The 72089-nt window shown below is 38.3% G+C and overlaps 1 pseudogene; it reads right to left on the bottom strand.

Annotated features, from left to right (window-relative positions):
• Positions 1 to 35636: 35636 nt before the first annotated feature.
• On the bottom strand, positions 35637 to 62968 carry LOC101547656 (40S ribosomal protein S23-like; annotated as a pseudogene).
• Between the last annotated feature and the right edge of the window lie 9121 nt (positions 62969 to 72089).

Raw genomic sequence — 72089 nt, 5'->3', positions numbered from 1 at the left:
ATGTGAAAACAGACACAGAGATTTGAATTAGGTGGTGGCAAGGCAATGGACACCGGAACTGACTGGTAGCAACTGATGGAAGCAGGGAGATAAGCATTGAACAGATTCCCCTACAAAGCTCTTGTAAGAACCTACCCTGCTGATCCCTAATGTCATGCTTCAAACCTCCAGAATTTTTAGAGTATAAATCTGTGTTAAGTAACTGATACAACACTTGTTACACAGCCCTGGGAAATTAATGCACCAGGCAATGCACTGAAGAATGTACATTGGAGAATATATATTCTTTTTTTTTTTGCTTTTTGGGTCACACCCAGCAATGCACAGGGGTTACTCCTGGCTCATGCACTCAGGAATCACTCCTGGCGGTGCTCAGGGGACCATATGGGATGCTGGGAATCAAACCCAAGTCGGCTGCGTGCAAGACAAATGCCCTAACCACTGTGCTATCGCTCCGGCCCCAGAGAACAAAGAAATGCACTTCTGTATTGGTCAAACAGACCATAGTACTGAGAAAGTCACTGTGTTACTCTGAGTATCAGTTTATCCCTAAAATTAGAATATTTCTTATACTCTGGAATAAAAAGAATGCCATGTGTTTAATAGAAGACAAATCCATGATTGTTTTCAAGACTTTATTGAGTCAAATACAAGTCTCCAAATATTTGGTTGCTCCCCAAACCTAAAATTAGCTCTTCTGTTTAAATTTAACAAGTTACCATATAATTTAACAAGATTAAAGAATTTATTATTCATTCACTGCTCAGCCACAGTATTAAGTCATAACCCAGACTTCAATACTTGATTTCCAGTGTAGGCTTTTCCACTCTTTTCTGCCCAACCTCATTGAATCTTAAAGTGGCATGGTCTTTTTTTTTTTTTAATTTATTTATTTTTAATTAGAGAATCACCGTGAGGGTACAGTTACAGATTTATACACTTTTGTGCTTATACTTCCCTCATACAAAGTTTGGGAACCCATCCCTTCACCAGTGCCCATTCTCCACCACCCGTAAACCCAGTGTCCCTCCCACCCTCCCCAATCCCATCTCCCCCCCACCCCACCCTGCCACTGTGGCAAGGCATTCCCTTCTGTTTTCTCTCTCTAATTAGCTGTTGTGGTTTGCAATAAAGGTGTTGAGTGGCCGCTGTGCTCAGTCTCTAGCCCTCATTCAGCCCGCAACTCCCTTCCCCCACATGGCCTTCGACTACAATGTAGTTGGTGATCGCTTCTCTGAGTTGACCTTTCCCCGGAACGTGAGGCCAGCCTCGAAGCCATGGAGTCAACCTCCTGGTACTTATTTCTACAGTTCTTGGGTGGTAGTCTCCCACTCTGTTATTCTATATACCATAGATGAGTGCAATCTTTCTATGTCTGTCTCTCTCTTTCTGACTCATTTCACTCAGCATGAAACTTTTCATGCCCATCCACTTAACTACAAAATTCTTGACCTCCTTTTTTCTAACAGCTGCATAGTATTCCATTGTATAGATGTATCAAAGTTTCCTCAACCAGTCATCCGTTCTGGGGCATTCGGGTTTTTTCCAGATTCTGGCTATTGTAAACAGTGCTGCGATGAACATACATGTGCAGATGTTGTTTCGATTGTACTTTTTTGCCTCTCTGGGATATATTCCCAGCAGTGGTATTGCTGGGTCAAATGGGAATTCAATATCTAATTTTTTGAGAGTCGTCCAAATTGTTTTCCAGAAGGGCTGAACCAGTCGGCATTCCCACCAGCAGTGAAGAAGGGTCCCTTTCTCCCCACATCCTCTCCAACAGCGGTTGCTTTTGTTCTTTTGGATGTGTGCTAGTCTCTGTGGTGTGAGGTGGTATCTCATGGTTGTTTTGATCTGCATCTCTCTGATGATTAGTGATGTAGAGCAAAAGTGGCATGGTCTTTTGAGTGATGACGAGCTTTTAAAATCAAATTCCTTTATAATTATACCTGGTGCTATTATTATCAAAAGATTAATATAGCTCAACAGAATATTTTTTAGTTCTCTGGTATGATTTACCATTTGTCTAAACCAATTGCATATTTTCTCCTAAAATTCGTTAATAAATCTCTACAATATAAACATTTAATGAGTATATATTGTGTTCCCAACAGTATACAGTCAATAGATACAGTAATAAACTCTAAGTGACTTTTATTTAAAAATATTATCAATAAGAAAATCACTGTATATAGCATTTATCACATTTTGAAATGATTAAAATAAAAGTGAAAATACCCTAATTACTTTGCTTTCTTTTCAGCTTTTTCTGGGTGAAAATTACATACACTCACTTTCTCAGCTCATCATTTGAAAAAAAAAGAGAGAGAAGTACGTGTTTTTAATGATCTCTTCCCCACTATTTGCATTTCAGCAATGTCATCAGAACTGTTTGATTTTCTCTTGTATGTGAGTTCTAAGAAAGGCAGTGTGGACCCTGTTTATGGCTTGAAATTTACTTTAGTCTTTGTAGAGACTCAAATTACATCTAAAGAGGTGATGCTTGCTGCTCTCTAAAAATCTGTTCTCATTTATTTTTATACATTATTTTAAATTTCCCTTTCTCTTTGCTATTTTCATTTCTTTTAGGACCAAGGACACCCCCACTGGATTAGGCTGCCCATACAGTTTAGGTGCAGTGCTTGTTGGGGCTAACACACCTCATTTGTGGTGGCAGTGCAAATTTGGCAGTGTTCTCCAGGTGGTTTGCAGTTGGTTGTGATGGCCAAATGTCCCAGAAGTCACACACTTCTGATTGCGGTGCTCATGTATACTTGTTTACGGTTTCACAAAGATGGTGTACTTTGTGGTATGAGGAATCCCCAAGAGCAGAACTGCTGAGATTATACTTGAGCATGTGGGGATGCCTAGGATTGAACTCAGGGCACCTCTGGCTTCAGGACTGCAAAGCAGTGCTGTACCATGGAGATGTTTGTGAATTATTTATCCTTATTTGTTTTATTGTGGCCTATGATTATTGAAGTTTCATGCAGGTATTGCTGGCTTGTGAGGATTTCTTCTGCAACATTCCACTGGATTTTGCCCTCCATCACTTGTATCATTTGTATCATTTGTCATCCCGTTATTCATCGATTTGTTTGAGTGGGCGCCAGTAACGTCTCCATTCGTCCCTGTCACATGCTGGTGTAGCCCAATGGCGTCAGCTCGCTCCAGGAACATCAAGAGCCTCAAACTGCTCATTCAGGGTATTGACAAAGAAGTTTGACCATCTTGTAGGTGGGCAGCCACATGGGTTTTTGATGTCCCGTGGAATCCAGTTGGTAACAGCTGTAGTCCAGTGGTCATCTCTAAATCGCATTACATGTCCGGCCCATTTGACTTGCCCTCATAGAGACTATATTTTACTTTCTTCCTATAATTTTGCATTGCTTGTGACCTCCAGTGATTATTTTTCTTCCTTCAATACTCCTATCAGGTTTTAGCTGTACATGTAATTCTATAATCATTTTTTCGCTGCAAGTTAAATGCTATTTTCATGTGAAGTTTCTTGCAGGGCAGTTCCAAATAATTAAGTAAATAGACAGCAAGTATTCCTCGAGGGAGTGAAAATGACCATTAATGATCTAAAAGAGGAAATCAGATATACAGGAACCATGAGAAAAAAGAAAAACATCCTAGTGAGTAACCTTATTAATAAAATTAACTACTTACAAAACAATGCTATTGCAAGTCAGAATGATAGTACAGTGGATAGGGTGCTTGCCTTGCATGTGACCAAATCAGGTTTGATCTGAACACCCCATCCTAAACACTGCTAGGAGTGGTCTTTGAATGAACAACCAGGAGTAAGCCCTGAGCAGTGCTAGGTGTGTGTGGCTCAAATACTACAACCAAACAAGATGCGATTTTTAAAATCTAGTTATAAAAATTGGAGCGATAGCACAATGGGTAGGGCATTTGCCTTGCACGTGGCCGACCTGGGTTCGATTCCTCTGTCCCTCTAGGAGAGCCTGGAAAGCTACTGATGGCGTATTTGATATGCCAAAAAAAGTAACAACAAGCCTCACAATGGAGATGTTACTGGTGCCCGTTGGAGCAAATTGATGAACAACAGGACGACAGTGCTACAGTTATAAAAATAATGCATATGCATCATAGAGTAATATGATAAAGTATTTGCATAAAAAGTAAAACTTTATATCATTAACTGCCCATAAATAACCATTGATAATATTTTAGTAAATACCCTTTAGACTCTATTCTAGTGCACATCACCAAAAACAAACAAAACAAGACAAGACAGAAGTATATGTGTATTGTGTTTTGTAGTTTTCTTTTTCCCCTTACTGCAGTGTGGATATTTTTTTTTATGTCAATAAATAAAAATCTTCATCAGTTTTAGTGGGTATATTTTACAGATGGGTCATTACTCACTAAATTTTTAGACCACTTTATTACTAATGTTAATTAGAAATTTCATATTCTAATGTTTTTATGAAAAATGATTTTGCACTCATATTTAATCTTAAGGATAAATGTTTGGAAATATTAGTAGTGGCTATGTCTGAGAAAACTTTCCTGCTTTCCCCATATCTTTTTCTTGTAAGATTAAGTCTAAATTTCTTAGAATGCATCTAAGATCTTTCAAACCCTAGTTTTAGCCTATTACTCTTCTAGATTTACATCATTACCCCAAATTGCACACTACACTGACTTCTACTTTTTTTCCCAAAAGTCAATGTACTTTCACATCTTTATTCTTATTTCCTGCTGTTCTTTCTATCTGAAATGCTTGCTTCTACAATTTCCTGTTCTATTAAATTTCTAATTATCCTTTACATTCAAATGTTAGTTCTTCTATTTTTTCTAGTTTCTATAAGTGAATCTAATTTTTTACTCATAGTTATTTACGTACGTTTGTGTTTATTCATTTACACTTGTTAAATTGATACATTTTTGGAGATCTTTTACTTTGTCAGTTATTTGATCATCAAATCTTTACTAAGCATCTAAGCATTAGACTTTGTGTTAGATGAGCAAAAGGACCTCATCTAATTTACCTTATGGAATTGTTCTTGTATAGTTTAGTAGTGTTCCCATGAAAGCATTGCTAATAACATTAAAAATAAAAAACAAAACAACAAACGAACAATAGAAAAGTAACTGTGTTTAACAGGTTTGGCCAAATAATGATTTCTTAGGCATGGTGTAATTGCAATCTACACCACCAGGTGGCGTGGACAAAAGGCATAGTAGGTATGACCCTAGTTTGGTAGGTATTAAAATCACAAACGTTTCCATTATATCAGTAAATGATAACAATAAACCATTAGTGCTAGTTGGAGTGTCAGGAAAAATTTTGAAAATAATTTTTCTTACTGTTTAATTGTGGGCCTGGGAGCAATATTAGCCATGTAGGGTTGATCTCTATGCATGTCTGTGGTAATTAGGGGTCGGGAATTGTACCAAAGAGAAGATGGAGAAATAAGTAGGATAGTGGAGATGGACTCTCACCTCTTAAAGCAAATGCCCGGAAGTATTCCATGTTGGGGTAGAAGACAGTTAAATCCTTCTTAAAGATTCTCTTCTCTCAGCTTGTATATCTTTTGCTTCTTAAAAAAGAAAAAAAAGAATTTTCCTCATCACACTCCATTAGACTTAGGGCTTATGAGTTTAGCCTCCTCTGTTGTTAATTTTCTTCTATGATGTTACCTTGTCCTGTCCCACATTCTGTGAAGTTGTCTCCTTCCTGTTCTATATTCTCAACACTGTTGGTGTTTTTATTCTCTCTGCCACATTTCTGTTAGTCTAAATTATGCAGTGGTGTTTGTGATCTTGATGCAGGTTGAGATCCACATAAATTGGCCTTTTTTTGATATTATGAGAAATGTTGTTTAAAAATTACTGAATCTGCAAACTTTTTAGGTTTGTTCCTTTAGACCTAAAAGTATGCCTTAAGGCAGAGGGATTCTTAGTTTAATTTCCGCTGTTTAATGGGGATAATCCTGGATTAAACTATTATTCTTGCATACGAACTACTAGTAGCATTTTTTTTTATCGTGCCACAGAAGTTTCATTTGACCACAATGTACATTTTTGATAGTAAGGATTGAAGAAATTTGTAGATAGGTGGTCTTTTCATATTGACTTGAATAACAAAATAAAACAAAATCTCTCCAAGACAACCCTGGAGTCAAAAGAAAAAGAAAACTAATTGGTATAGCTGGGAATTAGACTTTTATTCCACAGTGAGAAGAGGGAGCTATGAAACAGGAGGGTTATAAAGTATTTTTAATATGGAAATACATCTTATTAAAACAGTATATTTAATCATTTAAATTAAATCATACTGTGCTATAATGGCACAGTAACTACTTTGTTCTTTGGAGAAATACTCAGTATTGATTCAACATTATTAAAATAAGTCTAGGAAGCTCATGAATGCTTTTGACATTCCTTGCCATATATTAGCATAAAACAATAATTACCAAATTATATGATCTTCTCAGGAACAACTCTTAAGAGCCTTGGAATCAAAATAACTCCATCAGTATCAATAGATTCAATGTGTGGCTTAACTTTAATTGCACTTAGGAGAACCTATTTGTTTTTAGCATTTGAAAACAAGTCTAAATTGTGTCCAGTGGGGGCACTTAGAGTAGCAGGCTTTGGCACCTGCCTCAGGTAAGGAAAGTTTTTGTTTATTTCATTAGTGCTTGATGCTTTGACAGACTATGGCTTTCCACTTACTGCAAGAGGAGCTGCCAGCAATCCCTGCTGGGAGAAGCTAGTATGGGACTAGCAATGAACTTTTGAAAGAAGTTATTATGCCTTCTATGGTTGATCTCCCATGCAAATAAAAGAAGCATTTCATACTGTAGCTAAATGGAATTGGTATTTCATCCAATGTAAATCTATGCCAGCATGCTTTCTGGCTTTTATCAAACAGGGCATCCCTCTTCAAAGTAGATCTAAGTTCATCAGCCTGTAGGGCACCTGCAAGGCAGTACTGAAGTGATGCAAATGCGTGGACCTGTCTAGAAATAAAATGGAGTCAGATCACCACTCATGCCTTAATATAGATTCCATGGACCTGACTTCAAAGGTCATGTATCTGATACGATCTTAGACTATGATCTGAAATGGGAACTGTTTCGTTAACAAGTGGTATTATTCTGATTCAGAGAGTCACCAATTAATTACAGGCGACATCTTTCTAGGAGGCAGAGAGATAAGATGCTTGTGTTACACATGGCCAACCTGCGTATGGCACCCCAAACACTGCCAGGATTGACCCTGAGCAAGAAACATCATTCTAGGAACTTGAGGGTACATTAGAGGCACAAGCCTTGCAAGCTGCTGACCATGGTTCAATTCCTGGCATATGGTCCCTATACACCAAGTATAGCCCTGCAGAAGGCTGAGCATATCTAGAGTGGCCTGGAAGTCTCCAGAACTTTAGGGCCTGAGCTTTACTATATCCTTAGGCCTTTGCATCAAACTTCTGCCTTAATTTATTAGGAGAGGCCTCTGAGAACCCTGAGCACTGCGTGGGAGGCCCCTCCTCAAAAAAAAAAAAAAAGAGGGGCTGGAGTGATAGCACAGTGGGTAGGGCATTTGCCTTACACGCAGCCGACCCGGGTTAGATTCCCAGCATCCCATATGGTCCCCTGAGCCAGGGGTAATACCTGAGTTCAGAGCCAGGAGTGGCCCCTGAGCATCGCTGGGTGTGACCAAAAAACTAAAAAAAAGAAACTCTTCTTCTGCTCTTAGCACTGTAGCACTGTCTTCCCATTGTTCATCGATTTGTTCGAGTGGGCACCAGTAACATCTCCATTTTGAGGCTTGTTGTTACTGTTTTTGGCATATTGAATATGCCATGGGTAGCTTGTCAGGCTGTGCCCTGCGGACAGAATACTCTCAGTAGATTGCCAGGCTCTCCTAGAGGGATGGAGGAATCGAACCCAGGTCTGCCGCATGCTATTCAAACACCCTACCTGCTGTGCTATCTCTCCAGTCCTTCTGCTCTTACCCAGTAATAATTCAAGCCTCATAAGAGATGATCAATAGGAGCAGAGGAGGTCTCTGCTTTGAAATGAGATAAGGAATGCAAATATATCCACATTATTTCTAGAGCATATCAAGTGTGCTCTGCATTAGAGCTTTTGCACTTGCTGTCTCCCCTGTGCAAACTATTTCCTTCTATATATCTCTTAGGTCCTCTGCTTTATTTCCTTCAGATTTGCAATGAGGATGTCACTCTCTGAGTGAGGCTTCTTCATCTACATCTAAAATTGCACCTTCAATATTCCTTGTATCCCTACCATCTTGATTTTTTTGTCTGTAGCAACAAAACCAACTGAAATAATTTCAGTTGAATGCAGTAAATTTTTCATTTTTATATGTCATCTGAAATGAACCCAAGAAGGTAGAAATTTTGTCGGTTTATTTACTGATAATAAGTTTAAAAGTAGTGGATACTCAGTTAGATTTATTTATTGAATGGAAAATTTGTAGTATTCGCTGAGCCACTTCATACTTGCCATTCTAATAACTTCATGAATAATCTTTTATTTAACTCATCCCAAGAAGAATTAAAGGTTAAAAACTATGATGCTATTTATGACAGATATAGAAAGGTGAAACATTGCAAGAGTTCTGGGTCAAGGTGGTACACTCTTTATTTATTTATTTTTTAAAATTTTTATTAGTGAGTCACCGCGAAGTACAGTTACAAACTTATGAACTTTCATGTTTGCATTTCATTTACATCCCTCCACCAGTGCCCATTCTCCTCCACCAATGTTCCTAGTATCCCTCCCACCTCCACCACCTCAACCCTCACCACCCCACCCTGCCTTTGTGGCAGGGCATTCCCTTTTGTTTTCTCTCCTGTTGGATGTTGTAGTCTGCAATAGAGGTATTGAGTGGTCATCATGTTTGGTCTATAGTCTACTTTCGGCACGCAGCTTTCAACCCGAGTGGGTCCTCCCAACATTCTTTATTAGGTGTTACCTTCTCTATCTGAGCTGCCTTTTCCCTCAGCATGTGAGGCCAGTTTCTAAGCTGTGGGGCAGATCTTATCTCTACTACACTTGGGTGTTAGTCTCCCATTCTGTTACTATATATTCCACAGATGAGTGCGATCTTTCTATGTCTATCTCTTTCTTTCTGACTCATTTCACTAAACGTGATACTTTCCATATTGATCTACTTATATGCAAAGTTCATGACTTCATCTTTTCTAACAGCTGCATAGTATTCCATTGTGTAGATATACGAAAGTTTCTTTAACCATTCATCTGTTTTTGGGCATTTCATTTTTTTCCAGATTTTGGCTATTGTAAACAGTGCTGCAATGAACATACAAATGCAGATGTCATTTCTACTATACCTTTTTGCCTCTTCAGGATATCTTTCCAGGAGTGGTATTGCTGGGTCAAATGGGATCTCAATTTCTAATTTTTTGAGAATCATCCATATTGTTTTCCAAAAGGGCTGAACCAGTCGGCATTCCCACCAGCAGTGAAGGAGAGTCCCTTTCTTCCCACATCCACGTCAACACCGGTTGCTTTTGTTTTTTGGGATGTGGGCCAGTCTATGTGGTGTGAGATAATATATCATTGTTGTTTTGATCTGCATATCCCTGATGATTAGTGATATAGAACATTTTCTCATGTGCCTCTGAGCCATTCTTGGGAAAAAGAAAATGGAAGGAATCAACCTCCCAAATTCAAACTCTACTACAAAGTGGTAATAATTAAAACAGCATGGTACTGGAACAAAGGCAGAGCCGCAGACCAATGGAACAGGGTTGAAATATTCTGATCCCCCCCATACCACCAAATATATGATCATCTAATCTTTGATAAGGGAGCAAGAAATGTGAAGTGGAGCAAGGAAAGCCTTTTTAACAAATTGTGCTGATGAAACTGGACAGCTATATGCAAAAAAATGGGCTCAGATCTCCATCTATCACCATGTACAAAAGTCAGATCAAAATGTATTAAAGACCTCAAGATCAGACCAGAATCTCTAAGGTACATTGAAGACAAAGTCGGCAAAACCCTCCATGACATTGAAGCCAATGGTATCTTCAAAGATGATATGTCACTGGCCAAGCAAGTGAAAACAGAGACAAATAAATGGGACTATCTTAAACTAAGAAGCTTCTGCACCTTAAAAGAAAGAGTGATCAAAGTACAAAGACAGTCTACAGAATGGGAAAGAATATTCACCCAATACCCATCCGATAAGGGGTTGATATCAAGGATATACAAGGCACTGGTTGAACTCCACAAGAAGAAAACTGCCAACCCGATCAAAAAAAATGGGGTGATGAAATGAATAGAAACTTTCTCAAAGAAAGTGGTCTTGACCCAGAATTTATCTATGATTTCAGATCTCATTCTATTAATATATACTAAATTAGAAAATATCTCTTATGCAATCTTTGTGGAAAGTTCAAAGGTAGAGCACTTATGCATTTTTGTAGCATTTGCAAACAATTAAAACATTAAAGCAATAGTTAATGAAGGAAATATCACAGGATCATCTTTCCTTGCTTTTTGGTCCAGCTTAGTCTAAATAGCAGCTATTTCTAAAGATCCTGAATTTATAGAATAAAGCCAATTTGACATTTGTAGCACAGGTTGAACCAGGCTCTTGATGGGCATAAAGAATGCTGGGCTAAGTCTCCATCATTCCCTTTCAACTAGACTGATCTGCTGATCTGGAAAGATAATTGGATGATCCATTTTTCTGAGGTCATTGGGACAAGGTTGGATCCTTCATGGGATTTACTGGATATAAAACCTAACATAGAAAGAATCGTGTTTAATCAAAAGAATGTTACTTCTTCTTTCGATTCTTGTGAATATTTTAAGTTTGTGTGAGTTCTGATTCATACAAAAGTGATAATCTCAAGGGCCATAGAAAAATAAAATCCTTGTTAGGTTTTTCATGTTGGGAAAAATTTACTGACTGTTGATTGTTCTTTCAAATTTGTCACAAGTGAGCAATACCATACTAACTTACCACACCTAGAAGCTTGCATGTTACAGTCCATATTGTTGATTGATACTTTCTTATGACCCTCAATCCACATTGCTCTGAATCATTAAGGAAGGCATAATTGGTTATTGAATAATGAAATCTATCCTATTTTTCAAATTTATTGCTCTTTTAAAATTTATACGAGAGCTATAGGCTGTTTTGATTATACCTGCATGAAAGCCAGCTGGTCTGATTGACCCACTTTGACTATCTTACAGGAAGTGACGAATATAAGTCTAGAGATTCTAAATGACTAGACTAGAATCTTTTTCATAAACTTCAAACACTAGAAATGTGAATTTTCTAAAATTTCTAGCAACCACTAATGCATACAGAAATAAGTCGATATATGCAGCACTGTTTACAATAGCCAAAATCTGGAAAAAACCCGAGTGCCCTAGAACAGATGACTGGTTGAAGAAACTCTGGTACATCTATACAATGGAATACTATGCAGCTGTTAGAAAGAATGAGGTCATGACGTTTGCATATAAGTGGATCAGCATGGAAAGTATTATGCTAAGGGAATTGAGTCAGAAAGAGAGAGACAGACATAGAAAGATTGCACTCATCTGTGGAATATAGAATAATAGACTATAAGAATAACACCTAAGAATAGTAGAAATAAGTACCAGGAGGCTGTCTCCATGGCTTGGAGGCTGGTCTCTCATTCTTGGCAACTCAGAGAAGGGAACACCAAGTAAAATGTGTTTGGAGGTCATGTGGGGGAAAGATGATGCGGGCCGAATATAGATTAGAGACTGAACACAATGGCCACTCAACACCTTTATTGCAAACCACAACACCTAATCAGAGAGAGAGAGAACAAAAGGGAATACCCTGCCATAGTGGCAGTGTGGGGTGGGGGGAGACGGGACTGGGGAGGGTAGGAGAGATATTGGGTTTACTGGTGGTGGAGAATGGGCACTGGTGAAGGGATGGGTTATCAAACTTTGTAAGGGAGAAATATGAGCACAAAATTGTATAAATCTGTAACTGTAAAAAAATAAATAAAATAAAATCCAAAAAGTAATAAATAAACTGAAAAAAAAGAAATAAGTCGATATAACCTCACCCTCTACTGATCATGTTACATTCATAAAGATAATATTAATAAAAATTTGAATTTCTGTGGGTTATTATCTGGCAGTGGACCAATGGCAGAGCATAAGGCATTTAATGCATAAAGCACCAAAAGGAGGTTCTGAGTCCTGGGAGTTTCTAATTATTGTTCATTACAAAAAGCCACCAAAATCATCTTGAGCCAATTCATGGAGAATTAAGTAGGTTTAGTTTAATAAAGTCTTGAGGTTTCTGAATAAATTATGAATGCATAGTGACTGTTAGAAGGTGGCACTGACATTAGAGAATGGTGGTGGTGGTTGTGTGTGGGGGGCCCTTTCGACTGATCATTCCATTGGAAACTGATTAAAAGTGGATGAAATAAAAGGTTTTTCATGGGTAGATGTGCAACAAGTCATGAGTTGTGGACTTTAATAATATATTTTCTTCACAAGCAATAACCCAGCAATTAGGAGATGCTCATTGAGGTAGAAATAATGGTAACTGCTGTGCAGATTAGGTTTGCTGAAGGGAGCTCTCAGACATACACTAAAACAACACATTCCAGGTTCTTGTTGGTGTGTAATTTCTACTTTATTTACTTATCATCTCAGTTAAAGAGGACTCCTGGCAGTAATGAGGCTACACAGAATAGTTTAAGATGCTACAAATTATATAAAAGATAAATCTAATGATTACCTATTCTAATGACAATGCAACCTTGTCTTTCCTCATGGGGAAATTGTATGGTTGTGAGAAGCTCATAGCCAGAGAGAGTGCCATGGTACAAATGCATTCATTATTTTTCTGTCTGCTTTGCTTCTGCTTGGTTGTTCATGAAAGCTAGGTAATTCATTCAAGCAGGAACCACTTACTGAATGGTTCACAAAGCTTTCAATGGTGCTGCAGTAGTCTGCAAGCAACCTGACAAACACATAAAAATAATATGCTAGAAAACAGGAGAAGTCTTTCAACAAGGGAGAGTGACCTAGACTGGTGTTACCAAAATACGGGGCAAGAAAGTTCAGTGAAAACAGTGTATTGCCATCCTTTTTTCATTTTTTATCATTGCTTTAAAAGTAAACACTCATGAAAGACACAAAATGAAACTTCAGAAAAGGCCACATTTTTGAGAATTTCTATATTCACTAGAAGAGAAAGCTGGAGAAAAAAAAAGACTTCAGCAGAATTTTGGTATCTGTGGTTTGTTTGAGTAATAACTTCAAGTTGGGGAATACACAAAGATAATTTGCTTTCTTTGTTCTTAATTGTATCTTGTTTCAGATCAAACACATTTTTAGAGTCTTCTCCAAGATTTTCCGAACTATATACAATAAAGTTTATGATAGTTATCACCAGCACCACCATTCCTACTGAATGCTTAGAGAGGAGATGCTGACAACAGTCACCTCTAAGGATAAATTAGTGGCTTGAAAGAATCACTGTAGCACTGTCATACCACTGTTCATCGATTTACTGAGTGGGCACCAGTAATGTCTTCATTGTGAGATTTATTGTTAACTGTTTTTGGTATTTCAAATACGCTACTGGTAGCTTGCCAGCATCTACCAAGAGGGCAGGATACTCTCAGTAGCTTGCCGGACTCTCCAAGAGGGATGGAGGAATCGAACCCAGTTGGCCATGTGTAAGGCAAATGCCCTACCTGCTGTGCTATCACTCCAGTCTTTGAAAGAATCATGTACTTCAAAATGTACTTTGCTTTTTTTCCATGAATGGGAGATGTAACTAAACCTCTGATAGAAAACCTCACAAATCTCATGCATTGAAATCCCCCCTTTTCTTTTTCACTGATAACATTTTACTTTTTAATTCTCTGAGCTAAACATTCCCATATGAAATCCTTGCCAAGTGATATTTTTGGATCTACTTCTACCTGTGTTCATTAGTAGTAACACAGTTGACCACTGTTAGACCTAAAAGTTGTTTCTTTCATGGGCATATAGGAAAGAAATGTCTTCTCATCATTCAGTTGTTTCTCAGAGGTGAGCAGGGCACAATCCCTGACTGCCTCACTTCTCTGCACTCCTGCGCCCATGGTTGGGGTTGCTAATTGGCGTGCCACTGATTCTTTGGACATTGGAGCTAGTCTCAGAATCTTTGCCAGCCAGCACTTCAGTAACTTACTAACCATGATCAGAACGGGCACACGATGTGATAATTATTAGCCACCTGCTTGCTCTAAGGCAACTTTATGCCAGAATCAGGCATCAGGGTAATGTGCCCTTAGCTCAGATTCTCTTCTTGGTTTGTTATTTTGTTTGAATTTCTGGCCACTATGAGAGTCCAAGAATAGGAACAGTCTTGGACTGGCAGTGAAAAGGACCCATCTCTGCTCTTCTCTTCAACATGATAAATTCATTGCTCTAAAAGCCTCGAATCGTACTGGCTTGATTACAGTTAAGATTTGTTTCTCAAACAAGTCCCTAGATCAGCACCATATTGCAATGCAGATCTGTTTTATGACACTGTCTTCTAGTGTCTCTGTGCTTTCCTAAAACATTGAAAGCCTCCATTAGATTCTCAGTGTTCAGTTTCAGGGATTGAAAGACAGAACTAGATTACTAAAAAATTTTTAGGCAATGTTGATGAGAGAGTCCAGTCCAATCCTGGAGCGATAGCACAGCAGTAGAGCGTTTGCCTTGCACGCGGCCAACCCAGGTTTGATTCCTCCGCCCCTCTCAGAGAGCCCAGCAAGCTACTAAGAGTATACCTCCCACACAGCAGAGCCTGGAAAGCTACCTGTGGTATATCCGATATGCCAAAAGCAGTAACAAGTCTCACAATGGAGACATTTTGGTGACTACTCGAGCAAATCGATGAACAACGAGACGACAGTGCTACAGTGATGAAAGAGCTCAATACTTTTTGTAAAAGGCCAAATAAAAAATGTTTTAGGCTTCATGGGCCATATATAGTCTGTTTTAACTACTCATCACTGCCATTCTAGGACTAGGATTAAAACAGTTCCTGACAATATATAAATGAATAGATGTGAGTGCTTTCCATTTAAAAAAACTGCTTTATTTACTAAAAAATGGTAGCAGGTTGGGTAAAGCAGCAAAAAAACAAAAATAGAAAGAAAGAAAGAAAGAAAGAAAGAAAGAAAGAAAGAAAGAAAGAAAGAAAGAAAGAAAGAAGAAAGAAAGAAAGAAAGAAAGAAAGCGAGAAAGAAGAAAGAAAGAAAGAAACAAAGAAAGAAAGAGAGAAAGAAGAAAGAAAGAAAGAAACAAAGAAAGAAAGAAAGAAAGAGAGAAAGAAGAAAGAAAGAAAGAAACAAAGAAAGAAAGAAAGAAAGAAAGAAAGCGAGAAAGAAAGAAGAAAGAAAGAAAGAAAGAAAGAAAGAAAGAAAGAAAGAAAGAGAGAAAGAAGAAAGAAAGAAAGAAACAAGAAAGAAAGAAAGAAAGAAAGAAAGAAAGGAAGAAAGAAAGAAAGAGAGAAAGAAGAAAGAAAGAAACAAGAAAGAAAGAAAGAAAGAAAGAAAGAAAGAAAGAAAGAAAGAAAGAAAGAAAGAAAGAAAGAAAGAAAGAAAGAAAGAAAGAGAAAAGAAAAGAAAAGAAAAGAAGAATTGGGGGGCAAGGGCATGGTGGGTTACTCAGCCCACACAGCAGAATCTCTTCTGTAGTAATCTTCTGACTCTGAGACCTTGAGTAAGCAACTTATCCTCTTTGATTTTTTTCCTCATCACTTAAAAGACAGGGTACAGTTCAGCCTTGACTTATTTGTGCTGCTATGAATATCAAATAGGAAGTTGCATTATTAGTACTTTGTAAACTATTAGAAATTCTTTTCAGTGTATAGAAATGCTTATTAAAGATGGCCATGACCATTTGATTTTCAGACTTCATACCCTCCTATATTGCAATAAAACAAGGTTAGAAACTTTTGTTACCACCTTAGAGCATTCTTTTTTTTTTTCTTTTTGGGTCACACCTGGCGATGCACAGGGGTTACTCCTGGCTCTGCACTCAGGAATCACCCCTGGCCATGTTCAGGGGACCATATGGGATGCTGGGATTCGAACCCGGGTCGGCCGCGTGCAAAGCAAACGCCCTACCCGCTGTGCTATCGCTCCAGCCCCCTTAGAGCATTCTTAAATCATCTATGGTTATTAGATAATTCCTAAAACCCCAAATGTGTTTAAATTCTACCAATTCTTGACTTATTCTTTCCACAGAAACTCTAGCTTTGATCTAACATGAAAATTCAGTGTACTTAGAAAAACAAATCAATAATTGACATACCAACAAACTTGAACAAAAACTTTGCTTGGAGATTTGTTACAGATACAATGAAAATTTCTTTGGAAATCATTTCACATAATAGCAGCACAAGTTTAACACTTTATGAACATAGTGTAGTTGCTCAGACTTCCCTGAAAACCACTGACTTAAACAGAAATTTATTCCTCCCAGTTCAGAGTTTAGAAGTATATAATCAAGATGGCTATAGATTTTTTTTTTCTTTCTGAAGGATGCTCTCATTTGTACACAATCATCTTCTTCTAGTATCTTCTCACGGTCTTCCCCCTGTCACTTTCTGTGTTCTAATCTCCTTTTCTGAAAAAGACACCAGCTTTTGATGATTATGGCTCATCTACATTATCTTATTTTACCTTACTTTTTCAAAGGTTCTATCTTCACATAAAATCATACTCTGAGGTACTGGGTATTAGGACTTCAACATATAAAAGTTGAATTAATACAGTTCAGCCCATTACACTGTTTCTGCTTTCACACTAAAGAGATAAGGATGTCTCTTAAGATTCTGAAATGGTTTGCTTTTTTTCTCTTATGGATATAGTTTTCAAATTTCTCTTTTCCCTTTAGCTACTTTCTTTATTGCCTTTTTCTCTTTATGCCCCTTATTATTACTGAAAAATGTAATATCTTAAATCTACATGTCATCCAAAAATGAAGTTTTGAAAAAAAAAGAGAACAGAGAGAAGAACATTTGATTCTTGGTTTCATTTTCACTTTTTTCTATAATTTCTCTGGTTGACTTAGAAGTTGAAGTATATGAGTGAACAGCTTTTAAGAAAAAATTAAAAATATTTGTTAGTAATTGAAGATTAATATATTTATGTCCCTTTATTATAAAGAAGGAGTCATTCTGTATTTATATCTTTCCTGCCTTAACCATTTTATGTCAGAATGAATAAGGATACAATAAGCTATCTAAACACAGCATTACAAGTATTAATTAATGATTGAAAATCACCTTGAAGATGAAAATATATTCTATGAGCAAGATCAAGGCAATGTTACTACTGTCATGTCAGGGAAAAAAACACCCTTATTGCATGCTGGTCTTTACCAACTCTACTTGAAACTTCAATTAGATTGAAGTCGGAAACTTCAGTCAGATTTCACTATTTATAATTCCCACTACCAAAAGGCTATTAATAAAGCCATTTAAAAATCAAGAAAGCACTCTGATAACTTAGAATTATATGTAGTTTAGTAAATTCATTCCCTTACTGTAACTTTTAGAGAAACAGTATTGTGCTATGATTAATACTTGATAATTTCAACTTTTTAAATTTTAAACCTTTTATATTCTCTTCATTTTCCCTTTGCCTTCTTCCTCAGTCAGCTAAAACTTCTTTATTACCAGGCATTATGCTAGGGCCTGGGAATATAACTGTAGGTAAAAAAGCTGCTGTGAAAGAAAGGATAAAATATCTGATAAGGATCTAGCATTCAGAATATATAAGGAACTCTAACAACCCAGCAACAAAAAAGACAAACAGCTAAAGCTAAGGGTATCTTCAAAAATGAAAAACCATTGATCAAGAAATGGGAACAAAGTTAAACAAACGGGACTACATTAAACCGAGAAGCTTCTATACCTCAAAAGAAGTGGTATCCAAGATACAAAGACAGCTGAAGAAATTGGAAAATTACTTACCCAATACCCATTAGGTAAGGGGTTAATATCCAAGATACATTAGGCACTGGTAGAACTATATAAACTATATAATCCAGAGACTGTAAGACCAAGCTCCCGGAAGAGAGCGACACAGTCTCTTTCCCCCTGTGCCTGGCTGTCTTCACCAGGGCCCGTCGGAGGGGATGGGTTGCCTTTCCCTCCCCGCCCCAAGCAGAGCCTTGACAGTTGAAGACCTCGAGAACCCAGCCACAGCCATGCTCAAGGCCACTCTCCACACATTCGGACGAGCCTCATGCATGAAGGGACCATCAGAGGAACCCAGGTGTGCGGGACTATGGGCTGAGATCTCCAAGCCTGCTCAAATTGGGACTGGGCCTTTTCCATCCAGAACCCCCATTTTCCAGTAGCTTGGCAGCCACACCCACAAACTGCCCCCAGCGCTGTGTAATCCCACCAACAGCCAACATCCAGAGACTATAAGACCAAGTTCCCAGAAGCACACGGCTGCTTTGCGGGACATCTAATAGCCTTGTTCTCCCTCTTGGAGAACCTGAGAAGCTACCAAGAATCTATTGCCCGCATGGGAGAGACTTGCAATCTCTCCATGGCATATTCATATCCTAAATACAGTAAAAGATATATACATACCTCTCAGGAGAGCCCGGCAAGCTGCCAAGAGTAACCCGCCTGCACAGCAGAGCCTGGCAAGCTACCCATGGTGTATTTGATATGCCAAAAACAGTAATGATAGGTCTCATTCTCCTGACCCTGAAAGAACCTCCAATCATTGGGTAAGACGAGGTAAGGAGAGGCTGCTAAAATCTCAGGGCTGAGTGTAATACAGACGTGACTGGTGCTTGCTCGAGTAAATCGATGAACAATGGGATGACAGTGATACAGTGATACAGTGGTAGAACTTTACAAGAAAAAAAAAAGCAAACCCCATTGAAAAATGGGGAAAAGAAACAAACAGAAACTTCCTTAATGAAGATATTCAAATGGCTAAAAAGCACATGAAAAAATGCTTTGCATCCCTAATTATCAGGAAGATGCAAATCAAGGCTACAATGAAATATCATTTTCCACATATAAAAGAACTGGCACATATATTAAAGAACAAGAACAACAAGTTCTGGAGCAGATGTGGGGAGAAAGGAGCTCTCATTCATTGTTGGTGGGAATGTCGACTGGTCCAGCCTTTTTGGAAAACAATATGTCATTCCTCAAAATTCTAGAAATTAAGTTCCTATTTGACCTAGCAATAGCATTTCTGGGAATATATCATGGGGGCCCAAAAACACGCTGCAGAAACACCATCTGCACTTCTATGTTCATTGAAGCATTATTCACAATAGCTAGAACCTGGCCAAAACTTGAGTACCCCAGAACAGATGACTAGATAAAGAAGCTATGGTATATCTATATAATGGAATACTATGCAGATGTTAGGAAAAATAAAGTCATAAAATTTGCTTATAAATGGATGAACATGGAGAGTATCATTCTGAGTGAAATGAGTCAGGAGAAGGAGATATAGAATGATTGTACTTATTTGTGAGGTGAAGAGTTTCCATAGGAAAAACAATGGTTTTCCTCCAGGAAAAATAGGAACCAGGAGAACAGGTCAATGGTTGGAAGCATGTCAGAAGTGTGTATTAGGATAGAGAAGGGAACAATATGACAATAATAATTAGAAATTATCACTCTGGACAAGAACTGAGTGTATAAAGTAGGTTAAAGGGATATACATGATAACTCTCTGACCCCAAAGTGGAGAGAGAGAGAGAGAGAGAGAGAGAGAGAGAGAGAGAGAGAGAGAGAGAGAGAGAGAGAGAGAGAGAGAGAGAGAGAAGAAAATTGACTGCCATGGGGCACTCTGTCATAGGGGCAGGAGGGAAACTGGGACATTGGTTGTGAGAAATATACACCAGTGAAGGGATGGAGATTGGAACATTGTGTAACTGAAACCCAGTCATAACCAACCTGTGTGTCTCACTGATTCAATTAAAAAGTTACAAATAAGTTAATGAATTAAATAAATAAAAACTGGTAAAAGACTTAAAAAGATATTTCTCCAAAGAGAAAACTGGCACCAATAAGTATATAAAAAGCTACCTAATACTATTAATCATTAGGGAAATGCAAAGCAAATTTATAACGCTTGTTAGTCATTGAGATTTCTATAAAAATAAAGGAAAATAAGTATTGGTTGGGATGCAGAAGTTTATTTGGGAGGAACTTTAAAATAGTACAATTGTTATGAAAACCAGATTGCTATTTCTCAAACAGTTGTGCACTAAATTACTATATTGCCCAATAATTGTGGTATGTACCATTATGTACATACCAGAAGAATTTAAAATGGGTATTCAAACAAATACCTGCATACAAATACCTGTGTAAAGGTTATTCATAATAGCTAAAAGAAGGAAACAACTCAAATGTCAAAGACTAGCTAAACAAAATGTGGTATGTTCATGGATGGAATAATGTTCACTCAATAAAAATACAGAAATAGTGGAAAAAACTAAAACAAATTTTTTAGTTTTTTTTTCAAAAAAATGAATAAATTTTGGAAACTTTTCACTCAGTTAAAATAAAGAAATAGTGGTAAAAACTGAAACATGAATGAATTTTGAAGGCATTATGCTAAGAAAAAGAAGCTGCAAATAAAGTATTACTTATTGTGCGCTCTTATTTACATGAAGATTTTAGAACAGGTAGAAAAACCTGTTTTTAAGCAGGAAAGAATTAGTTGCTGTCTGGGGGCAGTAGAGCATGAGAAATAAACTGCTTAATGGGAGCAGTAGATAGTAATAAAACTATTCTATTAATAAATATAGAACTGTTGCTACTTAGTCCTGCTATTATCTACATTTATTCTCTGCATCTACACCTCTCGGATTCTTGAAATCTGCCTGATAAAATCAGCATACTATGTATCCTATTCTCCCCAAGGTGATTCATGGCCATGACATTCCTAAACTATGCCAGGGATCATTTTTACCTTAGTTACCTAAGTTCTCAACAGCCTTTGGTACTGATACTTCTCTCCTTTTTAAAGTGTTCTTTCCTCTAGACATTTTCACCATTTTGTTGAGCTTTCTCATCGCTCATTTTATCTTTCTTCTTTAGAATATTTTGCAAATGTCTCTCCTCTCACATCCTTCAATAATGGTCTTCCTCCCTCTGTTAGAGTTCTTAGACGAAGCTTTCTGTGCTCTGGATCTCCCATTTAGTCCTGTACAGTATGGTGTATGCCTTGCATGCAGCCGACCTGGGTTCAATTCCTCCACCCCTCTTGGAGAGCCTGGCAAGTTACTGAGAGTACCTTGCCCGCATGGCAGAACCTGGCAAGCTACCCATGGTGTATTCAATATGCCAAAAACAGTAACAAGTCTCACAATGGAGACTTTACTGGTGCCCGCTCGAGCAAATCGATGAGCAACAGGATGACAGTGACGGTGACAGATTTTATACCTATTTCATAGGTTTTGCACTGCATGATTTGAGTATTTATCCTGAAAGTCACTTGGGAGATGTTACAATAGAGCATGGTAAACCTAGCTTATTTTATTTTTCTCCAGAATTTCATGAGGTAGCTGCTCTTCCTCAGTTGGGTCGCAAAAATATTGGTTGTATTATACAATTATCATTCAACTTCCTGAAATGCTGACTCAGTAAGAAAAACATGTTAATAGCTACTGACCATAGGAAAAGAGATTAATATCCTCTATTTTACACAGACCACAAGATATAGTCTCTGAAGAAGAATGAAAGACATAACTGCCAGCAACAGTAAAATTGTTTATTCTTTCCTCTTTTTCTCTTTCAGTTATCTGTTTTGAGGCTGAGCAGGCATATTGAAATTGTATTACTGAAAAGAAATTGTGATAATATATTAAAAGCAAGTATGATGCAGTTCTAGTTATCTAATTGATTCCTGAACATTTTGTTTTGTGAGATCCAAAAGGCACCTTGAATGTGAAAGCCGTGCTTTGTAGGTTTGAATTTTTGATTGGGGACTACACCAGTTAGTACTCAAGGCTTACTTCTGACTCTGTGCTCAGGGATCACCCCTAGCATTTCTAGCAGTGCCAGGGATTAGAGCAGAGTTGACTGTATGCAGTGCAAGAACCTTAACCTCTATACTATATCTCTGGTCCCAACTTTGCATTTTTACATTTATTTACTGTTGTGAGTCTTTTCTACTTTTCTGTGTATTAGTAAATGACACTACTATTCACCTGCGTAGTCAAGGGGATTCTTGATTTGTCTCATTTAATTTCTTTTATCTTCAAGACAATAATTTATAGCAGTTAATATAAATTACGCCTACTTCCTAAATACCTGTCAATTATATTTCCTATCACAAATAGATTGATATAAAACACTGTCCTTTCTTACCAGGGTCACAGAAAATGTCATTTACTTTTCTCTGCATCTGATATCTCCTCTACTGCCCAATTCATTCCCTATCTTGCAGAGAGTTTCTAAAATTCCGACCTGTCATGTTACCCCTTGGCTTCAGATCTTCGAATCCCTTCCTACTACATTTAGGATAGATATAAACTCAACAAATCTAATCTCCCTAATATGTATTTTTAACCATCTCAACTGTGATTTATTCTACAATATCAAAAAACAAAACAAAAAACAAAAATCCAGTCATGATGTTCCAGCTACTATTTAAAGTGCTATGGACATAGCAGTGAACCTACCTTCTCTCTAAAGACAGAAATCATTGCTCAATTTGACTCATTAATATTAGTTATATTGTAGTTATCTCAAAGCTCTTACCTTTGCTCATGCCTTCAGTCTGCTTAAGTTCCTCCTTCCATCTCACATTCATCTTATCTTTGTCTAATTAATCAATCTTATTAATTATTTTAATCTAACTATAGACATTAAATATTCACAAAATTTGGGACCCTCTGCGCCCTACCTACATAGCTCCGGTGCTCAGCTGAAAGTCTTAAAAGAAAAATGACTGATCTCTTTTGAGTAAGAATAGTTCTTCCAAGAAACTGTCTTTATATTCCAACTGCAACACTTTCTAATTCTCTAACGTATAGGTTTATGCCATCAGATTTTGGACACTAGTTCCACAAGCATATATGCTAATCTTTATCTTTCTCTCTCTCTTTCCCTTTCTCTTCTTTCTCTTTCTCTCTATGTTCTAAATCTTTCCCAGTTGGTACTATTTTTGTAGAACCCTGACTAGAACAAGAAGTCTCCCCCGACTCTTGAACTCTGGGTTGAAGTCCTTTTTACATAGCATGTGGCATCTTGTACAGTTCTTTCTTACGAGTAGTGTGAAAAACAAACAAGTGTCTGTTGGTGTCCTCTACTAAATCTTGAGCATAAGAGCTATTTCTATATTTCTCACCATGACAACAGCTCACTATTATGAATTTTTGGATACATTATATGAGCTTCTCTCTATAAGCAAAGTTTGAAGATGTTTCACTGCATTCATAGGCAATTTTGTGCATGCCATTCTTTAAATATCCAATTTTAATGAGTTATAAACATTTCCCTAAATGGTTTCATTAATGTTTGGATCAGAAGGAATCCAAGAGTTAATGTGGATGTGGCAGCATTGCCCAAGGAAACATACTTTAATCACACTTCCAACCCTTGAATATAGTAATAATTTGAGAACCACTTCTGTCAGAGTATTTCTACATGTATATGTTTTGTGTTCTTTCTATTGTCAAAATTTGTGTAAGATTGATTATAGATCATCCTGAACCTCTTGTGTTCACTATGATTTCTCCTAAGAATCTCCCATTTTCACATTTAGCTTGTAGAATCTCACTGATAAATCACCCATCAGTGTTTCCCACTGATATTGCTTCAAAATAAAATCTGAAGAATGAAAAGTTGTTTTTCATCAATATTAAAAGCATGTAAAACTATATCACCAATATCTTTTTTAAATGGCAGAAGCATGAAAAAGAGAAATATTTTAAAAGATAAGCCAAGTCACTAATTAAGAACATTGTGGTCATTTGTCATTTGTCATCCCGTTGATCTTCGATTTGCTTAAGCGAGCCCCAGTAACGTCTCCATTCTTCCCTGTCGCATGCTAGTGTAGCCCAATGATATCTGCTCACTCCAGAAACAGGAAGAGCCTCAAACCATTCATTCAAGGTTTTGATGAAGAAGTCTGACCATCTCGTAGGTGGGCGGCCACACGGTCTTTTGACATCCCATGGAATCTAGTCGGTAACAGCTCATAGTCCATCAGTCTTCTATAAATCGAATTATGTGTCCGTCCCATCTGATTTTCGATGCCGTGGCAAATGAGACATTGTCCATGATTCTTGATCGTCGTCGAAGGTCGGAACTCAGGATTCCTTCTCTCACTTAAGTGAAATGTGATACTCCAAGCAGATCTCTTTCAATTACTCTTTGGGATACCCGAATAGCATTCTTGTCCTGTTTTTGTAGGGCCCAGGTCTCTGAGGTGTATGTTAGTGCAGGAAGAATGGTGGAGTCAAAAAGATGTGCCCAGAACCAGAGATTCTTCGACCTTGTAACCACATCTTCAATGCTCTTGAAGGTGTTCCATGATGCTCTCTTCCTCCTGCGCAGTTCTGGCGTCAAGTCGTTCCTCATACTGAGTTCTCAACCCAGGTATACATAGCTGCTGCATTTGGAGATGTTCCTTCCATTGAGAACAAATGGAATGTCAGGGACTAGTTCATTTTTCATGAACATTGTCTTGGTGAGATTCAGCTGCAGTCCGACCATTCCACACTCGCAGTCGAAGTCGGCCATCATTTGTACCACTTGGCTAATGTTTGGTGTTATTAGAACGATGTCATCATTGAAGGAGAGGTAGTGTAGTTGCCGGCCATCTATCTTCACTCCCATTCCTTCCCATTCCAGTCATCGCATGACGTTCTCGAGGGTGGCACTGAAGAGTTTTGGTGAAAGAATATCATTCTGCTGAACCCCTCTCTTTACATCAATAATCACCTCCTCGTAGAGTGGTGAGATCCTGGTGGTGAATCCATAATACAGCTCATGGAGGATCTTGATGCACTGAGTTTGAATGCCGTTTGGCTAGAGCTTCGATGACTGCTTCAATCTCAACAGAATCAAAGGCCTTCTTTAAATCAATGAACGTTAGACACAGCGGCATCTTGAACTCTCGAGAAATTTCAATGAGTTTGATCACTGTGTGGATAAGGTCGGTGGTGCTGAATCCTTCTTGGAACCAGGCTTGCTCACATGGTTGTCCTTCATCTAGTGTTCTGCGTATTCTATTCAGGATGACTCAAATGAACAACTTTTAGACAATGGACAAAGGCAGATTGAATGATAGCTGGCATTGTCGTGGTGGATGTATCCCTTCTTATACAACAGAACGGTCCTGCTGGTTTTCCATTGGGATGGAACCTTGCATATGGACAGGTAGCGTGAGAAGAGCCAAGCCAGTGTATTGACAAGTACTGGCAGAAGATTCTTCAGGTATTCGGGTCTGACCTTATCTAGACCAGGTGCTGAACGTGTCTTTACCAATGAAATGGCATGTCATTGTGGTAAAGTTCAGTATATCTTGGCTTAATTTTTAAAAGAACTCTCATTTCAGATTATGACTGTATCAGAACAACCTTTAAGTGAATCAGGAGATTCTCCTATGAAATAATTTCTTACTCCTCTCAGGATAGTACAACAAGCTTTAAAAAAAAAAAAACAACCAGAAGAGGGGCCAGAGCGATAGTACAGTGGGTAGTACTGACCCGGGTTCGATTCCCAGCATCCCATATGGTCTCCCCAAGCACTGCCAGGAGTAATTCCTGAGTGCAAAGCCAGAAGTAACCCCTGTGCATTGCCGGGTATGACCCAAAAATTGAAAAAAAAAAGAAGAAAAAAAAAAGAAAAGGAGATAGACATAGAGAAATCTAACTACCTTTTTATCTTTTTCTCTTTTTTAATCTTTTTTCTTTTTATCTTTTTTATCTTTTTATGAAATTGGTTCTTTATCATATAAATGTTGACTTTCTATTGTTCACTGTTTCAGTTTGTCTGAACCAAGGAAGTGAACTATACAGGGAAGAAACATCAACATTCTTTTAGCTTCTTGCTGACTACAAATGATGGAAAGTAGTTTACAATGGAGAGAAGGCTGCTGGTGTAGCTATGAGTCATTCCTGCCCAGATCTCCTGTGACTCATTTTCCTTCATTAAACTGAGGAGAGTCAATAGCCCTTCAGTTTTCTGAACAGTAGATCTAACTGCACTAATGACTGGCTGTTGAACAAGTTTAGCTATGTTCTAATTTATTTATTAAGCAACAGTAAAACAAGTATAAAATACCCATCAATGGATAATGGGAAGACATTAGGGTTTTTGCTCATGATTCAGACCTAAAGCACAGGGTTGTTGGTTTTTTTTAGATGAAAATGGAAGGCCAGATAAGTCTGTCAGCATAAGAAAAAAATTCTGTTTTTGAGATTTCCTTTCATTTTAAGACATTGTTCTAAATGAGTAGCTATCAGTGAATTCCCATTGTCCTGGGCCTCCTTCCCATAGCAGTGTCCTCGTGATTTTAATTTCAACTCTCTTCTCTTGCTATGGTCTTCCTCTGTGTTCCCCATCCCGTCCTTTGACCCCCTTATTTTTCAGGACTAAATGCCTTGTTTATTGATCTCTATGCCCCTCACCTAGAATTCCATGGCCTTTGCTTGTGGGATAGGAAGTATCTTTGTATAGCAATACCAGAAACTTGAACTCTCTTGTAATTCTATCACCCAAACTAAAATTAAAATATACTAATAAAATATATTAATTAAAAATTACATTTGGGGCCGGAGCGATAGCACAGCGGTTAGGGCGTTTGCCTTGCACGCGGCCGACCCGGGTTCGATCCCCGGCATCCCATATGGTCCCCCAAGCACCGCCAGGAGTAATTCCTGAGTGCAAAGCCAGGAGTAACCCCTGAGCATCGCTGGGTGTGACCCCCCCAAAAAAAAGCAAAAAAAATTACATCTTAGAACTAAAGAGTTTAATATTTGCAATATAGAAGCAAAAATGATTTTATGATAGCCCTTCATAAGAATGGTTTCTCATTCCTAATGACACTTCAAAATGATTTTGGAAAATATATTTTATAGGGCGGAGCGATAGCACAACAAGTAGGGTGTTTGCCTTGCACTCTGCCAACCCAGGTTTGGTTCTTCCATCCCTCTCGGAGAGCTTGGCAAGCTACCAAGAGTATCCTGCCCACGTGGCAGAGCCTGGCAAGCTACCCGTGGCATATTCAATATGCCAAAGACAGTGACAAGTCTCACAATGGAGATGTTACTAGTGCCTACTTGAGCAAATTGATGAACAACAGGACAACAGTGCTACAGTGCTACAGATATGTGGAAATATACACTATAGCTTTATACACTGATTTCTGTAAAGAAGTATATGGAGAGATTTCTTAGCCACTAAAAATCTTTGGTGGCTTTGAAACAAACATCAGCCATATATTTTCATTTTTCCACAGAGAAATCAGAAACCAGTTGAGAGAAATTATCTGATTGTCTTGATCATTAAGTCAAGAGAAAATAATGTTATTTTTGGCTTTTGGGCCACACCCAGCGATACTCAGGGATTACTCCTGGTTCTGCACTCAGGAATGACTCCTGGCTATGCTCAGGGGACCATATGGTATGCTAGGAGTTTAATCTGGGTTAGCTGCATACAAAACAAATGCCCTACATGCTGTACTATCACCCCAATCTCAAGATATTATAATTTCATATTCTGATTCCTACAAATTTTTCATTTAATTGCTATTAATTTATTTACTCATTAAGCAAACTTCAGAATCATTCATGTTTGGGTGTATAAGTAAACATTTCAGAATAAAGTGATTTAATACTACAATGATTTTATTTATTCATAATTTTATGACATACTTAAATGGATGGTTCACCTATTAGGTTCACCAGAAGTCACTCATGCAGTGACTTTTTTTAGGAATTCATTTATATATGTATATATATTTTTTATTTAATCACCATGAGATACAGTTACAAAACTTTCATGTTTGAGTTTCAGTCATACAAGATTGAACACTCATCATTCCATCAGTGCACACTCTCCACCACCAATGTCCCTAGTTTAGCACCACCCCCCGTTTCTAACCCTCCCCCTACCTCTATGGCAGACAAGTTCCCCCATACTCTCTCTCTCCTTTTGGTCATTATGGTTTGCAATATAGATACTGATAGGCTATCATATTTGGTTCCTTATCGACCCGTGTTTGATTCCTCTTCCCCTCTCGGTGAGCCCGGCAAGCTACCGAGAGTATGGAGCCCTCATGGCAGAGCCTGGCAAGCTACCCGTGAGTATTGGATATGCCCAAAACAGTAACAATAAGTCTCTCAATGAGAGACGTTACTGGTGCTCACTCGAACAAATCGATGAGCAATGGGATGACAGTGACAGTGACAGTATCTACTTTCAGCACACATCTCCCATCCCAAATGATTCCTCCAACCATCATTTACTTAGTGATACCTTCTTAATTCTAGCTGCCTTCTCCCCCAGCTCACGAAGTAGGCTTCCAAGTATGGATCAAATCTTCCTGAACTTCGTGTCTACTGTCCTTGGGTGTCAGTTTCATATTATGTTGTTGTATATTACACAAATGAGTGTAAATGAGTCCTTATATGTCTGTCCCTCTCTTTCTGACTCATTTCACTTAGCATGATACTCTCCATGACCATCCACTTACAAGAAAACTTCATAACTTCATCTTTCCTAATAGCTGCATAGTATTCCATTGTGTAGATGTACCAAAATTTCTTTAACCAGTTGTCTGTTCTCGGGAACTAGGGTTGTTTCCAGATTCTGGCTACTGAGAACAGTACTGCGATGAACACACGTGTGCAGAAATCATTTCTACTTTGCTTTTTTGCATCCTCAGAATTTATTCTCAGAAGTGGCATTGTGGGGTCATATGGAAGTTCAATTTCTAGTTTTTGAAGGAATGTCCATATTGTTTTCTAAAAAGACTGGACCAGTCAACATTCCCACCAACAGTGAAAGAAAGTCCCTTTCTCCCCACATCCATGTAAACATTGGTTGCTTTTGTTCTTTTGGATGTGGGCCAGTCTCTGTGGTGTGAAATGATATCTCATTGTTGTTTTGATTTGCATCACCCTGATGATTAGTGATGTAGAACATTTTTTCATGTGCCCTTTTGCCATTTGTATTTAGTTTTTGAGGAAGCTTCTGTTCATTTCTTCTTCCCTTTTTTTGATGGGGTTGGAGGTTTTTTCTTGTATAATTCTACCAGTGTTTTGTATATCCTGGACATTACTCCCTTATCAGATGGGTATTGGGTAAATATTCTTTCTCATTCCATGGACTCTCTTTGTATTTTGATCACTGTTTCTTTTGAGGTTCAAAAGCTTCTTAGCTTAATATAGTCCCACTTGTTTATGTTTGTTTCCACTTGCTTGGTCAGTGGTGTTTCATCCTAAGGATGCTTTTAGCTTCAGTGTCATGGAGGGTTCTGCCTACATTTTCCTCCATGTATGTTGGGTTTTCGAGAACTCCTAGCTGCTTATCCCAGAAGGGAGCATAAAATGAGGTCCCCATAACCATGCCACTGGACCCCACACCAGGAGTACCTCAGAGGGAAGCAGATGAGAGCCCTCCCCACCACAAGGGACCCAGCCCAGGCAGCTGACCTCTACTACCCAACAACCGCCATGCTCCAGGCCACTATTCACATGCTCAGGCAGAGCCTCACACATGAGTGAACATATTCCTGGATCACGTAACCACAGAAAATACACACACACAAATATATATATATATATACATATGTATGTATATATATGTATATGAGAGCCCAGCAAGCTACCAAGAGTATCCTGCCTGCAAAGAAGAGCCTGGCAAGCTCCCCGTGGTGTATTTGATATGCCAAATATAGTAACAATAACAGGTCTAATTCCCTTGAACCTGAAAAGAGCCTCCAATCATTGGGAAAAACGAGTAAGGAGAGGCTGCTAAAATCTGAGGGCTGGGATGAATAGAAACATTACTGGCACCCGCTTAAGTAAATCGATGAACAACGGGATGACAGGGATACAGTGATACCTTATAGATTCGGGTCTGATATTGAGGGTTTTAATCAACTTTGATCTGACTTTTGTGCCTGGCATTATTAGACAGAGGTCAGAGTTCTTTTTTTTTTTTTTTTTTTTTGCTGGTAGCTGTCCCATTTTCCCAGCACAACTTGTTGAAGAGGCTTTCCTTGTTCCACTTTAAATTTCTTGCTCCTTTATCAAAGATTAAGTGATCATATAATTGAGAGTCTGTGGCAGAATATTCAACTCTGTTCCATTGATCTGTGGGTCTGTTTATAGCCCAATACCATGCTGTTTTAATTATTACTAATTTGTAGTACAATTTGAAATTGGGGAAGGTAATGCCCCCCATATTCTTTTCCCCAAGAATTTCTTTAACTATTCATGGGTTTGTTTGTTCCATATGAATTTCAGGAGTGTTTTTTCTATTTCTTTGAAATATGTCATGGGTATCCTGGTAGGGACTGCATTAAATCTGTATAATGCTTTGGGAAGTATTGCCATTTTGATGATGTTAATCCTCCCTATTCATGAGCCAGAGATGTGTCTCCATTTCCTAGTGTCCTCTTTTATTTCTTGAAGTAGTGTTTTGTAATTTTCCTTGCATAGGTCCTTTACCTCTATATTTAAGCTCATACTGAGGTACTTGATTTTTTGAGGTACTATTGTGAACGGGATTTTAAAATTTTTTTGATGTTTAATGTTTTTTAATATCTCTTTCTTCTCTTTCATTATTTGTATATAGGAAAGCCATGGACTCTTGGGTGTTGGTTTTGTAGCCTTCCAATCCAGTGGTGTAATCGGTTAGCGCATGGTACTTATATACCACTTGTTCATGGTGGCTCAATTGGGGCTGGAAATCTACAATACTTTACTTTCAGGTCTAGCAATTGACTTCCATTGTCAAGTGATTGGCGAAAGAAGCTTCATTTGGGATGGGTCATCTTTACTTCATATTGTCTCATATCCTGAAAGAAGCTAACCTAACTTTCTTTACAAGTTGACAACATTATGAGCTCTGGATACCATGATTTGTAAGTGACCTTATGCTATTTGTCAGGACAAATTATATGGTTCAGTTGTTAAACATTTGCTTTGTGAATATCAGACCATAAGTCAGTCCTCCATGACATTCACATATATTGAGCGAGATTCTGGAAGCTCTTGAATTTGGGACCCTAGCACCACAATACTGTGCCATCTCTGCCACATGACCATTGTAATTCACACATGTCAGTTGTAATGTGTGCAAACATTACAACTGACATGTGTGAATCTCAGCATGCGTTGCAACTAAAAATGATGTGCAAGTACTACAGAGAGAAGTGCAGTACCTGGCAAGCATGTGTGAGTGAGAAAGAAAGCATTCACTGGTGACGACTGAATCAAAATGTATGACTCAGTACCATAACTAAGTGAATGTGCTCTACATTGAGTGTGTTTGTAAGCTCCACAACTAATGAGTGATTCCTCTATTTAGCTCTCTGACCAATTATGCAAGCTTTGCTACCAAAGGTATGTCTGCTGGCATTCCAAAACATCAATGAAGGACTGCAAAGGGGTCACTTGAAAAAAGCATTACAAGATGAAACAGTACACCATGGTGGAAATAGCAAAGTACCCTTGCAAAGAGAAGGGTGGAACCTCTATAAGTGGGAGTAATTTATTGTTAGTTTTTGTCACCTACCATAATCATTATATATAGGTCTCGTCCTAAGCAATGAGGGCATAAAACTGATAACATAGTACTCATTTTCATGGGAGAGATCATCAAGGAGACAATAATTACAATGGAAGGTGAAAATGGTTTGCTAGAAGGGTGCACATGGTGTCTGGGGAAAAGCAGGAGTAGAATTAGTATGTAAATCTGTCAAATTACTGTCAGAACTGGTTCTCTGGGCTTGTTTCTTTTTATGGTGCTTATCATCTTATGCAAAGTTCAGGAGTTGTGGGGCCAGAGTGGTACAGTGGTAGAATGCTTGCTTTACACATCCTGACCTGGACTCTATCCCTGACATCACATATCATCTCCCCAAGCCTGGTCAGGAGTGATTGATGAGCAGAGAACCAGGCATAAGCCTTGAACATCTCTAGTTATGGCTCCAAAACAATATTAAACAAACACTGTAGCACTGTCGTCCCTTTGTTCATCAATTTTCTTGAGCGGGCATCAGTAATGTCTCCATTGTGAGATTTGTTTGTGGCATATCGAATACGCCCCGGGTAGCTTGCCAGGTTCTGTTGTATGGGCAGGACACTCTTGGTAGCTTGCCAGGTTCTCTGAGAGGGATGGAGGAATCGAATCCGGGTCCACTGTGTGCAAAGCAAACGCCCTATCTGCAGTGCTATAACTCCAGTCCATTAAACAAACAAAACAAAAATCCAAAAAACAACCCCAAGATTAGGGGTCAAATGTGAAGGCCCTAGAATGATTTGGTTTATTGATTTCTCCATCTACAGCTTAGAGATATAAGAGCAAATTGGTAATAGAATGAGGAGATGTTATGAAATGAAGTTTGTGTTCCTTCCAAAATTCATATGTTGAGACCCTATCCCCCTTTATATGATGGTACGGTAGGAAGAAGGGCCTCTGGAACATAATTAGAATCAGGTGAAGCCAAGAAGATAGGGACCTTGTGATTAGTGTCTTTATCATAGTTAAGATAAAGTTCTTCTCTTTGCTCTCCACCAAGTAACAATACTTCAAGGATCTAGTCTATATCTGGGAAGAGGGCTCTTACCAGACCCTAACTATGCTGGCACCTTAGTCTCAGATTTCCAACCTTTAAAGTCTGAGAAATAAATATGTGCCATTTATAAGCCTCTCATTCCATTGTATCTTGTTAAAATACCCAAACACCAAACAAAATAGAAAGCAAGAAAGAGACCAGTGAAAGTGGGGAAGGATTGATTTTAGATGTTCTTCACCTACTTGCCAATAGGTACAAAGTTAAACATTAAATAGGAAATAATGAAGGTCTCTTCCCCTCTCACTGGACCCCTACCCCACCTCTTGCCAATACTGCTCTCAACTCAAATCTAACTTCTGCTTTCAGACCTTGGAGATTCTATTTAGATATGTATATGTATATTTAGTTAAAATTAAAATGATATATATTTAAAAACAATGTTTTTAGTCCTCAGAATAGTCAATGTACCAGAGGTTGGTACTTAACCTACATACACTCAACTCAACATTAAATAAATAAATAAAAGTCTGAGGTTGGGTAAGACTATTTGATGAGTGGTTTTATCTAGCCAGAAAGCATTACACTGAAGGAGAAGGGAATAAAAAAAGCATGCTAGATAATAAAGCCAGTTAGATTTATTGTATATATGACAGTAGGGAATTCCTTTAATCATATATTCTCAAGTGCCTTTGGGAACTTGGATGATAATAAAGTGTATGCTGAGAGGAATCAGTGACAGTATTCTCCCGAAGGAGGAAAAATAGTACTGGAGCTCATCATTCCAGCATTTTTTGGGGGGTTGGAAGAACAAATCTCCCAGTTGCCTGCAACCTGGGTAAGTGGAATACTGGACTGGAAAAAATGTTACAATCCTTGACAAATTCTTTCCTGGAAAAATAGATTTAGTTCTGGTTTATTTAAGAGTGGGAGGTAGCAGAAAGATCTTAGGAAAGAAAGTTGAATTGAATCTCTCTGTTGAGCACATCATCAGGAACCTCACTTTTACAGTGCTGGGTGACTTTGTGGTTTGTGTCACTAGTCCTAGCTAACGGACACCAGACTCAGGTCAGAGGGAGTTACAGATGGTTGGGCACAAACTATACCACTTAGAGGCCCAGCTGGCTCTGGTAATCAAATTAAATGTCATTGGGCTATCAATCAATGAATGTATGTTTAGCACCTATTATGTGCCTGACATTGTGAGGGTAGATAAGAAATATGAGACTAGTTTCTTCTCTCATTTGAGTGTGTTGTTTATAAGATACAAGTGCATGTGAGGACAGAAAACAAAAACTAATTTCTATTTCCATTTCAGCAAAGTTAAGCACTTGGGGTGATTGATTCACATGTGGGAAATTGATTCAAAGGTGGGGGATTGATTCATGTGTTTATAAAAGTACCTCTTAAAAATCGTTTATACGTTGTATATCAGGAAGTTATAGAAAATCTACTGAAATATGATTGGCTTCTATTGATGAGGCAAAGAAGTAGTGAGATGTGCAACTTGAGCAAAATAAAATTACTGCCATGAAGTTTCAGAGTCTCATTTGTTACCCAGACTTCATTAATAGTAGCCAACAATGATTAGGTAACCTATATTAAGCACTACATAATGTGTACTCTTTTAAGTATTTCACATCCATTATCTAACATGATCCCCTTTACAATCCCCAGAGATAATTGTTGTCACTATTCTCAGGATTTGGGAACAACTATGTCCAAAGCTACATAGCCAGAAAGTACCACAGGATGCCAGACATGAAGCAATCACAAGTTTGGGTGACAATTACATAGGCATTTGGCCTTATACTTGCACTGATCAAGTTTTTCAGTATAGAGGAAGGAAACCAAAGCAGAAAACTCTAGTTAACCAAAGCAGAAAAAGAGAATAGCTAGTATGTCTTCGGAACCAGGTTGAAAAAAAATGCAGGAGTTAAAGGATACTTGTCAGCTTATTCTATAGGAAATGCCACAGAAAGAGTTAATTTTGGGAGGCTACTGGTAAAATTGCTGCCAGTGGTTACTTCTTCCTAGATCTGTAGACAATCTACATATAATCACTGCCATCAGCCCTTCTATCAAGCCTGGATCATATAACAACAAAGGTACTCAAGGAATTACCTGTCATTCTTTAGTCCTAATTCTCACCTCTTTGTTTGGGAACTTTCAAGGAGTGGGGAGATAACACAGCTGGTAGGCTAACACACAGTAGACAAATGTCCACTGCATTTCTTTCCCTTATGTCACTGTGTGCTATCAGTATTAGTCTCTGGTACTAAGACTCCCTACTTTCCCCTAACTGTGGTTTTCTGTCTCAATATCATTTCCTAACATAACTTGTCTCCATGCCCTAACTCCAGGCCTTTGTGTGATTATTCTGCTTCTGCTGTTATTGCAAGAAACTTGTGATAAAAAAATTCTTTCTTCCTGGGAATTATGTGTTTATTCAATCAATCTTTGATGATTAAGTTTTAAGGCTCCTCTGACTTGAAAATTGGAAGGAGAACATTTGAATAATTACTCTTGACTTCAAAAGTTTTAAAACATTTAGCCTATCTAGTTCAGTTGCACAAATAATTAAGAATTGCCTATTAAGTGCCAGAACCTCATTATTAACTGGAAATTTAGGGAGGAATTTAAGGAGTAATAGAACAAATTCTTAATATCAAAGACTTCACAGTTGAGTTACAGGAAAAGAACTAACCATGTGCTTTGTGATATAACTATTTTTAGTATTCTTGTTGTCTTTCTTGTTGATTTCAAGAATAGTACAATAAAGCAAATGTATTCTGGATAAAGGCATGGTCTGGGTATCTCAAAATTTATTACTATTTACCATCATCACCTAAATTTAAGATCTTGACCTGTCCTTCTTGCCTTTGTATAAGGCCAAAAAGAGATACATTGGCTACTTTGACAACCTTAAGAGGGACTCAGGGAATGTCAACAACAGGATGACCTTTGTGACCAAATCCAGCAACTGCGCTTCATTGCTTTCCTCAGTAAAAATTCAGGCAATGATCATTGGGTACAAAGTCCGTGCTTTTATTTATTTATTTATTTATTTGATGTGGTCAATTTCATTGTAGAACTGTCCACCGGGAGAATCCCATGTCCAGAGTTTAGATTCAGCCTTTTGGAACTGTGAGTTACCATGGATGTTCTTGGTAGACATGATGAATTCAGACAGTCTCTCACCCTGATTGTTCCATTCTAGGCCATGTGTCCCAAAGCGAAGTTCTTCGGGCGACCTTCTCAGACCTATCTTGGCATTAAAATCACCAACAATGATCTTGTAGAAGGTGTGGTCTTCTTTAGAGTACTTCTCCAGTTCCATGTAGAACCTCTCAATTTTTTCTTCATCGTAGTTGGAAGTTGGTGCGTAGACGATGAAGATAGAAACTGCAGGCAATGAGCCACATCTATTCAAGTGTAATCATCCAATTCGGGTTTTTAGGCATTCAAATGAATCAATGCTCATGGCCAAGTTCGTGTTGACAGACACCAACGCCACCAATGCCTCTGTTGTCGCATGTTCCGAGGAACAATTCTTCTCCAGTGTTGAAAATGGTGTGATGTGATTGATGTCTTCTCGTTTTGGTCAGACCAGTGATGTCGTACTTGATCTTCTGTGCTTGCACCATCAGGTCCTCGATGAATGCTTCTGATGCCATTGTCCATTGTCCATGCTTTGAAAGTACAGACAATCATTTTAGTCTTTCTTTGTTTTGCCAGTCCAGTTTGTCCTCGAGATTTTTTCAGCCTCTCTTTGCTCATCTTTCTTAACGCTGCCGTATTGGGGGCTCTTTTGGTGACTGGTGAATGAGGCCAATTGTTGTTACTGTTGTTGGCATATCGAATACCAGATGGGTAGCTTGGTAGGCTCTGCCGTATAGGCAAGATACTCTCGGTAGCTTGACAGGCTCTCCGAGAGAGAAGGAGGCTTTTAGGGCAGCCTCCAATCGCCCTTAGAGGTGTTACCATGGTTCACACCAAATTTGAACCCTATCAATTATGGTGTGGGAATAATAGGCTTTAAGTGTTTTATGGTGTGTCGCGTGGCCACAAAGCGGCTACGCAGTCCAGAGAGCAACCTGGAGGGTGGCGGTGGCTGGGTAGTGCATATTGTGGGGGTCGGCCAGTGAAGTATTAATCTTGGGTAGGGTGGGGCATCTGGGTTGGACCCCTCCCTCAGATGCCAGAGATTGGAGGAGGCAGACAGAAGATCTTGTTTCCAGGTCTCGTTGAACCTAGAGCTAAAGTCACAAAATTCTGCTTACCTGGCTTTGCAGGGCTTCACTTGTGTGTGCATGAGGTTCAGCCCAAGTGTCCAGAGAGCAACCTGGAGGGTGAAATGGACCACATCATATTCAATCGAAGGTTTTCCCTGACCAATGTCGCTGTTGTCCCAAAATTCCAAATGGGATCAGACCACTGTCTCCTTTGTGTGAAATTCTACTTCATAGAGCGGGGAGAAAAGTCTGCAAAATTTAAGTTTAAGAAGACAACTCCCAGAATGACCACAAACTGGGAGCTCTTTGGCACTATTAAGCAAGGTGGGAAGATGCCATCCTTGACAACATTGACGAGGAATACGATATACTGGTTCAGCACCTCCATGTCTGTGCAAAGAATGTTGAGAGTGAGAAAGCCACAAACAGACGCCTGGTTTCGATAACTCTCGAGCTCATTCATCAACATGGTTTGGCACGAGCCTCAGGCAACCACAAGCTAATGTCCAAGCTCACAAAGCTGTGCAGAGATGTGATAAAGGAAGACCTCAAAGAGAGAAGAGCAGCAGTGTTGGCCAGTGTAGCAGAAGCCGGGAAAAGTATCCGCAATGCTCGCCTGTCCTTCGCCAACTACAAGACCAAGATGACTGCCCTCCAACGTCCCGATGGATCTATCACATCCTCCAGAAAAGCATGGAGAGGATTATTCATGACTTCTACTCGGATCTCTTTGACAGCCATGTCCACCTGCCCACATACCAAATTCCGCAGGATGGATATGTCATTCCTAACGTTCTCCCTTCTGAAATCCGACACGCCATTTCGCTGGTAAAGACACGAATAGCACCTGGTCCGGACAAGTTCAGACCCAAACTCCTGAAGAATCTGCCATCAGTACTCATCAATACACTGGCCCGACTTTTCACACGCTACCTGTCTGAATACAAGGTTCCGTCCCAGTGGAAAACCAGTAGGACCATTCTGTTGTACAAGAAGGGAAACATTCATGACATAGGCAACTATTGCCCAATCTGCCTGCTGTCTGTCGTCTATAAGTTGTTCACTTGTGTCATCCTGAATAGAATAGGCAGAACACTAGACGAAGGACAACCATGCGAGCAAGCCGAGTTCCGAAGGGGATTCAGCATGATAGACCATATCCACACAGTAACCAAACTCATTGAAGTTTCGCGAGAGTTCAAGATGCTGCTCTGCCTAATGTTCATCAACTTAAAGAAGGCCTTTGATTCTGTTGAGACTGATGTGGTCATCGAAGCCCTAGCCAAACAGGGCATTCAAACTCAGTATATCAAAATCCTCCTCAAGCTGTATTGTAGATTCACCAAAAGGATCTCACCATTCTACAAGGAAGTGATCATTGATGTAAAGAGAGGGGTGTGGCAGGGTGATACCATTTCACCGAAACTCTTCAGTGCCATCCTTGAGAACATCATGCGACAACTGGAATGGGAAGGAATGGGAGTGAAGATATACGGTCGGCAATTATACCACCTCCGCTTCACTGATGACATCGTTCTCATAACACCAAACATTGGCCAAGCGGCACAAATGCTGACCGACTTTGACCACGAGTGTGGAAAGGTAGGATTGCAGCTGAATCTCAACAAGACAATGTTCATGAAAAACGAACTGGTCCCTGAAGCTCCATTTGCTCTCAATGGAACGAGCATCTCCAAATGCAGCAGCAATGTGTACCTGGGTCGAGAAATCAACATGAGGAACGACTTGGTGTCAGAACTGCGCAGTAGGAAGAGAGCAGCGTGGAATGCATTCAGGAGCGTCGAAGAGCTGGTTAAGAGAACGAAGAACCTCCGACTCCGGGCACATCTTTTCGATTCTGCCATTCTTCCTGCACTAACGTATGCCTCAGAGATCTGGGCCCTACGCAAACAGGATGAGAATGCTATCCCAAAGAGGAATTGAAAGAGCTATGCTGGGAATATCATGTCTCACTCAGGTGAAAGAAAGAATCTGGAGTTCTGACCTCTGTCAATGGTCAAGAATCAGGGATGCTGTCTCATTTGTCAAGGCATCAAAAATCAGATGGGCCGGTCATGTAATGCGATTCAGAGACGACCGATGGACTAGAGCTGTTACCGACTGGATTCCACGGGACGTCAGAAGACCTCATGGCCGCCCACCAACTGGATAGTCAGATTTCTTCATCAAATCTCTGGACGAACGATTTGAGGCTCTTCCTGTTCCTGGAGCGAACAGATATCATTGGGCTGCACTAGCTCATGACAGGGACAAATGGAGACATTACTGACACCTGCTTGAGCAAATCGAAGATCAACGGGACTACAAGTGATACAAGTGATTGATTGATTTATTGATTATTTAGCCATTCTTGATCAGTTGATCTCAAACATACTTCCTAATAGCAAGTTTTTTTTTAAAGTTTCAACCCCAACTTTTTCCAGCACAATCACCTTTACATGAGTGTAAAGCAGCCTGGAAGGGGTTGGCTTTCAGGGCTGTTCCCAAATGCATTTTCTTGTACTGCTTGTCATGCCACTTCATATGTCTCCGGTGGCTGCAGAGCTTGCCGGCATATGAAAACCGATGCTTACATATCAGCACAGGCCCCAGTGGAAGAAAGAAACTCAGCAGAAGGATCCATAAGTGACTGTGAACTGTTTTTTGTTTGTTTGTTTGTTTATTGGCTTGGGAAGGAGGGAGTGCATATCCAGTTTATTCCTGGTTCTGCACTCAGGGATCATTCTGGTGGACTCTGGAGACTATAAAAGGTGCCAGGTACTGAACCCAACTTGGCCACAGGCAAGGCAAATGCCCTACCCCTACCCTTGTACTATCTCTCCAAGCTCAGAGGTATACATTTTTAATAATAAGTAGCACATATTTCAGTGTTCTAAATGCTTGTATTAATTAACTGATTTAAATATTGCAACAACCTTTCTAGATATCATCATCATCATCATCATCATGACCATCTTACACAAGAAGCTGAAGAAGCGAGAGAGATTTAAACTGTGTTAAATGGCTGACATAGCTAGTAGGCAATAAAATTGTTTCATATTCCAGTATTCTTCTTCCTATTTGTTGTTATACATTCTACCAAGGGCACCCATCTATTTTCTGCATCACTCTAATAAAAGAAAAGAGAAAACAATTGCTCTGGTTGTTCTTTCTTACACTTTTAGCTTCAGTTTTTGTGTCCAAAGGCATTTATTAACTGGCATGTGTACAATTTAAAAAAATTGCTGCATAATTAAAAAATTTTTAGGTTATTGAGTTGATCTATGCCAAAAGTCCTCAAATATAAATATACCAACCTGCTATACAAGAGCAACTGGCTTCATTCAAACAATTAGGATCTGCATTATGACTCTAGCCATCACATACTATTTAGCACAATACTATGATGGATAGGAAATAGATGCTCAATGAAAGATTTTTGAATCAGTGATTATATATGCAAGGATCTGAAGCCAATAAATGCTCTGAAACTAGGCCTGTCCTCATCTCCATTGGGATTGAAACAGGAGTTGCTATGAAGAAGTGAAAAAAGTAGCTCGAAAGTGATGCTTGGCAGCTGGATGACCCAGCTTCCTATTGGACGTCTTAGTTTGCAAAGTGAAGACCACCCACAAGGGGTCACTGGGCAAATGCCAAAATTCCCAGTGGAATAAAGTGACCTTGGATGAAATTAATCTTATGTAAGCAGGACCACACTCATTAATCATTCACAATAAGCGCTTATTTATGAACTAATTTCAAATAAGCATATTGAATCCATTTTCTCAAGTAAAAATGAAGTTGGTAAATCATAAACAGCTAAATTATAGTCTTGGCACATGCACATTGTTTTGTTTCACATTTAGGATTATTTGCCTCCTAGAGTGACCTAATACAATAGGAACATTTTGCGAAACACCATAGAGAGTGAGTGTTTATAGAGACTTACAACTGATTTACATTTAAGGAGCAGAAAACTAATTGCAGAGAGACTATGCTACTAAAACATTAAACCTAAGGGACAGCTACAAATGAATGCTTGTAAGAATGCTGATAGGACTGCCGGAAACAGACTTTTGAAATTAATTTCCACAACGAGAAATAAGGGTACCCTAAAATGTCCTCAATGAATATGGATCTATTTTAAACAACTTAGGGACAAAGTATCTGTTATATGAAAACATCTTAGTAATATTAGATTAATATCTGGAGTTCTGAATAGTAATAATTATATCTATCTATATTAGTATAAAATGACAGTATTATAAGAATAATAACAGGGAGATAGCTGCTGGTCAGTTCCCATGATAAATTGCCTTGCTACTTTATTCACTTTCATTCTCACTAATTTTTCTCTTTTCTTCACAACCACATAAGCATATGAGAAAATTACTTTCAAAGAAAAGAATTTAAAAAAATTAAAATAAAATATCTAAAAAATACCTTGCAAGCTTCTATCATGAGAATAATGTTAGTACATCTGAAAATCTTTTTGATGCAAAATTCTCTTAGAAATTATATATTGCTTTAATATTTTTATTTTCAAACATTTGATGGCCTTGTTTTGGTAAGTTGTTTCATGCAGCAAAAGCTATTATGAAAAGTAATAAAAGTGATATTTTTAGGCATTGTGAGTGTTATATTAATCATCAACTCCCATGTACTGTACATAATCCTTTAAAATCATTTGCATCCATGTGTGCATGCCCTTGTGTGTATGAACACACATAATGACCTGTTTTCTCTGAATGCTGTTTGTGGATTTGCTGTTTTGTCATGTCTTGACTGAGGTGGTGTCTGTGAAGGTTTAAATAAAATTTATAGCATGCATCATGTATTGTAAGTTTGTCTGTCATATAATAATCAGCATGCAAAAAAAGCCACATATTTGGACTGTATATTTAAACCTTGTAAGTAATCATATACAAAACAATGCAAAAATGTGAACATTGTATGGCAATTAATAACATCTCTGCCAGTGTAAATACGTTTTTTTCCCCATAAATCATTTCCAGCTTGTCAAAATGGATCTGTGCTGGCAAAGAAACAAGGGTAATGTTTCAATTTTCTCCATCTGGCAAGAAATTTTCTGTTAGATTTCCTCCTTTCCTTTTTCAGATACAGAATTTATATGAGCAACTACATATAGTTTGATTAAGAAAGGATGCAGTGAGATAGGATACAGAACAATGCTGAATATTAGGAACTTGACTCTGAATAACTGCTTCAAATTGTACATTCAAGTCACATGTGCATATAACAGAAAATATTTGGTTGTTGAAGCATAAAAATGATTCCCTTTGTAGCAAAACATTGCTCTCATTAAATAAAGCACAAGTTTCTTTTAAAATGTTTTTCTGTTAGGGCTTGAATATATTTTAACTTGTTTGGAGTAATTTCTTCTACTGATTGAGGATGCATTTAAATCTTAAATTTTTTTATCATGTCAATTTAGAACGTTGTAGAAATTCCACTAGCATGTACACATGCACATAAATTTTCAATATGGATCTAAGAATAAATTTACCCTTTCTTGTCTTGATATTTAAAACAAACTGATAAAGAAGGCACATTATGTACACATTGTGCAATAGCAGCAGAGTATTATTCTTCTACAATTCGTTTTGTGTCTGTTTTTGTGCCACACCCAGTAATACTCAGACTTACAGTTATCTCTGCACACAGTGGTCATTACTAGTCTTGCTCAGTAGTTATATAAGCACGAATATTTTTGATACACACAATAAAAGAAACGGGAGTATTACCCACATTATATGCAGTGCTGGGGTTAGATCTGAGTTTAAATGTTTGCAAAACAATTGATGTACCTGCTCTCATCAGGAAGATATGAATCCATTCCCAAGCACCAACATCTACCTATTTCACACTTATTGTGGGTAATACTCCAGTTTCTTTTATTGTGTGTATCAAAAATATTAGCGCTTATATAACATGTTATTCTCTTTAGGTCCTCAGTCATCTATAGCATGAAAGGGAGCAGGATTGACAAAAGTGATGTATATTTTAGTACATGTGCCTCATGGGAAATGTTGCACAACTTTATAGCCATGCTGATAGTTGCCTGTATAACATCTCTTCTCCCATATCTCTGCATCTAGAAGGGGACAGATAATTCAAAAGTACAGGAAAATTGGTGTTCTTATATCAGATTTTGAACTGTTGCAAAGGATTCCTTGAAGATATTAATTTTTTCTTCTAAATTAAAAAGTGATTGTTAATATCTATTAGTTCCATAATTGTATTCTGGCAAGGAAAAAGATGAAAAGAAAGAACTGTGCTGAGTTCTGGTTGGAAAATTCAGAGCAGATAATCAACAATTTGGGGTATGAATCTCAAGATAAACTTGTATAAATGAGTGAACTATGAGCATTTTCCCAGGAGGGTGATCAGCACAGTATCTATGGTCACAGGAGCAAACCAGTGCTTACATTTGTTGTGTATGACTTTTTTAATCATGTAGGTCTTTGAAGAGGTGGCTCCAGTGCATGGATATTAATCACATAGGGCCAGGATGCTTCAGTTGTACCTTACCCTTGTTGAGGATAGTTTTAACTGCACATATGGAACATTATTTGTCTTTCACTCCACTGAGACCCCTAGAATGTCAGGACACAACAGATGATTAAGGGATTGGGAAGCAACCTTCACTCTGAATATCTTTGTCTTAAATTGTCAGCAGATCAGACCTTCAGTGCGATTTGACAGTTTGGTTTTCTTTCACTTAAGTTTTGTGGGCATATGTCAAAAGTTATTTGTACAAAACTTTATCTATGGAAATTGCTAGGAATGAGAGCTTAAGAAATGAAGCATTATCAAAGAAATAACTTATTCTCTCCCTCCCCACTTCCCCACTTACTCTTCTCCCTACCTAAGGGCAGATCTGTTATTCCATCTACAACTCTCATTCTTCTCTTTTATTTGGGATGATTATCCCTCCCCATTGAGAGAAATTATCCACACTCTTTACTGAACTTGTTTCAACATAACTTTCTTTGTTTCCCATGCCATAATCTTGTTATATTCACAGCACTTTATGTGTACCCAAACTTTGCAACAAATGAATTGCTAGAGCTACCTGAAAAAACATTCCTCAGAATCAAGGTACGATTTTCTATTCAGGTCATAATATTAATATATTAAAAATATTACAACAAAAATATTTGAATCTAAAAGTTAATACAATCACAATGAATATGAGCAAATATTGCAATGCTAAAATTTTAACTATGCTATGTTTAAGTGAAATCCCATAATCATCTGAACTGAAGATTTTTCAGTGTGTGGGGCAATGATGGAGCACATTGGGAAATGGGAAGATTGCATCTGAGTCATCTACTCTCCTGTTAGGTATCATTTATCATTTCAGGCTATTACTTGACCAGAAGCAGGGAAGAAGGTGCAGGAAACTTGGTTTGCCTTGGAGGACCTCAAAGTTTTCCCTGTTTCTTCCCTTTCTTGTGGCTGGATTCAGCTCTGTAAAAGATTACATTTTTAAGGGTCAGGTTGCCTCCCTTGTTTTGAAAAGTTGTGACATTCATTTTCCACAGGGCAGTGATTTGGGCCAAATAGGTGCTCATGGTTCCCTCCAGCTCCTAAGTGCTGTTGATTTTTAATCTTCCTTAGTCTGTGCTTGTTATCTTTAAACTGGGAAAACTCATTTCTATTGCTCTGTAAAGTCTTGAGGAAATGCTTCCATATCTATGGTAAACTTTTCTTTACTCCCAGCTACTGAACTGCACTTACAGAAAATAGGTCCCTCATCTGAGAAGAGATGAATCAGTAGCTGATTTTCTTTTAGGTTGAGGTTCAGTGACACTAAGTTGTGTGTGTGGGTCTTCTGGAATTTGTAATTACTTACTTGCATCATTTCCATTTGAAGGGTCCAGAAGTTATCATAAAAGGTCTTATAACTCCAAAGGAATTAAGTTGCATTTTCTTATCAAAACAAAGTAAAACTCAAGTGAAAGATTAAGTTGTAAGCAAGTAGAAAGTTTATTAAAGTTGGGGATCAAATTATCATCTTTTCCAAACTTGGCTCTATTGTTTCATTGGAACAGCCCACCCAAGGAGACTTTATAGAGAATGTGTGTCTGCAGCATATACATATATATAGAGATGTAAAGTTGCCATTTGTGTAGAGCAATAAAAAAGATAGAAACAAGAATGTAATATGTTCTAGTAAGATTTTAGTGGCATTACTCTTTCTTCTTAGGACATAGTTTCTTTTTTTTGCCACTACACTTAATTACAACTTAAAAATGGAAATTTGCTCTTGCACTCACCAAGAGATTGAAATCATTTCTAGAGGAACTGTGAGCTACATAAGTTAACCTAGTTCCACATTCACCAATAGGGGAACTGAGGTCTAAAATGCCTATTTGATTTGCCTGAAGCTCTAGAGTTTGAGACAACAAAAACCAATAAAGTAAAATGATTTCAGACTCATGCTTTGAAGTTGAAGAAATTAAGAAACTTTTTAAGTCTATTTCCTCAATAAGCTGGACAAATAACACTTTCTTACATGATAATTGTGTGTAGAGATAAAAAAATATAACATTTTGAGCTTTTGATCTTTCTATGGTTAAATATAATCAATTTTATATTTATTAAGAGTTTTTAATTTAATGTTATTTCATTTAAACTGTGCTGCCTAATTTACTAGATTTGAATGATCTATTGATAGCATCTTTTCATTCTTAATAGTATTAATTAGAGTAGTAAAAGTAAAAAAAGAATAAAACTTAATTTCCTCTTAGAGTCCTAAGGGATTTGTGTGGGTCAATTTATTAATGAAATGTGAAGAACATTTGGCAAACCCACCAAATGAGACAAAGCATTGTAAAGAGCCTTTAGAAAGAATTGGTATCTAATGTTAATGTCTGTGGAATGGAACTGTCATGGGATAATGGCCTTTTGATGGCACAGAAAATGCCAAGGCAGAGATAAGACATTTATTTTTAAAGCACTAGACAATCACCTTTGGACAGTGTCCTTCTACCAGGTCTTTATTTCTAATAGACCAATAATTGATATGGATGTAATTATTTTTCTTGATGGATATGATATAGTAGGCAATGGCCTTGCTCACTCTGTAAAATCATTGAGTTGCTGCATCTTCAATGGTCACCAGAATGAACCTTTTATCCTATATTCACACCTATCAGACTTCTTAGTCTCTATAATTTTTTTCCTCTGTATATCAAGTGTAGCTATATATATTTTTTTCTCTCAATACCAAGTATAGCTCTCTAGTATATTACTAGAGTGATCACAGACTCAGTGCTTTCTTTTTCCTGAATTGCATTATTTCAGGCAAGCTGAAACCCTGAATCTGTGGTTATCCTGGTGATGTAACCATTAACTCAATAGTTTTTCAGTTCTGTATAAGCAAAAGCCTCTGTACATGCATGTATTGGTATGCATATGATGCAGTAAATGTTTTCAATGTGAGGATCATGTTTGAAATGATTTTTAGTTTTTTAAAAGCCTGAAGTTCAAAAACCCAAACTATGTAAAAGTCTCCAAAAACATTTCTGTTGAAAAATATTTGTTACAGGACAAAAAAATCAATGATATAGTCAGTTTTGTAGAACTCGTGATATTATTGTCCTTATTGTTCAGAGAAAACCCTTATGCATGTGTGCATGTGTGTATGCGCATGTATACACACATACATGCATATGCTCATGAGCACTAACACAAGTGACAGGCAGATGCCCAGCACCTTCACGGGGTAACTGGTGACTGTTACTCTCTAACAGAAGGTAATGAAATGCCAGTAAAATGTCTCTTATTTGTTATTAATCTTGTTTGAAGGAAACATGAGACAATGTAGGTGGTTTGGATCGACGTTTTATTTGCTATGAGTGTAGTAATTTCAGCCACACACTATCTTGAATGTATGCTTAATGGATTTCAGCTTAATGGATATCTTGAGTCAAGTTATGGTCTTGCTACAATAAAGTGTATTCCATAATGCTAGAGGATAATGCAACAAAAAAAGAAAAGGCCTTTGACCTTATTTTGCCTACCCATAAACTCCATCAGAGCTTGAATGGCAAAAGGAAGAGTTCATCTTTTGTCTCTTGTCCTAAACTTCTTCGATACATGTCTTGAATTTTTATTCAAATTACTTTGGGTTTTAATTTATTCAGTCAAATGTCAACCAAGTGTTGTTTATCCTGTGGATTACATTCATGCTCACTGCAGAATTCTCTAACATTTGATTTCTAATTATTTTCTTGTTTATCCATGTGGTAGGATGTTTTGAATATTACCTTCTGACCACTGACCAGTTGGAATTATAATTTTCTCTTTTTTTCTAAGCATCTGGTAGTAAAATTTGGCAGGCCTATAGCCTTTGCAAATCTGACAACTGCATTGCCAGCACTTTTATTCAGTATAGCACCTTCTTCTTTATATATTGTACTTAAATAATCCAATGCATCATGACTATTAGAATCCAATACTGTTTTCAATGTATAATTTCAATCTACCTGAAGTTCCTGAACACAGACTGGATCTTGAAGTACAGCTCCTAGAATTACAAAGTAAAAGAAAAGCAAAATTGACTCAAGAAGTGGTAAAGCTTGTTTTATAAAACAGATCAATCTTGAGTTCCTGCCTGCTCTCTTCCACCATCTTGCATTCTATTTTTAAACCTGCTTCCTTTTACCTTCCTCTTCCTCCCTCCAAAGATATAAGAGGAACTCATCTTTGAACAAGACAAATACCTCTGCCTTGAACAGCTAAAGTCCTATGGGAAGGGAAGCAGATGGAAAGGCAAAAAATAAATGATAGACATAATAAGAAGAAAGTCTGTAGCATGTCAAAAGGTTATAGGCACAGAGTAAAAAATAATACTTATGAGTAAGGTGATTTAGTTGTACACTGTTAGGTAGAGAATCGGCAAGATTCAGTATTAAAAAGCATGGGCAGAATTCCCTTTAGTGCAAAAGTATAATTTAAACGGAATACTGAAGAAAGTGAGTTTTAGTCATGTAGATATCAGAAGGAAGAACATCCTCATCAGAGTAAAGACCCCAGAGCAGAAATGTGCATTGTCTGTGATAAGAGCATTAAAGGGAACCAGTTTGTCTGAGGGAGAGAGAGAAATGAGGAGGATAGTGGAGAGGAGGAAAGACTGCTCAAAACACTACATAACATTGGGCATTATAGGCATGGTAATTACTTTGGCAACCATCCTGAGTGAAATGGCAAATGATAAACCATTGAATAAAAGAGTCATCTCATCTACTTTTAAAAAGAAGACTGTAGTTACTGTGCTAAGAAAAAGTATAGAGAGTCAATCACTGTCACTGTATCACTGTCATCCCGTTGCTCATCGATTAGCTCGAGTGGGCACCAGTGACATCTCCATTGTGAGTCTTGTTGTTACTGTTTTTGGCATATCCAATAGGCCATGGGTAATAGTAGAATCAAACATGTTGGAGATCATTTTGATAGCTTAGTCAAAGAATGGGCTGGAGCGATAGCGCAGTGGGTAGGGCATTTGCCTTGCAGGGAGTCGACCCAGATTCGATTCCTCTGTCCCCTTCAGAGAGCCTGGCAAGGTACCGAGAGTATCTCGCCCACACTGTCCCCTTCAGAGAGCCTGGCAAGCTACCTGTGGTGTATTGGATATGCCAAAAACAGTAACAATAAGTCTCACAATGGAGACGTTACTGGTGCCCACTCAAGCAAATTGAGGAACAACGGGATGACAGTGACAGTGACAGTCAAAGAATGATGATGTCCATGATCATGAAGTAGCCATTTAGGAGCCATTTAAAATTTCTCAGAATTTGGATATAGCAAGAATGTGAGATACTAGATAAGGGCCAGGAGGATCATGCCTGGTTTGGAAGCCAGTCCCACTTGCTGGAGGGAAAAGGCAGTTGGGATGGAGAAGGAACCACTAAGTAAAAGATGATTGGAGAGATCTCCCAGGATAAGAGATGTATGCTGAAAGTAGACCAAAGACACAATGACTTCTTAGTATCTGTATTGCAAATCATAATGCTCCAAATTACAGAGAGAGTAAGAAGGATCATACCTGCCACAGAGGCAGGGAGTTGAGTGGGGTGGGGGTGGTGGGTGGGACACTGGGAACAATAGTGGTGGAAAATGTGCATTGGTGGAGGGATGGGCACTTGAGCATTGTGTGACTGAAATGTAATCATGCAAGTTTGTAACTGTATCTCACGGTGATCCAATAAAACTTTAAAAAATACTGAAACACTAATAATAAAAAAGAGAAATTGCCTCTCTTTAAAAAAAATTGTGACTACAGAGGGATTGGTGATAACCACAACTATCTTACTTTACCATAATGTAAAATTCGTCAACTGACATAGGTAATGCTGTATGGAACAGATGTTGAAAGTTCAACTTAGAGTTATGAGTGTGATAGGCCTATTAGAGTGAAAGTGTTGATTAACCCAAAGTTTGAAGAGAGAGTCTCAAAATACAGCGAGATTCCAGCATATGGATATTAAAAACAAAATATTGCATCCCTAAAAGAAAATTCTAAATGGAGATGAGAAGATGCTTTAGGAAGTGTATCTATTTCCCTTTCTTCATATTCTTTGACTTTAGTAAGTTAAGAAGAAGAGAAATTAAAAGGAAACAAGAACAGATGACCAGGGAATTTGGAGGGATATCATGAAAGTTAGTACCTTGAGGTTGGCCTAAAACTGGAATGAGAAGTCACACGTACATTTTTCACTTTCCCACCCACTGGTTGAGTGTAAAAGACTCTGAGGACCTTGAAGAGGGCAAAGTAATGAGGTGTGAGGAGCTTGATGGCTGGATGACTGCAAGAAGCTGAACCCCTTACTGCCAACTTAGACTGTGGGCAAGAAGTGACACAAATAACATTTCTTTGTATTAGACCTTTGAGAGTTGAAAATTTAAAAAAACAGATGTTAACCTACCCTGAGTAAAACAAGATTTGATCTCATTTTATAGGCAAGAGCATCTAGAGAACTTTACCGCATTTTATTAGTATGCACATGAATGTTTTTCATTATTGTCATTAAAGAAGTGCTTTCATTGAGAGATGCCTTGTTTTAAGTTAGGATTATATATTAAAAGCAATAAAATACTTTTCAAGAAAATGATTTATACTTCCTTGCAATAGGTCAGAAAAATTGCTCAAAGTTAGGCAAGCTTCAGCAAAGCCTACCTCCCACTTGGACTAAGGTGAACGAAGATGGTCCATGCTTTGTTCTTGATGCTCACCTTTTATTGCACCATAAAATAGCTGGAAAAATGTCAGCCTTTACAAGGCTTATCATTGATCAATCTTTGACCAATTTTAGTTATTAAAAATATTTACCTTTGCAGGACAGGGACAAAAATCCCTTAACTTTGCCCAAGTTCAGAGTATGCAGAACTCTGTTGCATTTGGAGAACTGATTTAAAAATTGGTTTTCAGTCTGAGATTAAGAATGAGAGTCCTGTTTGATACAGACAAACTCAAGGTTGTTCGGATCAAGTTTGGAATTTTAGTGGAAAAAGAAAAAATCTGAGTATCTGTCATAATCACTTCTCAACACACTTTGCACATAACCCAAATACATTAACATAGTCTATATGGCCTTATTTGTTCTGGCTTCCTGCTATTTTCCCAACACCCTCAAACTGGTTTATTTGTATTTATTCCTGGAGCACACTGCTCATGTTCCCTTGCTTAAGCCATCTGCAATAGCTCTTGGTAGTATTCACCCAGATGTTAACATGTCTTCTTCTAATTTATTCCTTTTCTCCCCACACTTATCTCTATTCTTTCTGACTGCTCAAAAATTATAGCTCCTATCACTCTTTGTCCCTTACCCCTGTTTCATTTTTCTTCATAGATTTCTGACTCAAGAATTAAGGTAGTTTATTTCTTTGCTTCTCCGCTTGTTGCCTATTTCTTCCACTAAAGTGTGATCTCTCTTGGGGCTGCCACTCTTTTCCTTCACTGCTATAATTCCAGACTTTAGAATTGTGGCTAGATCCAGCAGAGGCTCAGTCAATAGTTGTTGAATAAGTAAATTGATAGCTTAATATCTATGATATAGTCATAAGATTTATCAAAAACACTTATCTGAGCTTAGAAAGATTAATTATTTTTTTCCATGTTGTAAACTTTCATGATGATAGACAATGTGTTAGGGTCTGAGCATATAAAATTTTAGAAAATCTTGGGTCCAGAGAGAAAGAGCTTAGGGGTCAAAACACTTGTCTTGCACATTGTCTACCACAGTTTGATCCTGGCATATGATTAATCATCCAAGCCCCACCAGGAATGATCCCTGAACAAAGACCTAGGAGTAGCCTAAACACTTCTGGGTGTGGCCCCACAAACAAAACAAAACAATGAAATTTTTGAAACACCTGAACAAGCGACCCTTTTGGCCCCAATTCCCATTATAAATTTCTCCTTCCTTCCTTTCTTTCTTTCTTTTTCTTTCTTTCTCTTTTTCTTTCTTTCTTTCTTTCTTTCTTTCTTTCTTTCTTTCTTTCTTTCTTTCTTTCTTTCTTTCTTTCTTTCTTTCTTTCTTTCTTTCTTTCTTTCTTTCTTTCTTTCTTCTTTCTTTCTTTCTTTCTTTCTTTCTTTCTTTCTTTCTTTCTTTCTTTCTTTCTTTCTTTCTTTCTTTCTTTCTTTCTTTTCTTTCTCTCGTTTTTTCTCTTCTTCCTTTATCTTTCTCTCTCGTTCTTTCTCTTCTTCCTTCCTTTCTCTCTTTATTCCTTTTTTTCTTTCTCTCTCTTTCCTTCCTTCTTTTTTCTTTCTTTCTTTCTTTCTTTCTTTCTTTCTTTCTTTCTTTCTTTCTTTCTTTCTTTCTTTCTTTCTTTCTTTCTTTCTTTCTTTCTTTCTTTCTTCCTTCCTTCCTTCCTTCCTTCCTTCCTTCCTTCCTTCCTTCCTATCTCACAAGTGTGTTCCAGAGGAAAGCCTGGGATCTTTCCTGTGATTATCAGCCAATCAGGAGGCAGTTAAACATAAAGGTCCTCAAACTCAAAGCTTCTTTGTCCCTCTGGCTCCAGGGATTACCTGGGCAACCATGAGTAGTGGTGGTGGTGTCTTCTAGGTTGCACTTAGCAATGTTTGGAGAACCATAAGGTGCCAGGGTTTGAATTGGTATTAGCTGCATGCAAGGCATGTACCTCAACCCCTGTACTATCACTCTAGTCTTTCTTACATGTGATTGATGTACTTAATAAACAACAAATAAAGACTGAGCATTGTCTCCCCCCAAATATAAAAAGGTAAATTTCACTTCTATCCTGATATTACTCATAGAGGAAACTGTATCTTGGATAATAAAACCTTCAAAGGAACAAAAACCTATTGGTAGTTGTTGAAGACTCTTCAGCCTCAAAGAGAGAAAACAAAACTGTGTTTGCATTAGGTACTATCCGTTTTGTAGCCATGGAATCTATTGGCTTTCACATTTCCATATTTTCACCACACATTAACAACCATAAGGAAAAATATTAAATGTGAAAACAGTCAGATATTTGTCAATAGAAAGGCTGCTTAGGAAAAGCTTCCTGCCACACTGATTCACAGAGTGCTGACTTACATGATTTTGTAAACTCGGTTACCCACACGCAAAGTTATCTGGTGCTTAAAATGTAATAAGAGTTGGAGGCTTTTTTTCTTTGTTTTCACTGTGAAAAACTGTGTTTCCTTTAGAGGAGCTCACAATTTATATACTGAAAATATATAAAAGAATTATGTGTCAACAAAATGGTGTTTAAGGTTTTAAATCATCCTAACAGTCAGCCCTGAGACTTCCTCACTAGACATCTCAGAGACTTTATGAAAGTTTTATTCTACAATTCCCTGCTTGCCTTTACTCTTAGCTGCTTCTTCCAGCTATTCATATGGTTTGAAAAATAGGGTTTATATGCTTTAAGTTGCAAGGCATTTAGAATTTTCATAATCTCTTTATTGTGGCTGAAACAGTCAAAAAATGAAGTGTACTGTTGATAATATTTCACTGTTCTCTTACTAGATTAACTAGGGCAAGATACCAGCATTTGTGGCATAGTTTAAAGAAAACTTGTGCTCCATTTTTAAACAAAAACTTTTGTTATAAGCAATAATAAAATTAGTTTGAAAATTTAACAAATATCATGGAACAAGGTGGTAATGATTGAATAGAGACATTAAATTCAGTTCTTAAGATTTAGAATTTAACCTTGTTACTTTACTATCTTTTAGAAGATATGGTAATATATTAAGCATATCATGTACAATCAATAAGTCTTTGTTTAGTCTGTAGAAGTATATCTCAAACTGCACATGGCAAAAATGTCAGATGCAACTATTTACATGATAAAAGGTCACTGTTACTGTCATCCCGTTGCTCATCAATTTGCTCGAGCGGGCACCAGTAATGTCTCCATTGTGAGACTTGTTGTTACTGTTTTTGGTATATCGAATACTCCACAGGTAGCTTGCCAGGCTCTGCCATGTGGGCGGGATACTCCCAGTAGCTTGTCAGGCTCTCTGAGAGGGGCGGAGGAATCGAACCTGGGCTGGCTGTGTGCAAGGCAAACTCCCAACCTGCTGTGCTATCACTCTAGCCCACATGATAAGAGGTAGGTAGAAAAATTTTTGTTGCAAGGACTGGGGGATAATAAAGACGGTAGAAAACTTGCTTTGCATGCAGCCAACCCAGGTTTGATCTCTGGCACCACATATGTTATCCCAAGCCCACCAGGACCGAGCTCTAAGAACAGAGTCAGGAGTAGGCCCTGAGTAAAACCAGGTGTATCCCTAAAACAAACAAAAGTTTTCCCTTGCATATTACCCATTAAAAATCAAGTATCTTGGGATGGTGAGATAATTCAAAGGGCTTAAATGCATGCTTAAATTGGGGAAGCTCTAGGTTTGATCCCTGAGCACTTTGGGGAGTGGCTGCTGAGCACTGCTGTATATGTGTTTGCAGACATATACACAGAAAGAAATATCTTTAAGATTTCAAGGAATCAATTAAACGTCCTTTTGTTTTATATAACTTGTTTCATAGTTAGCCTAAGTTTGTTGTCCTAACAATGCGTGTCCCCAAAGACTGTTGCTTATTTAGTATCTCATTCATGGATTTGAATATATATTTTGTTTAGTGTTTACAGAAATCCCAGCAAGCTACCAAGAGTATCGTGCCCACACGGCAGAGTCTGGCAAGCTACCCGTGGTGTATTGGATATGCCAAAAACAATAACAATAAGTCTCACAATGAGAGATGTTACTGGTGCCCACTTGAACAAATCGATTAGCAATGGGATGACAGTGACTGTGACAGTTTACTAAATTGCAGATATTATATTTGTTCTTTACCCTCAGGAAACTTACAGTCCGGCAGTAAAGTTCAAATGAAAAAGGTACATTTAGTAATGTTTTTATTAGACCATTTTACTTACAGGAGTTCGTTCATACTTTTTATATGTTAAAGAGATTATAGAGATTATTAGAGGAAGAAAAGGCCACAGTAGCTCAGGGAAAGCTGATTTGTTTACCTTTATCAAAAGCAAAAATTGAAATAGTTCTCTCTAGGGGGTCCTGGGATTTCTGTAGTTTCAGAGCATGGACTCAGGATATCTTCTATGCTCTCTCTACTTCTTTATATCTTACCTTATGCTTACTTGTGATTTATGGTTTTTAAAATTTATTTCTTGTAAGGGGCTGGAGCGATAGCACAGCGTTTGGGCTTTCACCTTTTATGCAGCCAACCCATGTTCGATTCCTCCGGCCCTCTCGGAGAGCCCAGCAAGCTACCCGTGCGTATTGGATATGCCAAAAACAGTAACAATAAGTCTCTCAATGAGAGACGTTACTGGTGCCTGCTCGAACAAATCGATGAGCAATGGATGACAATGACAGTGATTTCTTGTAAGGACTGATCATGATTTGTCTCTATATAATGACCTTCAAAATACGGCTCTTACTTCTAACTTATCTTCTATATTCCTTCATTCAAAACACTTACAAGCATAATAGAACTGTTCTCTTTTATGGTGTGTTATATTATTATTGACCCATGCCTTTGTATTATGGCAGAGGAATCAGAATGAATAAGGAAGAGGGGCAGGAAGAAGTATGGTTGAAAAACAGAACCATGTATGATTTGATCTTGAAACTTGGATATTTAAGCACAAAGTGCTAGGAAGTAAGAATGGAGGAGGCAAGATTCAGGTTCCAATACATAGTGGATGAGAAATCATTATTTCATGCAAGGGAGTTACAAGGTTACGTCTCTGTTTTAGACACTGCAGGTAGATAAAAGATGTACATGAACAACTGGAAATTGGAGACTGAGAAACAAGAGTGGAGGATGGTCATGTAGGATAGTTAAACATCCTAACTACTGGCAAGGATGTAGCACAGCAGTAGAATACTTGGCTTGCATATGTGAATCCCTGTATTCAATCTCTAGCAGCACACACACACACACACACACACACACACACACACGTACGAACGCACGCACGCACGCACGCACACGAACACGCACACATACACACACTCTGCAAAAGGATACCGAAAAAAAATGTATATAAGAATGGAGAGGAAATAGTATATTAAAGAAGCATTTCTTTTTACACACATCTAAACATGAAGAAATATAGAATTTAAAATAAAATATTAAGACATAGTGGGTAAAGGAGAGAAAAACCCAAGTTTCTTTTTTGACCAAGTTGGTGTAACATTAGTTGAGATATATAATAAACAAATGAATGTAACTTTGGGAATGACAGGGGAGCTATTATATTGGACATACCTGGGAATTAAGTATAATGAATTAAATTCCACAGCTGAAGAGGGAGACAATGCTATTATAATTAATGAAGTGATTCAAATAGCTTCTCTTCAAATGACTGACGAAATACAGTTGGAAGTTAAAGATATGGGATAAGAGTGAGAAAATGGAATCAAAGATTCATAAAAAAGGAGTGTAGAAAACAATCTTGCAATCAGAGCAGACCATAGCACTTGGAATACCAGTAACCAGGTCCTCCCAACTTCAGACCTTGCAGGATCACTGGTCAAAAAGTCTAGTCTTAGCTTTTGACTCTGATATTATAGTAAAAGGGTATTCATTACACTAATAAAGAAGTCTGGTTTGAGAAATGAAGCTGTTTATGTACTCTTCAAACTAATACTTACTCTAAGGTGTACTCTTTTGAATATTTTAGGAGGTAAAATTTGCTTATCATTCGCAAATAACTGTAATAAATTGGAAAAATAACTTAGGAAAAGAGGATAATTTGGAAAAACTGAGATTGGTAAACAGGGGACGGGAGTCTATTGACAGAATAGTACAAGTGATTGCTTTTCTCTTGGTGCAGTGATGGGTCATGGTGGACTAAAACTAAATATGCTTCAACAGTGTAAAGAAAGCATGTAGAGGGCTGTGAGTTGATATAGCATTTAAGGTGCATACCTAGTATTATGCTCTCCCCAGGTTTGATTCCTGGTGCCACATGGTTCCCTGAGCATCTTTGAATACAGCCCAGAGGCCTTCAGCACTGCCAGAGAGGTGCAGGCAATCCTGGCTCCTACAAGATCCAAGCAGCACTGCTTTCTCTGGGTTTTGCATGGGAACACTGACCTGGTGATCAAGAATTGCTGGTGGGAACCCTGGGCTTTCTGAGCACTGCTAGAGGGCCACCCAAAAGCAAGCAAGCATGTAGGTAGCAGGGGGGTAAGAGGATAGCTCAGTTGACAGAGCATATACTTTGCATACGCTGGAACCTAAATATGAAAATCACTGGCACCACATCTGGCCTCTTTTAACCCACCAGCGTCATCAAATGTAGCCCTGGGTTTTCCCACTGCAGGACCTGAGAAGATCCTATTCCTGGGGTCCTTGAGAAATACCAGATCCAGTTATTTGACTATCACCATAAATGGTGCCAGGGACACTGGCCACTGGTTGGGAGACATTTCCCCTCCCTCACCGCCTCCTGAGAATATATTAAAATATTAGAATCAAGTAAAATGTTTTAATGTTTGAAAAGAAGTATAACACAAAATAATAAGCAGTGTTTCATCTTCCTGAAATCAGGTTTATTTAGGAGCACTTCCTCAATGAAAGTTTCTTGGTTTGTTTCAATAGAAATACTCTGGATATTATTTAGGCTAATACTAGTCATAGGTAATAGAACAATTCTGGTCAAAATGGCTTTGAAACATAGGTAATCCTTTATTTGTGCCTTTTATAACTAAAAAATTAAGACCTTAATTACCCTCCAATGTCTTCAAAGATTAAAAAAAATAAATTTTCATTATCCAACTAATCCTAAGTTTGGTTCCTCTTGGGCCAGAGCAACAGTACAGTGGGTAGGTCGTTTGCCTTGCACGTGGCCTACCTGGGTTCAATCCCTGGTATCCCATATGGTTCCCCCAAGCACTGCCAGGAGTAATTCCTAAATGCAGAGCCAGGAGTAACCCCTGAGCATTGCTGGGTATGACCCAAAAAGAAAAAAAAAAAGATTGGTTTCTCTTAAGATAGTAAGGCAAATACTGATACTCATATAATCCACCCCAAAAGTGGACAACAGAGTCAAATTCCAGCATAGCACTGAGGCACTGAGAGTACCTTTTGGAAGAAAGCAAGCAAGATTGCAAGTACCCACTATATTGCTGAAATAGAAGATGACTATTTTGGGAAGTCCAGAGGGCCACTCATTTTGTTGCCTAAGCTTCCTGAAGGTTAAAAAACTCACCTCAGAAATAGATTAGGAACTAGGTTTGCTCATGGAGTCCTGGGCCTGAGAGAACCAGGACTGGCTGATAGTTATTTCAGAGTTCCATGATAGAATGAATCAGCCCCAGGCTTGTACCTTCTCATTTCATTCTGTGTAAGAAATGAAAACACAGTGAGTTAGTCCCATTCATACTTGGTCTGAGGATATCCTAATGACATTTTGGTTATTGGGTGTGGTACTTAGATGTGGCAGAGCTCGGGGCCATCAAGGGCTATTTTTGTTGTGCTCACTGGGAATCATGAGGTATCTGGGACTGAATTTTGGTTTTCTCACATGCTAGGTATATGTTCTACCACTTGAGCTAAGTCTCTGCCTCTGTTTAGAGACATTTTAGGGAGCATCTATTATATGCAACATGTTATCTTGATAAAATTATTTATATTATATTCTACACTAATTTTTAAAAGTTAGATATAAAGGAACATAACTTTTCCATATTTGAACAACTTTTCTTTAAGGTAATGTGAATTAGAGAGAGAAAGATTAAATAGTGGATAAATAGATTGGATAAAACTTATAGTAGACTACCCAAACTGCATAGTTTTGAGCTATCTAAGCTCTTCTCCCATCTCTTTTCCTACTTGCTCAGTTGCTACAATGGTCATGACCAAAAGCAACCAGAGAAAGGACTTATGCAAAGATAGTTAAGACTATGAAGTGAAGACCAGGACAATAGTACAGTGGGCAAGGCTCTTGTCTTGCACAGACTACCTGGGTTTGATCTCTGGGATCCCATATGGCCCCTAAACTGTCACCAGAATGATACCTGAGCACAGAGTCAGAAGTCTGCCTTGAGCACAGCTGGGTGTGGCCCCCAAACTAAGACAGAGATGTGATTTGAATGGACACCTCTTTCTCATCAAGCTGGGCTGCAAAAAAAAAAAAAAAAAAATCCATTGTTTTGTTTTGTTTTGCTTTGAGGCCACACCTGGCAGTGCTCAAGGCTTACTTCTGTCTCTGTACTCAAAAATCACTCCCAGCACGATCGGGGGACCATATAGAATGCTGAGGATCTAACCCAGGACAGCTACATGCAAGACAAGAGCCCTACCTGCTGTTGTATTTCTCTGGCCTGTTAGAACCCATTGTTAAGACCCAGATGTTGAAAGTCATTTCAATACAAGAAGTACTAGTAGGCAGAACCAGAGAGAACTTTTTCCAACCTCAAAATGACTTTCTGTAGAGAGGTAGTAGCCAGAGAAGCTATAAGCAGTGGGATCCTTTGCAGAGGACTAAAATTAAAAAAAAAAACAAACCACCTTCTTGTATGTTCGGAATAACTTCTATGCAGTTATGCTTCAAGGGAGAATAGAATACAAAAAGCCGCTTTTCTGACTTCTAATGGTACCATCGAATACAACTTTAGCTCTTTAGATCCTTTCCTTACACTCTTTTTAATCCTTTTGCTACTGTAGTACATTTAAACATCAGCAGATGGGGCCCTTGGTTCCTCTGAAGAATGTGAGGGCTTGAATTTTGTTAGTCTGTGGTCCGCATGAATTTTTTTTGCTTCTACAGCATGTTAAATTTGCTCCTTAGCAAATTTAATTCCTTATAATTCACAGACCTCTATTTAATCAAGAAAAATAAAACTCATTAATGACAAGAAATTCCTTTTCCCTCCTTTCACCATTCAGTAGGAACACGCTATGTCTATTTACAAGTGGAAAAATGAGTAGAGCCTAATACCTAGACACAGGCAGCTTTGAAAAGGCCAGAGAAGTCAATATCAAAATTAATCTGTTGTCCTTAACTTGGAAAGCTATGTGGGAAGCGTTTCCTGTTTGGGACCGCAAGTGACAGACAGGTTGCATCCAAGTTACCCCGATTCTGCATTATTTCTGCCCTCTCTCCTGAATTTCATTTTAGAAAGCATTGTGTGAATTGGCTGGCTTTAGCACTCAACAATGAACATGATTTTTTTTAAGCGACGTTTGTCGATAGTCCATAAAGAGAACAACCAGTCATCTGGCCCTTGCACCTGTTCAAGTGGGTAAATTTCAGCTTCTTAAAGGTGAGCTCCTTTCCCGTGAGAAATGTAACAGCCCTTTAAGGAAGAGTGTAGTTTACAGGGCAGAAGAGATAGTAGCTTTCAGTACTCATCAGTCCTCTTTTAATTTTCTGCTTGGCTTTTTAACGTGACCTCGCTCTGAGAATTAACCACTGTTTCTCTTGTCTCTCCCAAATGGGATGACCCAGAATTTTATTTTTGAAAAACGACTGTGAGAATCCCAGAGCAAAAATGTTCCCTACGTGTAAAATTTGACTATGTAAATACTTGTTTCAATGTGCTTGCTGCCGCTCCTGTTAGTATGATTTAATTGATAGATTGAAGGCATCTTCCTTAGTGTAATTAATATTTGTGTAGTAAATAAGCTAATCTTATGCTTGGACAGATCTTAATAGCAGATTTAAGACACAGAAAGAAAACTGAGGGTATATCACTGAGAGGAGAGATAAAACTAAGCTTTCTTTATGTCGTTATTCTGGGTTTAAACAAATAAGTTTATTTTCAACATTATTGTGACCTCTTAAGAGCTGATGTTTTTAGCTTGAAAGACCGTCTATTTATTTTAAGGTATATTAGAGAGCACACTCCTTTCCAAATTCAGGTCTTGGTTAGCTCATAAATCTCTGAGAACAAAGTGTCCTCATTGATCACATTCTCTATATTTTTATAAATTTGCAACCTAATGCAGAAGATTGGGATGCAGTTTGCAGATTTAGGATTTACTGAGTTTACGCTGATAAAACTAATGTATTACTTCTGGGTAGAGATGTTTGCCTGTGGTTAGCCTGAAGCAAATTTTAGGGAGGAATTTTCATTTCTTCCCTCCTTTTGTGCTGACATGCTAAGTGATATATACAGAAATTGTGTGCACTACTTGTGCCCCAGTCTGAAGAACTGCTTGTGGGCAAATTTCATTAGTACTTGATTAGTACTTGTGCTAATTAAGCCAGGCACAATTTTGCCTCCAGTCGTAGTATGATGAGTTAAGGCTGGACTGGAAATGTGGCCCTAAATGCATATGCTGGAAACCTATAAAGCCCATATAATCCCAGAGAGAATTCTCACTTGACTCCCCCATTAAGGGTCTGAAAAAGTGGAACAGAGCTCTCTGTTTCCAGTGCAATTTGAGTTCACCCAGATATGTGATATGCTAATGTTTAGATTAAGCAGATGGCAAGGAAGGCAGTTGCTAGTTGAGGATTGTTTTTCCCTTTCTGCATATTATTTTCAAACAAACAGCTTAAGAGGTAAGTTACTCTATCTCCTCCCTTGGCTTCTTCTTGAGTTAAAAAAAAAAAAAGATCAGAAATTCCTGGCTGGATTATCATCCCCCTGGGTAGTATACCCATATTATTTAGGATATGGTATGAGAGTGGCATCTACTATTTGTTGATTTTTTTTTTTTGCTTCTTATATTATTTCAAAGGAAAGGGAAAAAGAGCCTCACCCAGGCAAAGAAGGGAGAGGAGGTGAATTTGGAAATAAAAGCAGCTTGAAGCAGAACAGATGTTAGGCCTTTATCTGCATCTCTAATTTCTCCTCAGGGTTTGGCGATACTGGCCCTGGTTCTTCTAATTTTCTGTGATTCTCCTCCTCTTCCTCCTACCTTCTCCAGAAACTTAATCTTCACACTCCTTCCTTGAGGTTTGAACGTTCTCCACATTTGTTCTGTCTATAAACTGTGACGATATTGTAATAACGTTTCCAAAATATAATACCGTTCATAACCTTCAGAATTCAAACTAGCCCTGTCTCACAAATGAAAAGGTGGGGTTTTAACTATCAGGTTCTATGATCTAGAGAATCATACGATTTTAGAGTTAGCTTTAGACAGTTCATATTTCTCTCACTCTACCTCACGTCTGTAGAGATGCTAGGGAGCAAGATTAAGTCCTCCTACACGTTAAGCTTTTGCTACACTGTTGAACAATCCCCAACTTAAATTTTCAATGAGACTTTCTTAAGATTTTGAAGTTGTGGGAAAAGACAAATGAAAACAAATGAAGCAGAAACAGAAAGAAATAAAGAGGTGAAGAAGTTTTAGGAAATTTAGGGTGAGGAGGAAAATTCCTCCTACCCTCGTGGTTCTTATCTGGCCATTGAGTCATCAAGTTAATTTCAGATTGTTAGGAGAAAGAAACACATTTAATTACATATGGGAAATCTCCATAACTGGATTTCAGCCCCAGTGAGGAGGAACAGGAACATGTATTCTTTTATTTGTTATTTTATTTCAGTTTTTTATTTAATTTTGGGTCACAGCCAGTGATGATGAGGGGTTATTCCTGGCTCTGTACTCAGGAATCATTCCTGGTGATGCTAGGGATTGAACCCCAGTTGGCTGTTGTCAAGGCAAACACCCTATCCACTGTACTATGACTCTGACCCCAGGGGCATATATTTATCAGAAAGGAGATGGGACCCTGCCCTTCAAAGAGAGAGGAAGGAAATTCACTTGATAAGGAGAGAGTGTAAAAAAGACCAGATGCTCTGTAATTAGATGTTTATCCTGCCAACATAGGTCAATTTTTCAGATAGAAAGTTCATTTCTAGGGAATATCCTCATATTGAGTAATAATTCAATTTTCATTCATTCAAATAGTTAAGAGGGTGGTAAGTTTTCCAGTAGCATGTAGGACCTTCATTCATCATGGCTAAAAATAATCCACATGCCAAAATGACGGTTTGTACAGTCTTGAAAGGCAGGTTTTGTGTGGACTGATTAGCCCTATATTTAACATATTGAGATGAAGTTTAGAAGTCTTATTCTTACTGTGTATTATTGATAAGCCTTCCTTAGAGATTTTCCCAGGGCTGTGAAAATATCCAATGGCTTTTCAAAATCTACACTGACACTCTTTCTTTCTTTTTTTTTTTTTTTGTTTCTGGGTCATACCCTGCAGCACTAGGGCTTACTCCTATCTCTGAGCTGAGGGCTCACTCCTGTAAGGACTTGCGTGACTTTATGGGGTTCCCAGAATGTAACCTAAGTCAGCTGCATGAAAGGCTAGTGCCCTACCTGCTGTACTATGGTTCCAACCAATACAATGACTTTTTAAAATGCAGTTTCTGTCTAAAGTACATGGCTGCAGTTCCTGTCTAAAGTACATGGCACTCAGTTGGGCCAAGTGAACAAATATGCAAACCTACCTTCATCGTGAGTCTACTAGAGAGCTCTTTCTCTCTCACTTGGAGAGAGAGAAAGCATCTCTGCTTTTAGGTAAGATTGTTGAGACTGTCACTTCACTGCTCTTTGGATTCTATTCCCTTCCTGAATTATAAAGATTATCAGAACATATTCCCTGCCCTTTTAAATTTTACCTTTTCTGTTATATTATTCCCCAACCTAAAAAAATATACTATGTAAGTTGCCTGAACTATATATTCCCCTCCTAATATTACCACAGTTTTTTCTTTGTGTGTGTGTGTGTTGTGTGTGTGTGTGTGTGTGTGTGTGTGTGTAAGGGGTTGAGATTGAGAGAGGGCATGGTGGTTAGGGCTTTGAAACAGTCTCAGGGACCAGGGTGATAAGTGCATTAATATTTGGTCTATCATTCCTGTAGTGCCAGCAATCACCTCTGGTGCTTGAGGGATCATGAATGTTAATTTTGAGCCTCTTCAAGCAAGGCTATGTACTAGCTCCTGAAACTATCTCCCTGGCTCCATAAACCACACTTTCTTTACCACTTTAGCAATGATTCTTAAGAGTGATACACAAGTCATTTTTGTATTTATTTTCTTATCTTTTATTTACTCAAACAGTCCTATCTAGCTTTCTTTTTTATAGATGGCAGAAACTTTTTTTTTGACAGCAATAAAGTTTATTGGTAATTGCACATACTGCTCATACTATTCTATGTCCATCTTGTTCTCTCGGCAATAGCCTATATAGCAGAACAGTGACCCCACCCCTTTTGAGAAACTTTTTTTCGAATTTCCATGTCATATGTTGCTTCATTTGTTATTTTCTCAATGGGGTGCCAGGTATTGATTCCATGTTAGCCATGTTCAAGGCCATCCCCACTGTACTATCACTCTGGGCCCTACCAGTCGCACCACAGTTTCTTTATAGTCATCTGATTTGGGGAACTTGGATTGTTTCCAGATTTTGACTATTATGAATACTGCTACAATAAACAAAGAAGTGCAACTATCATTTTGAAAAACTTCTGGTCTCTTGGGGTAGATAATGCAAGAAGTGGAATGGCTGGGTCATAAGGAGACTCAGTGCATTCAAAAACTATTAGGTCAACAAGGGTTCCATACATTTTGCCTTTCCTTCTATATTTCAAATTTCTTATAAAATGAAGCTAATAGTGAGACACTTCTCATAGGGTTGGCATAAAAATTAAAGAGATTGATGCATATATAAGTCCTTGTATTATCCCTGGCACGAAATGAAAGTTCAAGAAAAGATAGCTAGCATTATTTTATGTATCTTAGGACTACGGCACACACCCATACACTTGTTCTTCTTGTTAATGCCATTTAAAGCCAAGTTTCTCCTTTGAAAAAATATCTCAGCAGTGAATAGGGGTCATACTACCAGGAGGATATGTCAAAAGAACAACATTAGAACAGTAGACTTGAAGGGTAGGATTTATTTGACAAACTGTGCTACAGAAGGAGAAGGTAGTCAATCTTCTAGAACCTGCAATTGCACCTCAGTTCTCTACGTATACTCGGAATAAGAACTGAAAAAGATTAGCTGGTGCAGATTGTACCAGAAGACTTCATGTGCCTCCCAGAACTACAGTGTTAAATATTTCTTCTCTTTGGGCTGACAGCACAAGGAAATGCTGTTTTCCCTAGCTGGAAGAGTGCCTCACACAATAGACCCATGGGGTTGCCAGCTCTTCTCTTCTGGCTCCTATACTCTTCTTTACAACTACACTGTCCAATGAGTTCCCTTTAATAAGCAGATAACTACCTACACATTTCAGCTTTACCCCAAGAAAGAGGGAGAGTTAACCAACCTGTCTGTTTAAGGAACTGACAGTTTCTAAAGAAGCACTTTTGCAAGTACTTGTCACTTGCAGTTTGACATTTCTGACTTACTGTGCTCCATAAGCATGAATTTGAAATTTTTTTTTTTTAGGAAAGATTTGCATTTCACAAAAATTTAGAATAGGTTTGATTATCATTTGTAGTTTGATTCAGATTTTCTCCCTTATTAGAGACCTATTAAGGACAGGTTGGCAGCAGTTTCTATGAAGGGAAATTTTTGTCAAGTTTAAACCTAGGAACTCAGACACACGTGCTTACGGATTTATTAATTTCATTAAGTGTGATAATTTGAGCAGATTACATGAGAAACACTGTTTTGTTCTATTAACATACATTAGTAGTGATGGCTCTGTCTATCTGACCCTCTGTAGCTGTAAGTATATTCCACGAGTGAGCTGCTGCATTTTCAAAGTTCTTGTGGTCAGCTTTTTGTCAATTAAGGCGTTTTAATTAGATGTGATATCTACCGAAAGCAGAACATTGATTTAATTTTGCATTGTGTTTTCTTTTGTTCAGATATGGTTATAAATTACTGTTTCATATCTCTAACATTCTCATTGTCCTCCTGCTCTTTGTGCCTTCCTAGCTCATTGGCTTAGAACTTAAAACCAGTGGATCCTCCAAGCAAAAACTTTCTAACCTTGTCTGATGTCACTATCACAAAGGGGACAGTTGGATATCTCCATGAATCACTGCAAATATTTTCTAAAACTTAGCTTCAGGGCTAGCGCTTCTCTTGCAAACAACAGCATCCAGGCTGTAACGACAAACCACTGACTTTACAATCAAATTACAGACAGATCTTTAACAGAACCCTGCAAAAGATGGTTTTCTGTGAGTTGGATAAGACAAGCTTCACGTACCAACCCTCAGCTCTTTCTTGAAATAATATTTCCATCAGTACTCACCTTTAAAAAATCAAGTAATGTTATGATTTGTGCATAAAGAATGCTATTTATATAGACCAAGAGATTAAGAGGATGAAATGTTTCCCTATCTATTGCTGAAGTAGCCAGTGAAAGACAAGAAAGACTGAGAGACAGTAGCCTACTTTCCACAGGGAATATGTTAAATATCCCTGATAATGAGAATGTTAGTTCCAGGGACAAAGAATTAGTTCATTTAAGTGATTATTACTTTATCTCAATTGCTTTTTTTTTCTACAGTTTTTTTTGTAAAATTTTTCTTTGAGCCACTGTTTCCCTTCTTACCAAGTATTTACAATTTCTTTCACGTGAGATCAAATGGGATTGCACTTCCTGTTTCATGGGGGTTGGTTCCACCATTGAAAATTATGGGTGCCAAGCAGAAAGAATCGGGTAACCAAAGGGAGATTTCTCCCTTTAGAAGGAAAAGCTGCATTTTAGTTGAAAAGGAAAGACAATGCAGCTGTTTTGAGTAGCTTACATCTTTAGAAATGCTAATGAATGTGATTGAATTTCACTGAAAGTGGGGCTGAACAGTTCAAGTCAAAAAGAAAAAAAGAGTTTTGAGGAACTAGTCTCATTTAGAGACAAAGATCTTATTTACAGTAACTTTATCCCGAGATCTCCATTTGCTGTGCTCCAAATTTAAAAATATAGAATCATAGCAAAAATGTTCACCTACGCTTTTATCAGTTCCTTCTGAATGTCTTTCTAAAGCAAAAGTATTGCCCTCAAATAATAGCAAGTTCAGGAAGTGTGGTGTTAGATTTTATTAGTCCATCCTTGTTTAATTGAATAGAGTAAGTGAAATTAAGAAGCAGTGCAGGCGGGCCAAAACGGACACTTGCCCCTCTTGAAGGACTATGTGATAATGCTAGAGTGAACCTTGAGAGAAGCGGAACTGTGTAATTACTGAGGATTACTGCTGTTATTCTTCATTAGACATGGATTTTTAAGAATAACAATTGATCCATATGTCTGGGCAACAAGCTCTCTGTTTGTTAGGGATTCGGAAGGAGAGAAGACTTAGATATCTACAACTGGCAAATTTTAACTTGTTTTTGATGGTTAGGCTTTCTGCAGAAAAGCTGCTCAGAGCTGGATGGTAATGAAGCATCCAAAATAAAAGATGGCAAGGAAGACAGAAACCTCTATCTTCAACATGCTCAGTTCCATCTCTCTGACTTCCCACCCCATGTTCTTTCAATCATATTTTCTTTGTTCTTTTCTCCATTTTTCTCATGATCTGACTTAGTAATATAAACTATAGCAAAAACTATGTGAAAAGTTTTGCTTACATCATTTTGCCTCCATGATGGAACAAGTTTTGAGAGATGGTTTTAGTTGCTTTGTCACAGGTGGAACTCAAAAATTTTAAAACAGACACCAGGGGCCTGGCTGGAGAGAGGACAATAGGTAGGAGGCTTGCTCCATATGTGGCCATCCTGGTTTCCATCCCCAGCATCTCTTGTGGTTCCCTAGCACCACTAAAAGTAATTTCTGAGTGAAAAACCAGGAGTAACCCCAGAGCATCACCAGGTGTGGTCCCCAAACAAAAATAGAAATAAATAAATAAAACAGAAACTTGTCCTCAGTAAATATTTGACAAAGAATGCAAGAGAATGGACTGCCTTCTGCTCTTAACAGGTATCAGAGGTGGATCTGGAGAAAGTGGCCATCTCTCCCCTCTCTGTCTCACGTGAATCACCTGTGGGGGCCTTCTGACTTCACCTGTGTTCTCTGTAACATTCTTGTCACTCGACAATTAACACAAAGACCCAGTTTTCCTACTACTACTACTGCTACTAATAAAACTATAAATATAAGCCATACTGAGTCCTACACTGAGTTCTTCCCTGCATAGGAAGCTTCTTTCTCTTTTACTTTCCAATAAACTTCTATTTTCTAACAGGTAGTCTAAGCATCTTTCTTACTTGAAGTTTTCATTCTTGAAAACATCGAAGAACCTGGGACTCATGAAAAAAACAGAGAGATCCACTAAGACCACTTCTGCATCAAAATGACCCAATATTATTTTAGTTTATTATTTTTTTGACCACACCTACCTGTGCTCAGGGCTAATTTCTGGCTTTGCTCTCAGGAATGACTTCCTGTGGTCTCAGGGGACTATATACAGAGCCAGATGTTGAAGTGCGTTTTCCACATACAAGCGCCTTATGCTATCCTCTGTACTACGGTTCTAGCCCACTTATTTGTTTTTTGAGGGGGTCACTCAGCAGTTAGTAGGGGTTAGCTGGGAGGTGCTCGGTGGGAAAGGGGGCTGTCCTACTGGAGACAGACTCCAATGGGCCCACATGCAAAGCATGCATTCCATTCCTTTGAGCATCTCCCTGGCCTGGAAAGAACAAAATTAAATACACTGTTGTAAATTCGAGAACAAATGAGACAAAGTATAGGTCTATAGAGGTAAACAATGTAACAGGAGTCTGGATATCTGGATATGTCTATTTGTCCTGGGTATCAAGGACAAAAGAAAATGAATTGCAATCTAATAAATAGAGGATAACTTCTTATGACAAAATAAAAGTTTCCTTAAATATGTGTCCTAAAAGTTTTTTTTCTGGAGGTGAATTTAAGTCTAAATAATTGCAATTGCAAAGATCTAGTTCCACGGCCTCCAGAGGGTCATCAATGGGGAGATACAGTGACTGGTCAAGAAAGCGTTAATGGCAACAAGCCAGCAGGTTGCAAAGTAGAAGACTCAGACTTCAAAGTAACCATCTCGTCTACTAGGTTACACGATGGTTTATTATCATTATTATTATTATTATTATTATTATTTTATTGTTCTTATAGGGCTGGAGCGATAGCATAGTGGGTAGGGCGCTTGTCTTGTACGCAGCCACCCCGGTTCGATTCCTCCGCCCCTCTCGGAGAGCCTGGCAAGCTACCGAGAGTATCTAGCCCACATGGCAGAGCCTGGCAAGCTACCCATGGCATATTTGATATGCCCAAAAAACAGTAACAACAAGTCTCACAATGGAGACGTTACTGGTGCCTGCTCGAGCAAATCGATGAGCAATGAGATGACAGTGACAGTGACAGTTATTACAAAGAAAAATATAGGGAAGAGAACATTTTTACTAAGGATAGGCTGAAGGCCTTTGGGAGACAGCTTGTGGTCAGTAAATTTCCTCAATGGCTTATCCCTGAGGCACATTCCATTGTCTCTGCATTTCTAACCAAAGGTTTCTGGGTAAGGATTCAGTCTTTATTTCAGGCCTTGGGGAGGATAAAACAAGTACAATTTCTTCCCAAAAGAATTTGGTGATTTTTCATTTATTATTACTATTGTTTTTTGGGTCACACCCAGAAACTCACTGCGGTCAGTTCTGACTCTGCTCAGGAATTACTCAGAAATTACTCCTGGCAGTACTGGGGATACATATGGGATGCCGGAGGTGGAACCTAGGTGTGTTGTGTGGAAAAGTAGAACCCTATCTTCTATACTGTCTCTCCAGGCGTAATTTTCTGATTTGTTTTTTTGGCCTTTGGAGTCACACCCTGCGATGCACAGGGGTTATTCCTGGCTCTGCACTCAGGAATTACTCCTGGTGGTGCTTAGGGGACCATATGGGATGCTGGGAATCGAATCCGTGTTGGTTGCATGCAAGGCAAACACCCTACCCGCTATACTATTGCTCCAGCCCTGATTTTTCTGATTTTTTTAATGTTTGATTCAACTCTTAATTTCGTACAGGCTGGTTTCCTTGTTTTATTTCTTTAAGGTTATAGTTAGAGTTGTTTATGTGATCAGGATTCTCTGTAGCTGTATGGGCATAGGAGACATGGATTGAAAAAATACCTGCTCTGAACATCTTTGAAAAGTCTATTTGATCACTGGGGCTGCCAGTCCTGCCTCGTCTAGATGGGAATGCTGTGGCTAGGACTCCTGTCTAGGAGCAGAGAAGCACAGGCTCCTTTTGCCTGTGAATATCAAAGAAAAGAAGGAAACAAAGTTATTGACAAAGCTCTTTTGTTAAAGCAATAACTGTTAAATAACTGAGATACTGAGGATGAGGATATTATTACATCTTCAACATTAAGTATGTAAAATAGCTCCCACAGTTTTGAACAAATGCAGCTTCTTAAAACTAAGTTTTACTTTATTTGCTTTGAATGTTAGAACTGTAATTTCATCTTTGAATGTACCAGTGTTTTGACCTTTTGTAGTGGGTTTAGGTAGTGGTGTGAGGTATAGTTATATCAAAAGATGAGAACATTAGGGAAGGTCCTCGAATGAATTTTCAGGTAGGTAGAATTTTATTTTATTTTTTGGTAGGGGGGCACACCTAGCAGTGCTGAGGTCTTATTCCTGACTATGTACTCAGTAATCACTCTTGGCAAGGCTGAGTGACAATAAGGGGTGCTGTGGATTAAACTGGGTCAGCCAAGGCCCTATTCACTGTAGTACCCTATTCACAATAGTATCCTATTCACTGTACTATTGTTCTGGCCCAGGTAGAAATACTTTATGGAAATATTTATCTTTATTATGCTGAAACTTAATCTGAGTAAATTTAAATTTAATCTACATTCAATGAGGCTTGGGAATGTAGAATCTCTGCCCAAGAGAAGTTGTTTTCATTAGGCTGATTATCCATTTATTTGTATATTCATTCACTCACTAAACAAACGCTCCCATCTACTTGGTCCAAAACACATTGTGATAGATTGAAGGAGAGAGAAATGTGTCCAGGATGATTTTCACTGTTTTCGAAATGCTGTGTTTTGCATTCCATCTTGAAATCCCTGTAGTCTATTATATTCTATGCTGTGATCAGGCCTAGTTATTTTCATCAATGACTCTGATGTTGGAATTGAGAATAGGTAGTCTACGGAGGCACATGCAGCTTAGTTGAAATGCGCTTGTATTTGAAAAATAGATTTTGAATTCCATATGCCTTTGATAAAATGAAGACATGGGGGAAATAAAGAGATTGGAAAGATTAGCGGGAAAAAATAAGGTAATCTGGGAAACAAATAGGCCTAGGCATTGGTAGCCTGCATATGTGTGTGAATTTGGCTAGAAAAGATTCACCCAGCAAACGGGAACAATCAGCTGGAAGTGAGTGAAGCAATTCAGTAAACAATCCAAGACAAGAACAGAGGAATCTTGGATCAGCGGAATCTTGAAACAGAGGAATGCATGGGTTAAGGCCTAGGAAGTCATGTTTTCAAGAGAAAATTTACTAGGATAAATATGAAAATCTAGAGAGAAGTTCTTAGAAGTGTAGAAAATAAAATAGAAAGTAAACAAAAATGTCTTGCATACTCAGTGGTGTAAAATCATTTTCAGCTCTTATTACTGCTTAGAGTAATTTATTCATATTTATTTTTGATCACATTGACTAGCGGAGAGGTGGAAAGAAGATTGAAAGGAATAGGAATGTTAAATGTGCTAAAAAATATTATGTAGGGAGCAACCTCTGGCTCCAGTGAAATACTATTGAGCCAGAAGGAGTGTGTTGAATTTAGGCATGAAGAACAGCGAAATTCTCTTTGCCTCTAGTGACGATAGCAGGGGCCTTTGTACTGGATGGTTCCTATGCAGTATAATGTAAAAAATATCAGCAGTAAGAAGTGCTGAATTTGAAATTCCTTAAGGGATTACCACATTAGTATCTCTACCCATCTTTAAAGAACTAAACTCTAGCTTTAGGTATTTGGGTACTTCCTCCCCACCCCCACAGGGCACTTATAAAACTGATGGCATGGAGGCATTCTTTACAATCGTATGATTTTTTTTTTCTGGGTCACACCCAGTGATGCGCAGGGGTTACTTCTGGCTCTATACTCACGAATTAATCCTGGTGGTTCTCAGGGGGGACTGGAGCCATAGCACAGCGGGTAGGGCATTTGCCTTGCATGCTGCTGACCAGGGTTCAAGTCTTCTGTCCCTCTCTGAGAGCCTGGCAATCTACCGAGAGTATCCCATTCGCATAGCAGAGCATGGCAAGCTACCCATGGCATATTCGATATGCCAAAAACTAACAAGTCTCACAATGGAGACGTTACTGGTGCCTGCTCGAGCAAATCGATGAGCAACGGAATGACAGTGGTTCTCAGGGGATCATATGGGGTGCTGGGGATTGAATCTGGGTTGGCCATATGCAAGGAAAGCACCCTTTCCGCTGTCCTATCACTCCAGCCCCAAATCTGTAATTTTTTATGAATTGAACTTGCTGAGAACCAGCTTTAGAAACTAAAGAGAATTAAACTTGAGAAGCAGTACCATGAAAAACAAGGTCAAGGGCTAGGATAACAAAACTGATGGTGTATCTATGGGTCTGCCTGCTATACTCACTATGTAACACCTGGGC

Source organism: Sorex araneus, chromosome 5 (assembly GCF_027595985.1).
Source record: "Sorex araneus isolate mSorAra2 chromosome 5, mSorAra2.pri, whole genome shotgun sequence".
NCBI lineage: Eukaryota > Metazoa > Chordata > Mammalia > Eulipotyphla > Soricidae > Sorex > Sorex araneus.
This window is presented reverse-complemented; position numbering and strand designations above follow the sequence as displayed.